At 38.5% G+C, this 62822-nt stretch overlaps 1 protein-coding gene across 3 annotated transcripts; it reads right to left on the bottom strand.

Annotated features, from left to right (window-relative positions):
• Window positions 1-3793: 3793 nt before the first annotated feature.
• MARCHF6 (membrane associated ring-CH-type finger 6) lies at window positions 3794-56660 on the bottom strand. 3 transcript variants are annotated; one of them, XM_075417086.1, is made up of 26 exons: window positions 56561-56659; window positions 51700-51796; window positions 50753-50826; window positions 44309-44452; window positions 39980-40052; window positions 37802-37970; window positions 36559-36751; window positions 36193-36254; window positions 34168-34200; window positions 32485-32536; window positions 29007-29065; window positions 28335-28415; window positions 27047-27115; window positions 26857-26931; window positions 25911-26045; window positions 25292-25411; window positions 23016-23116; window positions 22101-22238; window positions 20074-20275; window positions 16090-16159; window positions 14718-14899; window positions 13248-13382; window positions 11062-11151; window positions 9477-9609; window positions 8357-8492; window positions 3794-6098 (listed from the first exon to the last, which is right to left on the bottom strand). In XM_075417086.1, the coding sequence occupies exons 1-26, from the start codon at window positions 56577-56579 to the stop codon at window positions 6008-6010; spliced, it is 2733 nt and encodes a 910-aa protein (XP_075273201.1). In that variant the 5' UTR covers window positions 56580-56659; the 3' UTR covers window positions 3794-6007. The 3 variants fall into 3 exon arrangements, with proteins under 3 accessions (XP_075273201.1, XP_075273202.1, XP_075273203.1); XM_075417087.1 differs by lacking the exon at window positions 44309-44452; XM_075417088.1 differs by lacking the exons at window positions 3794-6098; window positions 8357-8492; window positions 9477-9609; window positions 11062-11151; window positions 13248-13382 and adding an exon at window positions 11341-13247 and having other exon boundaries at window positions 56561-56660.
• Between the last annotated feature and the right edge of the window lie 6162 nt (window positions 56661-62822).

Here is a 62822-nt window from a genome sequence, read left to right as displayed (position 1 = left end):
GGATCCCAGCTGCTTGGCTTCCTTGCCCTCTAATTCCAAGCTGCTGGCCCCATTATCCCAGCACCGCAGCAGCCAGGTGACAAATGTGCTCGCCTGGGTGGTGGCTGAAATCTTTCCGCATGTCTCGCAGCTCGCCCAGGGACAGGGACCGGGTGATGATCTCTGTCTCTGTCTCCCGTGATGACCCTGGCTCATCGTCATCCCTCCCAGAGCGATCTGCTCTCTTTGCGTCTTTCTTTAGTTTTACAGGGGCAACTGCTACTGGCACAGGTTGGTCATTGGGCTCAGTCACTGTGCCTGTGGCTGGAACTGGAGCAGCTGCTGTGCCTACTGGGGAAGTCGGGACCACGCCAGTGGCTGCAGCAGCCGTGGTGCCAGTCAGGGGGGCTGTGACTGCCTGGTGGGCTGGAGGGGCTGCAGGGCCGGCTGGGGGGGCAGCACCAGTCGCAGTGCCTGCTGCTTCGTTTCCCCCCCTTTCCCCTTTAGGGCACTGAATCAGCTTGAACAGGGCTCGGTAGGCGTGGGCCAGACCCCAGCACATTGTGGTGATTTGTGTCTCTCTCGAGTTCCCAGGGTGGCAGCACACTTTTTTCAGATATTTTACCAGATTGTCCGGATTCTGTATTTGTTCAGGGGTGAGTTTAAAACACATCGCAGGTGCCCACTGCTCTACACACCTGCCCATGCTGTCCCACACACCCAGCCACTCACAGCTATCCGGCCCCGGGGCAGGTCTCTGCATGATGTTCTTAACGACTTGTTTAACCCTAAACAAAACCCAAAACCCATTCAGGAGGCAGAACAAAAGGAGAGTGGTGGCCTGAGCATCCCACAGGTACTCGAAATTCTCAAAAGCCTTAGGACCAGCCTGAAGGAGAGGGAGGGGGCGAAAGAGTGGGGGAAGGTATCCCCTCCGTTTTTCCCCACAGGCTGGGTTTGATTATTCACAAATTCTAAGACATAGGATCCAAGGTACGGAAATGACCGCAGTGCCGCATGCAAATACAAGCCTAATTTCATGCACAGTGATGTTATGTCATAAGTCGATATCGTACAGTAGAGGAAAATCATCATCCTGATCTTTTTCCCAGCCATGATGAACAGCATGGCAATGAACACATAGTGCAAGTACGGATTTACATAGCAGAGCCACTTGATCAAAGTCAGAAACATTTTTTTCTTTTTACCGGCGACTACTTAACACAGAAAAATGCATATAACAAAATTTAAGCAAATCTAAGAAAGCAGTTTTAACACCCGCTGCTCAGCCCTGCCGTTATCCCCGCCCCACGCTTGGGCGCCAATTTAAATGTTTTGGTTTCGGCTGCCGCCAGCAACAAAAGCGCCACGCGGCCACCCCACCCCCCGCCGGCGTGCGGAGGAGAATGGAAAGAAAGAGGCAGAAACTGGTGGGTCGGGATAAGGGCAGTTTAACAGAACAGCAAACAGAGGGAACAGCAACAACAACGATACAGATAAGGAGAAAACACGACAAAAACCGACCCGCTCTCTCGGAGCGCACCGGCGCCGCGCGCTCCCGAGCCGCGAGAGAGTTCCCGCCGCGCCGTGCCCCCCCCCCTCCCCGGAACCCAGCGTGACGTCACATGGTATGGAATACCCGGCTCTGTTTGGCCAGGTGGGGTCAGCCCCCACCCACCGGCTGTGCCCCTTCCTGGAGTCTGGTGAAAACTAACCCTGTCCTGGCCAAACCCAGGACAAGCACATTCCTTGGTAAACTCAACCAGGCCATTTACGCAACTTGCACCTGCAGAGCACGGCACACGAATGCAGATCCTCACTATTTAGCTTCTAATACATAAATTCTATCCAATATATATAAATAATGAGCTTTGCAGTGTTCTCCATTTTTATAAGCAACAAAGAAGTCTGTTCTCTCTAGGTAAAACCACTGTCATTTTCCAGGCACAGAAATACTCCTTCAAAGCCAAGTGATTTAACATAGCTCAGACAAGTAACCTTAAGTGCCCCCCCCCCCCCCCCCCCCCGGCCCACCACCTGATGCCAGACAACTCCAGATATGTTTGATTTCTCCTTATGCAGGAGAAAAAAAGCACACCTGTGCACGTTTGGCATTGGCCACTACTCCAGCAAGTAAGAGGTAACGGCAAGTAAGCATATAAGCAGCAAAACTGGCATGCAGAGTTTTGAAACAATCTTGTCATTGCTTCATTCCTCAATATTACATGGAATTCAAAGCATCCAGTTTATTTTGGAATGCTATTTAAGCTTTGGAAACACCCTCTTCAAGAATACCCATTATTCAGTAACTTTGATTTCGGCATATGGTTTCTCAATTTATGGTGACTTCTAAACGAAGAAATTAAACCAGCAGCATGGCTTTTCTGGAATAATCATAGTTTTAATAAAATTGCTTGTAACTATGCAGTTCTTTAGTTCCAGTTAATCTAATTAAGAACAGAAAGAGAGCTCTAATTTACCATTATGCTTTGTAAAGTTGTTTATCTGTTTCAGAAGACAGCTTCCTTTTTACGTGTCCTGATCTTCATTATACTACCAAGATTCAGTTCCCTGTTTAATGTTTTTATCATCTGTGTCATCATTTCTGCTAAGAACCCTCCTCACTGCTCAGGCTGTACCGTGCCCATTCACCAGGCAAGCAGCAGTAGAACACCGACCCTGCCACGAAGGATTTCCAATCTAAACGAACGGACAGACAGTGGAGTACGAGGAAACAAACCAACGCTGATCAGCACGTCAGGCAGTGGAATCAACAAACCACTGTAATTCGTGCCTTGCAAGGTAAAGGACTTTGTATTACAGAGTTCTCTGAAGAACAGGGGGGCTGCTGTGCAGGTTTCTGTGAAGACGTTTGCTCAAGCTGTGGGGAAAGCAAGGAAAGAATTAACGTACTCAGCTGAAAAGCGATGTGAACTCTGTAATTGGTGTTGGCGCTGGCATCTTGCTGAGGAGGTTACTGACAGAAAAGTTACAGATTCCAGAAGGCCTTCAAAATGAAAACAACTTAGGTTCTACTCAGTGGAGAAGGGGGAGTCAGAGGAAGGCTGCAGTTCAACTATTTTTAATCAATTTAAAATAATCTGTGTAAAAACAGTCAAAGCCATGCTGCAGTTAACTTCCTTCCATATGCAAAAGACAGCGACAGAGCCATCTGACAGTTCCTGGATGAAGGCCTGCAGAGCTACTACCAGCGCTAGGTACTTGACACCACAAAGGGGATACGATTCATCCAGTATGCACCTTCAGCCCCTCCATTCAAGACCCAAGGTCAACACAACCTGTGGTGCAAGCACACACGCACAGAATTTTTCCCACTTGCAGAGTAATACAAGGCCACTGCACACTGTATTACTCTAGCACAGATGGAGGCCACTGGTACAGAGCTCGTCAGCTGGTTAGCTTACAAGCCTTACTATCACGTTTCCATGCCAGAGGAGTACACCCAGCACAATACGGCGAACTATTAAAACAATAAAAAAGTAGTGCTATTTAATTCTTGTTCTATACAACCTCCGTCTTGTTTGCCCCTCAAAAACATGTAAAAATATGGAAAAGGAGATGAGATTTTTTGAAAGGTCACCATGGACAGTTTCAGGAACAAACTTCACCTGGAATCTGTAAAGCACGCAGAAGCAAGCACAACAATTTGTTATGGAGAACTGGTTTCAAACCAAAGAGCGAATACAGATAACATGAAATGCAAAATATTGCAGTTCACATTATATGACTGGCCTGATTCCTTTTTTTCCTGTCGTGACTTGTAAAATAGCAGTAATAAGAAACAGCAAAAAGGCTTTTTCTTAACAAATTTTAATGTTAAGACCAGTTTGTCTGGATAAAAACACAAAGTTACAAGAACCACACTACTGCAGCTTCTGCATGATGCACAGTAGTGCTTGCAATATTTGAGTGGCAAGACCATTTTGGAACGGCTTAAAAAAAAAAGATATGTTAACAACAGAATCCTGGCATAAGTAAGAATGTTTGTTACCAGTGAATTTAATCTTGTGAAAATATATCTGTCCCACAATGTACACCACCGTAAACAGTCAAATGCAGTATTTATGCACATCAAAAATATATGGGGTGAATACTCCATTTAGCATTTAGCCAGCAACAGTGAACGAGAGAGAAATATTTTGGTTATGTTTCTATGATTTCACTTCACTGGAAATTCCTAATAAATCACTCCAAAGCGTAGTATTTGTGGTTCAAAACCATCAGAACAACAGTAATTCTGTAAAATAGTAGTTTCTGACCTTCTGATAATGATAGCCCAATCCTCCTGCCTCTAGGTTCAGATGCATTTGGCTTGTGCTCGCTGACTTAGAACATGAGTCCGGTCACCAAAAAGTGCACGACCACCACCATCACAGCCTGGACCACATTAGCTCAAAACATGTCAGATCAGAGATGTAACATCAATAAAAGGAGATGACTCTCAAAGCACCTGCCAGACTCTCAAGTATTAACTATATACACATATGGCCAAGTACAGAATACTGAAGAACAGTGTACCGAGTAGCAAGTTAAATGTTCCATCGATTTCCTGATTACTGCGATGAATACTCACATTTCCCCCATTTAATCTAGGAAAGATACTGCAATCTAAGCATGTGATTTCATGCTACTTAAAGCTTTGTCATACTGTTACGTATTTTCTTTAAAATATCTACATAAAAAAACCCCCAAACATTACTGCAAAAGAACTCTATCTACATATAGAAATAACACAGACTTGATTTGGTGGCTCTTGCTTGACTGTGTCCTTGCAAAGAAACCTGCTAACTTTTCCTTGCCTGTTTAATAGTGTATGTATTTCCCTCCCCCACAGGCAATAAATGGTTGGTATGGGATGAATCACTTCCTCAATATTATTCCCATAAAAATTGACAGTGGCCAATTCTGAAAGAGATTCTTTGTGTTGTTGTTGTGGATCTTTTTTTTAAGTAATTGTGCAATATAAAATTCGTAGTACAATTTGCAACTTTGGTAACTTACAGAGAAAAAAAGATTTCAAGCTCTTTAATTAAGGACCAGGTCAGAACGTTGCTTACACTATGCTCTTTGTTTCTGTGCAGACACATCAGCTAAGATTCATCCCTGCTTTTGAGGTCCTGAAAAATTCTATTATTGATAAGAAACTGGCTACAATTTAAGTTGTGAACCTGTATAATTTTCCTTGGTACCTTTAAATCCTTTCATCACCTAGCCTTATAGATGTTTTACTTATTGTTTCAATTCAGGAGATCCTAATTCCCAAAGCCAACCCCCCTCCCCTCAACCAAACAGAAAAACCCAACTGAGCTTCAACAAGTACATCTGAATTCTCAGAAGAGGAAATATTTTCTTGATTTAACAGCAACTGTACAATATTACAAACTCAGACACATGAAAAACAATCAGGCAATAGAAAATGTACAACAGCTTTGGTGTTATACAAAATAATAAAAAAAAGACTTGACAGCAAGATACATAGTTCATTATGTTCTCACCACAGCCACTTCATTGCTGACTGTAAGACAGTTATTTACTTTTCATATCCTCTGTGTGGCCTTTACACTCATGAAAAATCATACTATATTACTACAATAAGAACTTTTATGAACACCATAAAGTAAGCTCCAAATTTTATAAAAACATCCTGCCTCTTCGCACTATTGCTTTGTGGCACATTGTCAACGGAACAGCAGTCCAAAATAAAGTGACAACTAGATTTAATAAATTAATATACTTTTTAAAGATGTACAATGCACATTCTTTTTAATCCAAGGTTTTAGGGTGTCAGGATACTTCTATTTACACATATACAGACCTCAGACAGCATTGATAACATCAGAAAATGCAGATAAGGAATGGAGCCCTAACTGCTATCTGGATGCTACTAACAGAAGCCAAAACACTGCTGAGAGTATTATTAGGAGACATATCCAAAGACTGAAGAAGAGTCTATGAAAAAAAGGACACGTAAAGGCAAAGGGAAGGTCAAGATGTTTAATATGACCATCTATTCTTGTGAAGACGGAGGTGGAGCTGTTGATGTGCCTTGTTTTCCAGACTTTCGTTCGTAATTCACAAGTCGTTGCCCAACAAGGTACCTGGGATTATAATAAAAACATTGAGAAATTAAAAAAAGTTAATACATTTCTGCAACACAAATTCACTCCTTTACTACAGGAGTAGCTTTCTCATTTCAGTAAAAGTTATTCTACAAGTGATTCCTCCCCCTTAATGGTCTTCAACCATCCCCACCCTTTTTCTCAGCATTCAGGCATTTCATAATGGAATACAGGCATTACAGGTTTGTGTTTACAGCCTTAACTTCGGTAGTCATACAGTTCAGACCTATGTAAGCTGAATTAAAATGTGAAGTATAAAGAGCGTTTGCATTATTTATATACTCAGCCCCTTTGCTGGATGATACTTTTAAGAGCATCTTCGCAGTGTCTGTTTAAGCCACTGCCACCTGAACATCTGGAACAACTCACACAGAACCTCATTAGCACTCTCATTTGGTTTCATAAGGTCAAAAAAGAACCTGCCACAATGCAGAACAAGCATTGGGTAACAGAAGCTCAGCTCATACATGCAATGAAAAACACCTCGGTTGAAAAAAGTAAATATTGTAAAGGAAGAAATTCTACTGCACCTCAGTCTTTCTTAAAGGGAGAGAAAATACGCTAATGCTGCTCATATAAAGCCTAACAGCTGCAAGATTCCTTTATTTAAATTCCGTTTCACCATCTCATCAGCTTTCCTACCTTCCACATTATTCCTTACTTCCTCTATATCATTGTTTCACACTCCTACTTTTTGCCATCTAAATTCATTTCTGTGCTTTCTATTTATGTGCTGGGTCCACATGTAGAAGAGCCATATACACCTATGAATTCCTCTCCCCTGCAAACTGCCATTTCCTTTAGAAACTTTTTCACCACCGCTCCTTTTCTCACTATACCACAACCAAGCAACCACCACCTATTTATTGTACGTTTTAGAATGTCATAAAAAATTGTATATAATTTTGAAATTTGTTACATGAAAGATTTAATTAAGCCTATTTCTAAACTATAAAATCCCAACTGTTTGCTTACTTCCTGAAATGAGATCATTAAGTTGTATAAACTTCTTGTCTAGAAGGATGGTTATAACATTTAATAAGTTCCTTTAATAACAAAGCAATTTTCACTTATATATATTTTCACAGCTTTGTATTCAGTTTACATGCCTGATTTACACAAAAAAGCAACTTGTAACATTAATGCAAGTTGCAATTCAATACACATTCTGCCTGAAAGGTATTAACATTTACCTCAAAACCAATTTCTAAATATAAATAGCAGCTATAGATACTAGAGTAGGGCCAAATACTATAGAACATATTACGAAGGCAGGTGGCGAACGGGATTTAACTCAGCTGGTCAAATAAAATGTGCTAAAATATAAATTGATCTGCTGAGAGTTTAATTTTAGTTATATCTCTCAATTATTTCTAGATACTATTACTTTCACATTTACACAAACACTTAATGTATCAGTCACTTCCCAATATTTAAGATTCAAAGAAGTTTATTTTAGATTTGACTCCTTCTGTAGTCAGTGGAAAGTAAAACTGTTCTAGGGTAACTCAGGACATAAACACAACAAACTCATTCCTTTTCAATACAAAAGCAGCCTAGGAAGACTAGTTGCTTGGGTCCAAAACTTATTTTCCAAAATTACCAACACAAAAAGTAATTAGCGTAACACAAAAAATAAGGTAATAAGGATAACACACACACAAAAAGCTTAGAAACTAAGTAGGATAACCAGAAAAAACACTGGGAAAATTAATATTTTGTCAGATACCTGAGTAATGCACAGTAAGAATTACTGAAAACACCAAAAAACAGTACAAAATTTGGTGAGGACAGACTATCAAATCAACTGAATGTTCTTTATTAGGTTAATTGGACTAACGAGTAGAAAGAATAAGCAAAAGTTATGCAGAAAAGGTTGGAGAAATAGTTTTATAAGCAGCAGTTTGAGACATGATTTTACTTCCAGATACATCACAATTATTACATTCACTTATCCTGCAACACTACAGAGGGGGAAGACAAAAAAGCAATTGGCTTCATTTGTGCTAAAACACATTCAAGTTAGACAAAGGGGAGTTTATTCCTGAGTTTATCTGCCTGAACCACAGATAAAACGTTTGCCAAGAACAGTTTAGGTCTGCCTCAGAGGGTCATTTGTCTACAAAGCTTCTTAAAATCCCTTTTAGCCCTAAGTGTCTACAACATCTGAATTCAATGTGAAGTTGTCATCACAATTTAAAGTGGAAAAATTCAAAAAACCCACGCTATATACTCACTTGTCATTTTTAATATGTTCATAAAGGCGCTTGAACTGGCGGACTTGGAAGGAGAGAATTCCCATCAAAACCACCACCATAAGCAGAAAAGGATAAATCCGTCGCTGAACTAGGTTTTGCATTTCAGCGGTAACTCCTACAAAGCAAGACACAACCCTCACATAGTCTAACATTGCTAACGTAACTCACACATTCCTGCTTCTGTACCGGCTTCTACGCTTTTTGTTATACTGCAACTTCAGTAGAAGGGCTATGAAATAAATAATACACCCATTTATCTCAGAGATCCAACATGACATGATGGCTGCTGTTCTTTTTCACCTGAAGCATTAAAGCTGAAAGTTTTCTATTGACATCATGCCAATCCGCAGTAATAAAACTGGGCTTACCAGCTCTTCTTGCTTACTGACCTCTGTATACCTTGTATCAGAAAAAAGTTGACACTATAAGAGTCTTCATTCACGAGGTTGAAGAATAAGATAGGACTTCTTGAACATGTTAACATCAAAGCTGACTAGCAACAGAGACAACCTGATGAAAACGCACATCTGCCCTGCTTCTAATAAAATTATTTCTCTCAGGTATGAGATGGGAAAGTGAAAAAATAAACTATATTTACAATTCACATTTTGGTAGCGAGTGAAAACCTTAAAACAAACCCAGTATTTTCACCTGTTCTAAGCTTCCTTAGAATCTGACAAGTCAGAAAACATGTCCTCAGCTCAGTATAGCTCTTAGAGAGACTGAAATTAGAGGTTGATTGTCCAAAGAAGAAACAAATAAATCATCCCTTTCCCAGACTAGCTAGATACCTACATTTCTGCTGTTGGATAATATGCAGTCCCATATTCTTGAATGTATTCTGCACTTACTTTATTAAAAAGCCGGTCAGAATAATGTATTGCATTTCTCAACACCACCACCTCCACCGCCGCCCCCCCCCCCCCCCCGACTTTTAAGATGACACAGCAATCCTTCAGCATTTGCTGGCAAAACAGTGGGGGGTGGGGTTTTCTTATATTTTTTTAATATAACCTAGAGCTTGAAGTTTTATTTCCAGATACATTTACATTGCTCTAAACCACCAGATGATAAACAGGTATTCTGAACGTATACATACCTAATAAAGGTACAACACCAGAAGCTACAATGTATGGTACACACAGGGAGAGTAAGAGAACGGAGATTACAGGTGCTGCCAGTTTACGGATTATGAAGTGTAAATCAATGTTACGAATCCCATTCGCATATACCTAAGAAGAACAAGTTTGAAAGCAGAATGGATCAATCAAGAAAGCCGTGCTTTGCACTTAGAGTAATAATGACAAGGTTTTACACAGTTCTCCTTGTGAGAGGAAACAGGTGTTCCCCAACTCGAAGCAAACCATGATGGCCACAGTCGAAGATGGAAAAACTCTGTGCCAGACTACATCCTGAGGGTTCCAGGAAATAATTTAAATAGTGCCCAGGAGAGCAACTTAATCTGGAACAGTGTTGTAATTTCATTGAAGGAGCGCAAGAGACCAGCTGAAAGATCATTAAATAGAGCTGTGGATTTTTGTGGGTGACCTGGGATTGCTTTGCGCTGTTAACTTGCTGAAAGAGGATCCTGTGTATGTTAATAGAGCAAATCTATTAAATACGGTAACACAGGCAGAAAATAGGATCTTATTTTGTACTTGGTTGGGCAGACCAGAGCCTCTCCATGTGGAGTCTGTGCCTGAAGACAGGGCCTCCACAATTCTTGAGTTTCTGCAGCTACTGCCAGGAGCTAAGGTCTCAACAAGACTAATCATGGGAAAAGACCAGTTTCAAATGACTGCTGCATACAGCTAGACGATGGCCTCTGTCCCACAGCCTGGATGTGACCATTCCTAAGCATGGCTCAGGAGTGTGTGTATCACAAACAGGCCAGGGAGAGCATTCAAAATGGAAGTAAGAGCCGTGATACGCATCAAAAGGTACTCACAGAACTGAGACTACATTTCTCCAGTGTGACACCTAAAATGATCAGTAACTGGTTTAGTTAACTCGGACTACATGCTAGACTTGAGGGGCACCTTTTGTACAGAGGTCAGGACATGCACCTTAGCCATTACATATAGGGCAAGGCTGAGAAGTTACTTTCTGGCAAACAACTGAGATACTTCACTGAGATGACAAGCGTAGAACTTCACGGTTATAATCAAGAAAAAAATACTTCTGCCAAAGAAAGCAACAGGCTATGTGACTCAGAACTGCTCAGAGAAACTGATCTGTTTTGCTTCATAATCAAAGGGGAATGGAAAGGCTGTCTTTCATATGCACTCATCTACGAGTGAGGGAATCTTCACACTCTGGAGAAGGCAGAAATTCTCTGTTCTTGAATGGTGAACATAAATAATGTCCAGTATTTGGACACATATGAACTCATCTGAAGAAATAATGATGTTTCTCACTTTAATACAAACCTGATAAAAATCGCATATACATATATGCAGCATTTTCTTGATTTCAGATTTTTGAGGTTTATTTTTTCTTTTATTAAGTGTACCTTATTGGATTAGGTTATATGATTTAAAAGGATTCTACAAGACTAGCTGAGTTTTACTTGATTACTCAAATTACTCCATTACTACAACAGTAACTCCGTCTTCTGACTCACACATTCAAAAAACGTTCAAAATATATTATGCAGATAACTCACATGGACAATTTTTTCCTACCTGTTCAATAACAGTTTTCAACCACCACTGGGGACCCATCAGTGTTATGGCAGCAATTATTTTGGCATGCAGAACTCCAAGAGCCCAGTCCTAATTTTGTAAAAATTGACTGTTAGCATGAGCACATTTTTAAATAGTTTGACAACCAAAAGCTTTTACAGCAACTTGTTAATATTACTTATAAGTGAAAAGATAATTACTTTTCTATTTACACAGGACACCATTTACAAGAGGTGACACATTCTGCAGATTCCTAAGAAAAAGAGGATGCTCTCAAGCTTAATTGATATTTGTAAAATACTCAGCTTCCTGGAACGAGGAAAAGCAGCTACTACTATTAAACCAAAGGCAAATACAAAATAAAAATATTGCACTTACTTAAAGCAACAGACTAACATTCCGGTACAAACTAACAATGGTAAAATTTACCTAGAAATAAATTATTTTGATTCCTTTAAAAAGAAGGGAAACAAGATACAAAGATGCTCACACAAGTGAGGAAACAAGGTTTTGGTTTTTTCTTCTTTTAAATTTTAATTGTTCACAAAACCCTACCCAATGTGACAAAAGCTATACAAAGCAAGGAAATGCTCCTCAGAAAAAAAGGTCATACTATTCAGAGGAAAATTTGTGCTTTAACATATACCACGATTATTACAGCATGAAATTAGAAGAACACAATGTAACTACAGGATTCTAAGTAAACAGTGCACATCATGGGTCAGTCCTTTCCGGATCACAAATACTTGTAAGAGATTCTTCAATAAAGAACACCAAAAATACAATGCTAAGTATAGGTTGACAAGGCAGAATAAAACAGCTATAGAACTGGTAAGACTTAAGACATCATAGGTTAATTGACTTTCTTAAACTGCTGGGGAAATGTATTTTCTTTAACCAATTATTTTAAAAGACTATTGTCTATTACCCCAGATATGTTCAAAAATTTAAAAACTTATTACAGAAAAGTCAGTGTAAAAGTTACTTCATGTTTGCTTAAGCATGTAACCTTTGTGTAACTCTGTTCTCTTTTGTGAAAAATGGAAATGATTCTCAATTTCAATAGCTCCTTGTTAATTTACAATAAGTCTCAAATCACTCTAATTTGACATTTTGAGGGACCTCTGCCACAGGAAAATAAAATCTTTTAGTATATTTAATTCCAAATTTTTCAAGAACTAACATGCAAAAATTAAGAATTTGAGAATCTCTAACATTACAAAATCTTTCCAAAACTGTCTGGAAACCATGATCATCTACCACTGCAATCATATGATGTCCAGACATGTTAGTCATTTACTTAAACAGACAATTCCAAAGTAAACTTGTATTATAAAATAATGGAATATTTAAATCAGCAGTCAAATTCTTCTTGGTACCATGGCTTTCAAACATTTGGATACTGAAAGTAAATGAAAGTTTGTTTGTGGGCAACTTAGAAAATCACCATCCCTGAACACTTTCTTGTTACTTAGTAATATACATTCTAGATCTTTTGAGTTCTGGTTCCCTCAGTCAGGGCTTCTTTGAGTTACAAGTTCTTTCATAATTCAGCCTAGGTGATGCAAACATTTGTCACCCAATCCACTGTACCTTCATTTCTTCCACCAACTTGCAGGAAAAAAGTTGGTGCTCCCTTAAACTGTGAGACTTGACTGAAGAAAAACAAAACACTACTACTGCAAAATCTTGTATTAATGATGTGACATCTCCAGCTAAAACCAGAATGATCCTAAAGCATATCAAAATTCCATTCACAGTGTGTATCATCACTGAATTTTGAAAACCTTGGATGAAGAAAAGATCAGCTGAACATCTTGCTGCATAACTAGGCAGAAAGCTTTCCAGAAAGGTCAGACAAAATACGTACATACGGCTATACTAACTTCTGCACATAACTTTACAATTATGCTACTGAAAAAAAAGTGTCTATCTGATCACTGAAATGTGAAGATCCTCTGATGTCACCCCACAAAGTTCAGCTTTTCATACTTAAAATTCCTAAGCATATCCTTTTGCTTCAAATAATCCTCCACGCAGACTGGCTGGCTGCTCTCCACAACATAGAAACATACTTACGGGAGATGCTCTGAAGCACCGAACTGACACGAAACAAGAACTCCCGTACTCCTTACTCCTAAGTAAAGAAATGTATCAACAGCAGAAGAAGAATGGGAGCAACTGACCTGCCAAGGGTAGAAGAGAGGTGTTTGATCCAAAGGAACTCTCAAAGGTGCAACAATGACCAGTTCAAACAGAAGACCAAGCAAAAGTGGAACCACACCAGCTAGCAGTATAGCCACTATTAATGTCTTCATTATCTAAAAAAACCCAAAATATCCCATTAACACATTTATCAGAGGATTCTTTATGTTTAAACTTCAAAAGGTAACTTACACTACATAAACAGATAAAGCTGGAGAACAAAAACTACACAGACATTTAATTCATACATATACATCCCTAGAAATTATTTTTATTACATACATAGTTTTGCAATGCAAGTTTTCAAGATTGGGTCCTATTCCACGCCCCCTTCAGAATGAGGCATGACTGTGCCTACTGGTGTCCATACAGTTTTAAACCATAAAATCACCTTTGACTGTTACCTGTAGGGTATACTATCCAATGGCACTTCATTACATTGAGTATGATTTTTCTCTGGTGAAAACCAAACCTCAAAAATTCACTCATTATGGAATATTTCTGACTTAAAAATGAAAGTCTCAATTAGAACACCATGCTTGAATCTTTCTTTACTCTAGAATTCTCTTACTTTACATGCATCATCCAAAAATCAGATACAAAACTATTCTGACTTAATTAACATGATCAGGAGAAGGGACAAAGGAGACAAAGAACATCACATTTTAGCTCTGAATTTTCTTAAACAAGCTAAAGATTTCCTAAATGAAAATGATGGACATTTGGGAAACATGGTAACACCTGAAACACACACTTACACTGCTCTTTTAACAGTCCCATAAGCACACAAGCATGTCCATCATAAGATATATCATTTATGCTATGAATGGCAAGAAATCTACTATAGAAACCCTCAAAACCAAAACCAAGATAAAAAAGGTGCAACATAAATTTGTTGCCATGGTAATCATCTGAACTCCTGGTAATAAAAAAGGATATTTTATTTAAAAATATTAATTTGAAAAACACAGATCTGACATATCATAAAGATCTTCTGAAAATACGCATAAAGCTACTTTGTGGAGACACATTCATCATCATCTACCAGCTTTATCAAATTCAAAAAAAAAAACCAGTAAAGTCAAGTTGCTAATTGAGTAATAGCTAAGCTTCCACGTGTATGTGAAAACATAAATGTATTTGAGGATACATCACATATGGAATAATGTAATGCAACATACTCACTTTTAAAGGAAAACAGAAAACCATGCATGTATAGATAAACACATATACACAAACTTATTTACATTGATTGCTTAATATTGCACTAAATTGCTTCCAAAAAATAGTTACCCTACGCAATATGAATGTAAGCTGCAAAAGCTTCAAAATGGTCTGAAAATGAAAATGTAGTACACATCACAGAGTACAACCTGCAAGCGAAAATTAAACAACAGGTTTTGTTACCCATTTTTTCCAATAATTCACTAAAAATTTTTCTCAAGACTCACCATGAGAGACCATTCTTTGACCTTCTGAAAAATCACTCTCCGACCCTGTGGCATCCAGGCGACCAGCACTGTCACTGCTCGGATCGTTAGCCAACAGACATAAAGACCACAAGCAGCAGTGTACAGTTCATGGATTTTGGCAGTCCCCGTCCAAAACGACATCAACCATCGGCCAGCAAATACTGAAAACACAAACACTGTTAAATAGAGTAATGCTTTCTGATGTATTAAGGAAGGATGCTTATTTAAAAAAATACTTAGCAAATTTATTGTTAAGTATCAATGCACAAACAGTATTTGGGTATTCAGCATAAAACATAATTTTGCTCCTATAACCCATAAAGCACAAATGTGTGAAGTACTACGTAAAAAGTTACACAGATGATGCCAAATACACACGTAGAGGGTTTTTTCCCCCTAAAATTTCATTACACCAGCAATGCGATCTGAACTACAGCAAAACAAAGCACTGAACATTGCACTGTTCAGAGGCTAAACACTAATCTTCAGAATTGCAAAGGCAATAACGGATTAGTGAGTAAGCTTGAACGTAAATCTTATGAGCTACGTTTGGGTTATTTCACCGCCTCATATAATTTTTTAAGATTTACTCATCCAGCTTCTCAAGCTCTCTGACAAAAATGCGAGACTCATTTGCTACATTTCATTTTTTAATAGTGTTTCTGGCATTATAGTGGAATTATTTTATGTACTACTATTAAAAGCATCACAAAATTCATAATGATGATCTCAACACACTACTTACTTTAGGATCATTAATACAAGGAGGTAAAACCGACATGGTACTATGGTAGTCAGGTAATAAAATTCAAATGAGTTTATATGTCTTAATTTATTCCAAATTATTTTAAAAAAACCTACAAAGTGCTTTTGGTTTGGTTAAAGTACTTATTCATACATATTTGGGAAGTGGCATATATATCACTTCTGAGTCTCCTAGTGACCCGTCATGATGACATCTTCAGAATATTTAATTAAAGAAGATACTATGGAAGACCTGGTAACAACCTATATATTTTCCTCCTCTAAACAGTAAAGCAGGTGCAAGAGTTTCAGTTCTTTTTTACTCTCAATACTACTACAGAGATTGTCTCAGCACTTAGAGCTCTGCCCTTAAAAGAAAATTATTCTACAACACAACAAAAGAAATGCAATCTGTCATTTAAATACATTATATTTATCATTTAGATTTTAGATTATTACAATTTGATGATGTACCATCAAAAATAAGATGCAGTTTTCCATGTTTTCTCCTTTTAACTTTAAAAAAGGGTTTCAAAACATCTGACATTGTTGAGCATGGCAACATGCTGAGTTGTTTTTAATCACAGTTTTACAGTAATAGACTTACCTGGTAAGGTAAGGCAGATAAGACTAGCGATCAATAATGTTATGCACATGAAAACAATCAAAAGAAATATCTGAAAGAGAAAAAAGAGAAACAGTTTATACGAAAGTTACATAACCAAAGTCAAAAAACCATATAAAATGATGTATTCTAGAAAGACAGCTAAACTAGAATCTTCATACACCAATGAATGTTTCATTGTATAAAAAAATCAGCCATAAGAAACCTTATCCACAGTACATGCAACACACCTACAATGTTGTGTATCTTTTAAGAGTTCGCATCAGTTGTCACAACAGTAAAAATAAACATTTTAATCCAGAATGACTGAAGTTCTTTGTTACATTAATTAAAAAATAATATCTTTATTTCTACACTGACCAGCACAACAACTCTCTAATTAATCCTGAAAGGTTTCCAGCTCTGTATGTCAGGTAAGCAAGACAGTGGTTTTACAAGGGAAACCTTGCTGAGAAAGTTCTTCCAGATGCCCTCAGGTTTGTGTGACCAGCAACTGACAGCAAAGCTGGTGGCTCCTTGGTCAGGCTTACATCTTCTCAGAGAATTCTCATGTACTTGACTTTTTTAAATATTTGAATGTCTCAAGCACCATGTGCTACAAAGTTCTGCTTCGCTGCTCAAAGCCACAAAAGCAGCAAGCTTCCAGAACAGGCTGCCCAGGGAGGTTGTGGAGTCTCCTTCTCTGGAGATATTCAAGACCCGCCTGGACGAGGTCCTGTGCAGCCTGCTGTAGGTGACCCTGCTTTGGCAGGGGGGTTGGACTGGATGACCCACAGAGGTCCCTTCCAACCCCTATTATTCTGTGATTCTGTGAACACCTTATTGTAACAGACAGAGGAAGTTAAATCTGTAACACACGTTTTCCTTGATGAGACTTCTGGGGACAATGTAGATCAGTCTCATCTCTAGGTTAGGATCTTCAGCACTGCTTGAAGGAAGGAAAATTGTGTGATTCTGTGGACACTAGCCTGCACAAAGAGGGATGATTCCACAATACTCAGTTACTTGCCAGGTGACAGCCACCTACCCTTTTCCACACAGAATATTCTCTTTAGGGTTAGGGATCCCAAATGACAGAGAGAAACCAGAGTAGCTGATAACTGGACTGCAGCCAAAAAAACTTCTCAACAGTGAGGAACACATAGTGTGACTTGGTTGGGACCAATACTGTCTAAATAGTTACTTAGGGAATGCTGCGGAAAAGGCAGTCCATGTGGGAATAAACACATGAAGGACTAAAGCTGATCTGAAGCTTTTAAGTGCCATACATGGCTGCTTCTTGGATTGGTGAGCAAGAGAACAAGCGACTCTTGACTTGGACCCGAACAGCACACAGGCAGCTAGCCACTCGTACCACAGAAGCAGCACTAACAGCGACCGCAATATATTCAGACTCAAAGATCTTGTAAGGACAGCCTCCTGTCTCCAAAATCCACCCCAACAATATAAATTAAAATAAGAGAACTAGCTAAAATGAGGACATTTATTAAAAGAATACTGAAAATAGTAGTTAAATAGAAAAATGCTCAGAGTAGATGCATTTAAATATACTGAAGTGAAGGTCTGGCACAAACTCACACTACTAATCAGAAGACTTAAGAAAAAGTCTCCCCAAAGGTGTCACAGTAAACAGTAAAATAACAATGGCTTCCAGATGAAGATATTTCCAGAATTTGGAAATAAATGCACAGGGGGAAAAACAACCAAAAAACAACACAAACAGAAAATGGATGTATGTGAAATTCAAAATTACAGTAAGACAAGCCAAAAGAGATTTTAGAAATAACATACCAAGTCTATGAAAAGTAATGATAAATTTATTTTTATAGATTTTTTTTTAAAGAATCAACAATAAAGTAATAAAATCTAAAAATCCGCAAAAGAAAATTTGCCAGAGAGTTTGCACGCTCTGCTGATGACTATGGATTGTGAAAGGAATGCTAAAGGAAGACAAGGCAGTAGCAGGCAAATTCAACAAATTCTACACATCAGCATTTGTTCTGTAGAGGCTTTGGGAGGTCCGCACAAGAGAACATTTGTTTGAAAAAGGAGTGAGTTGGAAGAATTCTCTAGATTGCCTGATCAAACTGATGATAGGCTTTTATGCAGAATAATTTAAAAAATCAGATCTTTTTATTTTGAGATTAACAGTATGTAGTTAATTAAATTTAAAAAAAATAACCAAAACCAAAGTTTTACATGCTTATTTGTAACTGAAAAAACATGAAGGATCAGTTCGTATTGCTTGCTCAATCCATATGGACACGATGAGTGAGTTCTAGTGGAAAACATTCACACATAATAAAAAATGAATATAAACCACCTTCTTCTAGGTTCTTAAAACTTGGTTAAAATAAAAAAAAAATAATGAAAGCATAGAAAAGATCAGATGCTTACACTACTATTTTTCTTCTCAAATGCTTAAAATCCCAACTGGGAAAGTAATTAAAATACGGTATCTTTCTATAGCAGATGTCTGTGCAGGAGACATTTTTCATAAGATGAACTTATCCAAGTAGAACCAAGGCAAATATATTAAAAAATCACTGAAGCACCTACAGTGATCTTGAAAGGTTCATTATTTAAATATTTCAAACAAAGTGGAACCAGGGACACAGAATCCTGTCAGTGAGCTACCATGTGTTTGAGATTGTGCAAGTGCTTGTCATACGTCTTGATGATAACAATGGAAAGAAATTCAGTTAAATCTGATTTTCGTTTTATTTCTACATTGTGTAGAAGTGTCCCAAGAACAAGTTAAAATGTCTAGATGAAGGTAAGTAGACCAGCAAAAACAGTCTTTGACAGCTGAATATGAAACTGCTTAGTTATTACCCCAGTTCAAGGTCAGCACCCCAAATTACTGAAAGCTATGTAATGGTTTGAGGGAAGGAGATGATTTCAGTACTTGTCCTTATCTAGAGGCATCCACAAAAATAAAATAACCCATGCAAGGGTAGTTCTAGAAAGGATTTAATGAGTCCTAGGTTAACACACCCCTTCCTTGAAAGCAGCATGTCCACATTACAGTTGTAACATATTGCCAGGCCACAGTAAGTGAGAATCCACTTTAATTATCTCTTTAGCAGCCAGTCAGGGAACCAATGTCAATTAACCTGCCTGTCATCTCAGCAACTTCATAAGAACTTGACTCAGTCCAAGTGAAAATGTCACAAGTATCATATTTTCTTTAAAAACAACACCATAAACTTTCAAATGTGTCTAACTAATGCCTTCTTTGTATTACCTCAGTTTTCAGCTGAACCAGTTTCCTGTTCCAGCTCATCGTGTGTATGTTCTAGCACAGGCATTCATGCGAAGCAGGGAAGAAAGAAGCAATTGCCATGGAAAGAAGACTGGCACCAATCCTTTCAGCAGTAAATGCATATTTGTGCTAGATTAAATTGTTCTCAGTCAGAGCATGCTTTGACTTCCTGCTATAACCCAACTGAGGTAACAGCAGCTGCTATGAGAGGGGTAAATTCATTCTGCTTCCCTAGCCTTTTCATACCCGTGCTACTTCCTCCCAGCGTTTCCTCTACAGCAGTGTTGTTGCTCATGCATCCCTGTGAAGAGCCCTTTTAGAGGGTAAAAACAGCAGTGGAGGGAAAAGCCATGACTTGTTAGAGACACTCCTGAACTACCTGTTTGCTGCGGGTTACTATATTTCTCCCCACTACTAACTGTCAGGAACATAAGACGTAAACTAATAGATAATACACAGCATGTATGGGATCTATAAGTAAAATAGTAATTGAAGGCCTTCAGTTAGAGGCTGAAAAAAGCTGTATGTGAGAATAACTGTAAGTCTATGTTTTGGAAAGATGCAAAGTGCAAAACACAAAACAACAAGACCCACCACTTGACTTCTGATAACATGGGGGCCAAATCTTTCTTACAAAAAACAAATCATACCCATTTTTCAAATGCCCTTCCGTTTTCTCTTAATGCGTTAGATATACGTACCCTGAGTGGGAATTTTAAAGGCCTACGATAAGGCTGGAAACCCACAGGTCCTCCTTGTTGCAGTATGGCTTGATGGGCTGCGTGAAGACCTTCTCCCACAACTGGAATGGCATTATTATTGCGAGCATGCTGGTTGTTAGGCTGCTGGTTTGCATTGTTTTCATTCTCTTCCTGGTCACCAAGTAGGTAAGAATGGAGATCCCTGTAACAAGAAAAATTTCAGTTTTGTTCTGTTTGATATGAATGAGAATCTTACAGAAAGATAGGCGTACTCAGAGTAAGCACAAGTTGTACAAAACTTAAACAGGAGTACTTGCAGAATCCTGACAAAGTAAAATAAACCATTTTCTGATAAGGTACTCAATGTCATCCTAAACACAGAATTTAGAAGAAAAATGGTAGCGTGGATGCAGATTAGAACAGTGGGAATACAGCCACAAATAGAGGTCACTTATCTGTTTGACTGCTTTAAAAACAACATCTGGTATTAAAACTTACTGTGCATATAAAAGGAAAATTGCATCGATAGTTCACGTAAGCAGGCAGCTCAACTGACAGCTTTTACTTTACTGGTACTAAGCTCTATTGGAAGCAATTGCCCTCAAACCTAAACTGTACAAGGACAGTACTGTATTGCTATAGACATGTTTTCAAAAGTACAGTCAGAGTCTTTCAAGAAGATTCTAAATTATTCAAAACCTGCTCACAACTTTCTAAGAACATCAATCCTAGAAAGAGTCAATCTACTTTAAAGAGTCAATCTACTTTAAAAAGTATTCCATGTCTTGCATACACCATTAGCAAACAGATATTTGACTCTGATTAAAAAACCCCCAAACCCAATATGAACATCTGGAAGTTAATTTTCCTCAGCTTTAGCAGAATTTTTACCAGCAGTAAGACGCATGCAGATATTCTACTGGCAGACAATGAAAACATATTCACGGCAGTTTGCTTTCTAAAAAAAGCAGAGGAAAATATTTTCATCTTTGCTCAACTAAAATTGCTGAAGAGGTATTTCAGAATTGTCCAGAACAGTGGAGAAAGCAAAGCCATTTTGATCATCATCTCTGAAATTCTATTCTTGTGTCATACTTAAACACTATCAAAACATGGACAAATTAATTTAAAAAAATCACTTTACATAATGCAAACTAAGAGAACAGGGGTGGGGAGAGTTTCCTTATGAGAAGCTAAAATATTTTTGATTGCAGTGGAAGGAAAAAAAAAATAAATTTCTTCTTCATTTTGCCAGAGTCTCAGACATAACTTAGGATGATTTATTCTTTGCTAACAGTGCTGCATTGGCATGACCCACAATGAGCAAGACATGGTGGGAGAATGCCAATATACTTTGAGGTTAAATTTAAAACTTTCTAACAAAATCAACCTGAATTTTGTCTTGACTAATTTGGCAAACAATGTATGACCTAAAAAATAACTTCAAGTGCTAGAACTCTGCCTGGCAGTCTAAATTAAAGAACCTCACTTTGTGTAATTATTTACTTTAGCTGACAAAGATACAGTTTCATCCTTCTTCAGAGACTGAACTTTTAACTTTAAAATCACCAACTAAAGGTATTCACTTCTTCAGCTTGATGTTCTAAATATTCTTTTCCTTTTTTTTTTCCTCCTTATAGTAAGGAATGCAAGAAGTGCACGTGAATTCTACTTAAATGACTCATGGAAATGCTCTGCTGACAATTATCTCTAATTTTTCCATATAATAGGAAGTTAACAAGCTGTTAGTCATACTTTTATGTTTTTTTTTTTTACTAAACAAATGCTCTAATCATGTATCAAAAGAATTACTTGTCAATGACTAGTCCAGAAGTAGGTACAACTACTGCTTAGAAGAAGGTACTTCCATAGGAGATCGCTACAGAAATTTTTCATCACGTATTTATCTGTAAAATAGCTACAAAAAGCTATTTGTTGGGATAACCCTCTTCAAAGCATGCTGCTTTCATGCTGAAAGGCTAAGCTGGACACAATGCCTGTAGTCAATTTTGGCTTTCTGTACTTACAGCAAGTATCCAGCAGTAACAGTCCATGCTCGTACAAGACCTTTCAACCACTGTCTTGTATGTCCTTGTTCTAGCAAAGCTGGAAGCACCACCTGAAGCAAAAGGAGCTCTAGGGAAAGTTCACTTACTGGAGCATCACTAGAAACAATGGTAAGAGCAGGAAGTCAAATATAAGGAACACTGTGATTATATGATTCAGTGTAAAAGATTATTAATACCACCACAACAAAAAATACATTGGACACCAACAGGAACAATTCTTAGGTTTTCGCAGACACTTCCCCTTACATACTACTCTGAGCACAGGTTGACGGTTGGACTTTATGATCTCAGAGGTCTTTTCCAACTTTAATAATGCTATGACTCTATCGTAAGTGTTCATGAGTGTTTAGGCACTTAGGTGCACAAGAAATTTACGAAAAAATGTTGAGAAAGATTATGTCAAAGAATATGATTTGCTTTTCTATTTGCTTTGATCATTGCTGTTTCAAATATTATTTAGAAACAGAAAGATACTGCTGTCATTAAAAATAAATGCAGTTACAGATACTCTTTTATTCTTGAAGCAATAATAATCAGGAATGAATGTGAAAAACAAACACGGCAGCAACTTCACTATCAAAAAGTTGAAGGGGAAAGTGTTTTGAGGGTATATAAAAGTCAAATAGTTATCATTACGGAAGTAATACAAGATGCCTTTTATTTTCTTAGTAGCTTTTTATTTGACAAATTGTATGATGTATCCATGTCCTTTATCTTTTTACTTTTCTGGAACAATGAAGTTTAGATACATCGAAGACAAACAAAATAACATACCAAACAATGTCACATTAATGCTCAAAGAGTGCAAATAAACTTTTGTGTAGTTACAGAGAGACTGAAAAAACCCGTATTTTTTAAAAATTAAATGCTTACCTGTAGAGCATAACATTATATGGAAGAAAGTGAGGCAGGAGATACTTAATAATGCGTATAGGAAGCCAGAGCATGAGCAGTACAATTGATCCAAAGACAATCTGCAACAAGGAAGTTAAACAAGTTAGCCCGAACAGCAGAAACAACCGACCCTGGTTTCCCACCCCCCTCTCTCATGTTTCCCATGCATGGTGGATTAGCCCTGGCTAAGGGCCAAACATCTACCCAGCTGCTCACTCACTCCCCTCTCTGGCTGAGTGGGGAGAAAATAGAAGGAAGGCAAGAAGACTTGTGGATTGAGATAATGGCAGGTTAATAGAGAAAGCAAAAGCTGTGCATGCAAGCAAAACAAGAGGGGAATTACGTCACTGCTTCCCACCAGCAGACAGACGATTAGCAACTCCCTGGAAAGCAGGGCCTCAGTGCATGTTAACAGTTGCTCAGGAAGACAAACACCATACCCTTGAGCGTCCCCCCCTTCCTCCTCCCTTCCCACAGCTCTTACTGCTTAGCGTGATGTCATATGGTATGGAACACCCTTTTAGTCAGTTTGGGCCAGGTGTCCCAGGTACACCCCCTCCCAGCCCCCAGTGCACTCGCTGGAGCGGTGAGGGAGCAGGGCAGAGCAGGAAAGAGGAGAAGCCTTGATGCTGTGCAAGCACTGTCCAGCCACAGCCAAGACACCTCCAGCAACGCTGTTACAGTGACCACTCCGAAGCGCCGAAGGGCACGGGCCGCTATGAAGCGACTGCACTCCATCCCAGGCTGGCCGGCACGCTGCGATGCCCTCGCCAAACAGGACTGCGGCTGAATAAGCACTGACTGGCCAGCTGACAGTCAGAATCATGGCAGACAGTTCCACTGTCTTCCCCCTCCCCTGGCACTGGGATCACTATTTTGGATTCCTCTCTTTTCTCAGCAGCTGAGTTTTCAAGCAACTTGGGGAAGCCTCAAAAGATCTTTCCGTTTTTATTCCCTCGCAATTTAAATTGTCTGAAAGATCAAAATTTAGTAGGGGAGATCAGTTGCATGAAGATCATGCCATTTTATAAATCCTGTTCCTGAAGGAACCAGATGAAAAATCAAGTACTTTTTAAACACATTCTTACACTTCATATAAATGCACCAATAGAGACTAAATATGCAAAAAAAAAAAAAAGGTGTTTACGTAAAAAAGAAAAATCAAATCTCATTCTTCCTGAAACTTAATATATGTTCTGCACAAGAAACTTCTTAAAAATATTGAGAAAGAAACACAATTTGAAAAGTGACTTCTTTTTTGAAATGGTAAGCTGTAAATGATTGCCATTCTAGGTCCCACATTCTAGCACAAGGCTGGTAAAAGTTCTGAATTAATTAGCTAAGCAAATCAAAAAGGTGAAGTTCCAAGTAACCACCGGTTCCAACAGAGCCTGAGAATGTATCTCTAATACCTTTAGTAACAAGCACGTCTTTGCTTCTATTTGGGCCACTTGCTGTGACAAAGTTTCAGGCAGCTAAAGCATTACCATCAACTAAGGAGAAAATATTCTGAAAGGTGGACAGGTCAGCTGCTCTCATGTACTGAAGGGCACTCTAACAGAACCAAGATCTCTCTATGAGCTTTCACTGCTCAACGCACTTCAGCTGTATTAATACAGTATGTCAAATAATAATGTTTCTGGTATATCAGTTTTCACAGTTGATGTGACATTTATGTCAAAGACAGCCCAAGGCCCTTCCCTTACTGCATGCTAGGCAAACTTCTGACAAACAAGCAAAAAACTTTCACTGTTTTCAATATCTCACAATGATAATCTGGAAACAGACACCACTGGCTAGGTAAACACAATCCAATCCAAAACGTAACTAGAAAGTTACTCTACCTCTGCTGCACTACTTTAGGTGAACTGGACACAAAACTTGTAACTAAGACCATCGTGAAAGAGATGAATTTACAATATTCACAATAATAAACACCTGTTGTCCGAATACACCAACATTTCCTGTGATTTTGCATAAGAAGGTATCACAGAAAAAACTGTTTTGGAAGGGACCTCCAGAAGTGAACCATCCCAACCCCCTGCTGAGCAGATCCAGTTACATCAGGTTGCTCAGAACCTTACCCAGTTGAGATCTGAATATCTCCAAAGACGTAGATTCTGTTGGCAACTTGTTCCAGTGTCTAATCACCTTCATGCTGAAAATGTTTTTCCTTAAATACACCACAGCATGTATGGGAACTAAGGTATGAAATTTTCTTTCCAGATAAAGAAATTTGTGAGGGAAGTACTTACCACTGATAAGATAAACCTCCTGAGATGTCTGTAAATGGGCAAGTGAATCATTTCCTGCACAGGATTAAAGTCTGGATCGTTCAAATTCCTGAGAAACCATAAGACACCAGGTCTCAATACCTGAAGCAGGAAACAGAAAACAATATATGAAGAGAAAATTATCTTTGTATTCTTTATTTTTCATTTTGCGTAACACTGCTGTAGCAAGTAAATTTTGAACATAACAGGGATATTTGTTGAACAAGGGCCAACAAAATGGTACAGAAACAGAACAAAGGAACATTATCATAGAGAAGTAGAGAAGCAATAACCAACTATAAGCTTAATTTTGAAGTATTAATCAATCAAACAACTGAAATATATATAGATTCACTTGAAGACAAGACCCATGTTTAAGGACTCTCTGTAAAATAAAAATCTCTAAGTAAAATATACTCTAAATCACCATTTTCCACTGCAGTAAGTACTAGTGTGGCCACTTTTACATAAGGCTGAATTCAAATATACACACAGAAAACACAGTAGCAGCAATACCCACACATGAAAGATTTTAACTAACAGTTCATCACACAAGCTTCTCTAACTATGTTACATACCAGTTGTGTTCTTATAGACTTACCTCTCTCAGTAAAAGAATGAAGGATGCAAAATAAAAGACGTAAACCATTCCAACTAACCAGTGCAGAAACATTGTGGTACCTGGGGCAGACTGAAAGCTCAATTCTCTGTCTTTCAAAGTGGCATCAAACATCTCCTAGAAGGTAAATAGTAAACAAATACAAATAAAGTTTGGCAAACCTCCACAAGTGACTCATTTTGTTTACCCTAGTTCACATATACTACTAGGCATTTAATTCAAATGTCTGCCTCCCGCTAACATATAAATAATTATAGCATTTAATTAGGAAAAAAAAGGGAATTTACAATAAGAACAGCAAAAAAAGATCAATTTCTTTCTTCTGACAGAAGGAAGAAAGAAGTCAACTCAAACACTAACATGGCCTACATAAGTTACAAATCAGTTCAAACAAAGTGACGCCGTGATGGAAGCAAATACTTTTTCCATTAAAGAAAATTCTATTTCTACCAAGGCTAGAAGAAATTAATTTTCTCCACTTGAAATTAATCACTTAGACAGTTTTTCTGTCCTGAAAAACAATTTTCTCATTTCCAAGCAAACACAGCATGTATCTTGTTCAAACAGAAAGAGATTGTACAACTATTAAAATATGAAGGCATTACCATTTCACATAAGATGGCTATATAAAGAAGTTTATTCAGCACACAAGTTTGCCTACAAGTAAGTTCATTACCACAGTGGTCTTGTAAATGCAGCAAAAAGGATTAGGATCTTATTATTTTAACAACAGCATGTTAATTTAGTAACATAAAGGAAAACAAAATTAGCATTAAGCAGTACTTAAAAACATTTCCCTCTGGAGACACTATGTTTAGAAAAACAGAAGAGTGCTGTCAAACCCGTATCAACAATTCTTCTCACCAGAACTTTTTTCCCCTTAACTATAAATATCATTAAAAAAGATTCCATTTATTTCCATTTTTACCAAAGAGCATATATCCAGCCACCAGCCACAGATGAGAGGAAACACACCAATTTCAACGACCACTAATAAGGAAACCTTTAGGAAAAAAGAGAAACCAACAAATCACTAGATTAACAAAAATTGCTAAGAAAATTATGATGTAAGCTTAAATTGAGAGGGTTTTTCGACACACACAAAAAAATAGTATTACCTTGACAACAATATAGCAAACTCCTAATAAACGACGTGATCGCTGGAATTTAACAAGTGCTGCCAAACCCTGAATAGTTTTGTCAAGAAAATAATACTGAAAAATACTTTATAACATAGTTTCATTCATATGAAACACTATATTATGGGGCTTTTAGCAACAGGAAACTTTATCAAAGACAGAAGTGAAATAGGAAGTATGTGTTTTATCAGGGTTCTATTTCCAAAATTGGCTGTGACTCTGGAAGTCACAATCTGATGTGCTGGATAACCCCTCCAAACATGCGTCTAAAATAAATTAATAGATAAATAATAATACTATCATCCTTCTTAAATTAAGCATCCAAAAATTTTCTCAAGAAACAAAGAATTGCCTTTGAAAAAGTCTGCCATGAGTAAGCAAGTTTCAAAATTAAAGGCCTCCCTTAAATGGCAGCTTTCCTTTTCATGTAGTCTGAAACAAATTCTCACCTTTTACAAGAAAATCTGGATGCATATTACAGTTTCAGGGTTTTGTTTTGTCTTCTTTTAGGAGGCAAAATAGAGACATGCTGATCAACTGTTTTACCACATTTCCACTGCACATTGGTATAGTGTGGTCTAAAGTTGATGTCGGCTTTGTGTACCCTTGAACACAAAACTGCTAACAAATGTTTATTCTTTCAAACTGAACTTGGTGTAGTCCCTTTAAAAACATACAGCTAAAATGCAGACTACTCGTGACCAAATCCTTCTAGCTTTCAGGACCCTGCTGTTACTTAAACTTTCTTAGTAATAATGAAGGTTATCACCTGAAAGAAATCCTTGCTGCAAGTTGTCAGTAGTTCAGAGACATAAAAGAGAAACTGAAACAATCCGCACTCTAAAGATCTGGCAGGATCAAAAAAATGTGAATAAATTTACCATCGTACCCTACATATTTTCATAATCCCATTTCTCTTTCTGCTGCAACTAAGTACCCCACAGCAATAGCTTAAGGACAGTGAGGAAAAGACAATGGTTGTACACTGATCTTCTCAGACAGACCTTCGGAATTTAGTTGGAGGCCTTCAAGCAAGCATAAAGCCTATGACTGTGTTGTTCAACATGTGCAAGTCTTCTGAAGAATGCAGTCACACTGAAAACTTTTAAATGTCCAAGAACAGAAGAGACTTTTTCTACTGATTTCACCAGAAGAGCAAAATGATAAATTAATTGCATCTGCATCATGTCTGTGCCTCCTCAAAATATAGCTGGAAAAATGATTTACATGTAAAATCTGAACGAGGTAACTACTGACAAAAGGATACATGACAAACAATGAGAGTCACTGCTAGCAGAACATATCCGACTATAGTTGTAATCAGGCCTTCAAAGTGAGATGCTTGAACCTGGAGTGGAAACAAAGGGAAAATTTATCAGCCTCTTAAAAGATTACATCTCCCTTTTATGTAATTAAGACGAATTCTGAATCTCAGCTCTTCGAGAAGAATAACAAGTTTCTTTAGTTTTTACATGCTTTAATCATCTGCTACTTTTTTGGTATCTCCATCAAGAGCAGAAAATGTTTACATTTACTGGAAAAGTCTAACAACTGTGTTCTTCAAACATGATATTCCTATATAGAGGAAACAAAAAGTGTCACCTCACACTACCTCCTGGCTTTCACTACCTATCATCATCAACTAGGAAAATTACTCAGTACGCAAACTAAAAACGTACACGAGGAACAAGAGACTTAAAAAGTATGCATTTTTTTTGTAAAAGGAGGAAACCTCACTTAAAACATAAATACCAGAGTAAGTGGGAAAGAATGGGAAAACATTTTTAATCACACATTAAAAAGGTTTAGGAAAAAAAATAAGACATGGTCCAGGTTACTTTTGCAATCACAAATAAAAGTGGAAGGATGCTACAAAAATACTGTGTTTCAATATATAGCATCATTTTTTTAAATTTTGAAATTATAAAACAGTACTTACATATTCTTCAAAGCCCAGGCCAACAATGGAGAAGTGACCAATGTGGTACGGACAAAATGCTGCATAACATAAGTAGAAAGAAGGGGAAAAAAAGGCCATGAAAACTGCTAAATAAAGCAGGACGTGTGTTTTAACACGGTAATTATTCTACTTATCAATTTTGTGAAAACAACAAAAAAAAGTTACTTTCTGGGCAAATATTTGCAAGTGTTGTACTTCTGTAATTTTACAAACATTGAAAATCAGATCAGAATTCACACTGAAAGACTACAAACAATATAAAACTACACAGAATCAGAGGACAGTCTTTTCCTTCTTAGTTCATCTTTCTGTGTGTAAATTAATTCACTTTTTCAGTCTTGGATACTAGGGTGGTATTGGTCTCAGACTGCTGTAAGAATCTGTTCTGTATATTCATTCTTTCCTACACACTAAAAGACTTCAGCTGCCATTTTACATCTTGGTCAGATGAGACTTACTTTAGCAAGGTTTCGGGTTTAGGCCTTTAATTCTTAAGAATACTGTGAAAAATGCAAGCCCTGAAGAAATTTGCAAAGGGAAGAGAAGATGAGGGGGAGAAAGACGATGTTCCAGAGAAGGAATGAGGAGCAACTGAGAAGTGTTTTACTTTAAATTAATGTATTAAGAATTGTCCTAATCCCTGAGAACTCACTCTTGCCAATTCTGAGGTCTCAGTAGGAATTTTAATTAAAAAACACAGCACCTTCCCCATTTTTGGACACCTGTGTATTTGCAACAGGAGGAAGTAGTTGCTTTAGCTCACTCCCTGGTCTTCTAAGCAAGCTAGGACAAACTACAGAATTCAACATCACTTTCCTACGGGCAGAGGGAGTCAACAGGAAGTAAAAGGGCTGCAGTAACTGCAAGCTTTTATTTTCACCTATGTTGCCTTCACTGTATCATGATAATCCAACTCTGGGGACCATTGTAGACTAAGCATCCCCTCAAATAAAAAGCCTAATGATTTTATCTCTCCTCCTCATTTCCGTTATGACCAACATGTAAAAAAAAAAAAAAGGGAAAAGATTTAGCAGGACTTGTATTACCCTAATCAATGATCAGAAAGTTTTCATTTATGTCCCTTTCAAAGAAAGCATCAGTCACGGGCAATAGAAAAAAGTGTAAAAGATAAAGGGATAACTTGAGCTCTTCCTGGCCAGTAAGAGCAAGATAAAGAAAAGTGAGATTAAAAAAAAAAAAAAAAAAAAATCACATTCACAACTACTACAGACATCAGACTCATGACTTCAACATCATATCTTTTTGACAGTGTTTTATGAGATTATAGTGTACAGTTTATCATGTTTTTCAAATAACTTCACTTAAAAGAGAATTTCTAATAAATCCCTTTTAATAAAAAACATGAAGGAGTACAAACTCTTCTGTGAGTACTAAAATGAGCTATAGAAAATATGAATTAACTTGAAGTTAATTAACTTGTCTAAAAGAACACCATAGGAGAATTTCTGGACCAGTAATTAAGGTTCCAAATGCTTTCCTTCTGGCTTATCTTCTAGGAATTACCTCCTGTGACATCTGAACTCACCAGGACTGTAATTACAAATAACTAGAGATTAGGCAGCTGTAAATTAGGCAGTATTACCTAGTGGGAAAGATAGTGAAAATAGGCCTGAAAGGCACAAATTAAGTTCCTGCTCGCTTGCTTGGGAGAGTCATTTCCCTTCTCTTCTCTACTTGTTCGTTTCCCACTTCTAAAGAACACCTAGAAAACACATCTCTCTGACAACGTTATTAATTATTCTTTTCTTACTTATTATTGAATTTAAATAAAGAATTTAGAAACTTCATTGTTCTTCTCTACTAATTAAAAAAGCCTAAATTTTATAGCTGCTAAAAACCTAATTGACTTCTGATAACTACAGATTAAAAGAGATTAATTATCAATAAGAAATAATTCAAGTATTTTCCAACTCTTATTAGAACAGTTACAGGTTTTGTGAATTAAATATACATGATAATTCTTTTTATTTTCTTTTGAACTGCTGATTAATTTCAGTCACTAAACTCTCAACTCACTGGTTCTGTATTGTGTGCTTCACTTTGCCAGCAAAAATTTCTTATTTACAGTACAACTTCAGTTTTTAAAACTCCAGCTCTTTGGCCAAGAAAGACCACTCAAAAAATGAAAGCAACATAACCAATCCCTTTCTAAACTAGTAATTCAGAGCAAGTGAAACTTTGTGTCCAGTATCTCTTCAAGTGTATAAAAGGCTCTATCTTGTCACTAAAATACTGCTGCTTCTGCACACACTTCTGTCAAATTAACAACACTAATGAGCTTGAGCACCATAATGCAAAAGAAGAAACAGGCAGAGAAATTGCAGAGATTTGCAGAGAAACAGGCAAAATTGAGGCATAGGGAAGAGCTGCTATTCTCCTGTCATTCAACAGGTGTAAGGTACAAACAAACAAAAAGAATCTGAATAACAGTCTAAGGCCTCTCAGGAGGGCCTTAAAAAAAAAAAAAAATCTAAATTTGTTACCTCCCTTTCTGCAGTAAAACCAGCGTGGAAATGCAAATTTACCCTACATATTAAAAGGAGTAAATATGAAATAGGCATTCCAGAAACTCTCAAGGGGAAGCTTACTGCTATTTACACTAAGGTAGGCATTTTACCCTTTTCTTTCAGGGTTCAAATGATCAAGAAGCACACACATACAATTTGGGGGGTTTTTTAATTTTTTTTTTAAGCTGTGACAAGTTTATGTCCAAGAAATTTTCCTAGCACTATCTATACATGGAATCAGAACACAGAAGTATTTCTGTCTTGCACTAGAAACAGAAAGAGTTTTTAAAACATTTAAAATTGCAGTTCAGCTTCAGCATCTACAGGAAGCAGAAAGGAAAATAAAGTAAAACACACCACTGATTAGAATTTACTATCTTCTAAAATTTAAGTCGAAATTGCATGAACTAAGGAAAGTTGTTCCATAGTACTTCTGGACACACAAAATGAAAGTATATTGGACAGCTCTACAGAGTCAGCTACATTCTTGCATGCCCTCTTCCCTCCCAAACTTGAGCTCCAAAAGTGAATTCCTGATGAAAAAATTGATTGAAGTGTATCTAGCAAAAACTGTAAGGTGAAAAAAAAAATCCTAGACATTCCTAGAAGTACTGCATTTGCTCATAAATTAAATTCCAGGGGGTTCCTTCTTTAACTTAACAGTATTCCAAACAAATATTATTTTCTGTGCTTTGGCTGACATCATTAAGCTTTTGGTAGATTTCCTATTTAAAACCTATTCGCATAAAGGAATTAAAATGACAAAACTGGAAGCAATAAAGATTTATTATCCATATTCCCAGTTTGTTTGTGGTTCCATTTTATAGATGTCAAATTCATGTATTCTGAGAGAACAGCCTTAAAATTAACCTGCATTATCACTTCAGAAAGAAGAATCTCTTAAAAACCTAAGGGCAAATGATACTTACCAAACACAAGTATGAACAACGTGTTTAAAGATACCACCCAAAAGACATGTTCCTATAAGGATTATAGGGGAAGGAGGGAGGAAGACAAGGAAAAAGTACATAAATATCAGTTATTTAAATAAATGACCTTACTTTTGTATCTAAACTTTTTATTTAAACAGCCTATTATTACCAGAACTTGCACATCTTATGTTAGAGCCAAGAAATTTGCTCTAATACCAAGATCAAAATATGCAGGACAGATTATGAAAGCATCTGTTTAAATTCATGGACATTTATCTAGATAAGAGCACTTACATTTGCATTAACACTCTCACTTTGTAAAAATAAGCTTTTATTTTAAAATCAGTATAAATAGTTCCACCCTTAAAAACAATTACATGAAATGTATGCGGATGTTTGTTTTATAAACGAGAAAATGTTCATCTGAACTTTTAACAAGTAAACTTTGTCACAAGAAACCCGTTAACAAAACTGACAGTTCTCATTCTAGAAATGACAGCACGTCTCTATTTTTTTAATACTGCTTTTAGCTAAGATGTGAACTCAGCCATAAGTAAACTTGAATTTTAATTCTTTTAATATTAATATTTAAGGTCAATCACTAATAACATAATAAGCTACAGTATTTTAAACGTGAGATGTTACATTAAAATGAGATTTTATTTCAGATATGGGACATTTACCCACTACAGAATCTAACAAACACATTCACATTTAAGAATTATTTTACACATTAAATAAAGTAAAATTTATACTGCTGGAAGAAAGCATGGAGCTTTTTTCCCCTCCCTTTAAAATATAAACTACTTTTCTTAAGTGATCTGGCAGATGATACCCAATGAACATAGGTGTGATGGGCTAGAGTTTTGCTGCCACCGACTCTTTGCACTCTCCCTTCCCCGTCCCTGAAGTCAGAGCTAGACATCTCCAGCAATCAGGTAGGATGGGCAGCAGAGAGAGGCCCTCAAACAAGCTATGAAAAAGCCCACTAGAAGATATACATTATATATGTAAGAGTCTGTCAGGGAGATCTCAACGCTGGTTCACCCACAGACAAGTGTTAAAAGCCAATAGCCTTTTTAGGAGTGCTTTGCTAAATTATTGTAATCATACAGATTTTTGGAAACAATTTAAAAAGATATGTGCTCCACAAGATAGACTGACTATCGTGGAGATTTTAAAGAAAGATTTGATACTCATATCAGTTAAAATAATATTCAAGAGGGGAAAAATTCTACGGAGGAACAAAAAAACCCAAACTCAAATAAAGTCAACTAACGTAACTGAAGATCTTAAATTTCAAATCTGGTGGCATTAGGGCAAATCAGAGAAGTCTGAATGAGGACACTCTTTTAATCATAAAGATCAAAACTTAAGGCTAGAATGGATAGGTATTTTCAGTGTATGTTTTTTAAAAGGGTCTAGTTTTTATTTACAGTGGAGTATGCGATCCTATGTCTTTTAAGAAATTCCACTTTCATGCCACACACACAACTCTATTCTGTGAAACTCCTGAAAAAGACAGTTTGCTTGAGCATGACATCATACAAAAGTCTTTTCAAAGAATATATATCATATGAAAATAGGGACTATTTTATTAATAGAATGATGTAATCTTAAAAAAATTTACTTTAAAAAAGGCCTTCTATAGAAATTCTTGAAATACACGATTTTACTTACTAAAAAAACCAGAGATCCATCAAGTCCAAGCATCTGTGAAGATAAGAAAGTTAATTTTATTTACTCATCAGAAAAACTAAGCAATATGCATCCAAAATAAGCTTCACAGAAGCCTCTTTCACATCAACTTTTAATGTCCAATACGGTCAAATGCTTTTTTATTGCTCAACCAACAGAATCTGGACATAAATTCTTAAAGATACAGACAGAAATTAAGTGCTTGTTCAACACAGTAAACTCAGCTGATCAACGGCAGTGATATATATATGGAGTATCTTAATATGCATGTATTTATATATGGCAAACCAAATATATAATCAATTTACAGACTATTTCTCTCCAAGACTTTGAAGACTGACAAAGATTTATTTACAAAAGATTTTAGTAACTGAACTGTTATTTAAAACCATGTTTAAACCACTCAATATTAAAATGAAAGAGCAATTTTTTTTTTTTGCTGCCTGACTGCAAAGTATCAGTTTATGTTGCACTGAGAAAAGTCAAAGGTTAATATTTTACCTTCAATGTATAAAAGCAATTAGAAACAGGATAATGTTGCTACACTGTACATTATTAAGTTTAGAACAAAACTGATTTACAGCTAGGGAAGACAGGAAACAAATCTTCCATCATGCTGCATAGCTGTTACAGGAAACCTCCAGAGGACAGCCAAAAATAGAGCATCTATTAAAAAAAAATAAATCTCTCCTTTCCCCCCACTTCAAGGATTTCTTCCTATTTCAATCCAGACACTCCTACTCCACAATTACCGCTGTAAAGTACCAAGTTCAAGGCCATTTTGTAGCAGGATTTTGCACCAAATTCCGAGATAAAATTGCACATATTTCACAAAGTAAACCAAGATGCAAATATTTTTGAAAATTCAGAAAGCTTGCCTGTTATTTTCACAAAATAAATAGCAGAAAAGCCTACCCCACTTTTGATACTGAATGTCAGCTAGATGTCTATTGCCTATGCCAGCACATGGGATTGGAAACGGTCGTAAGAGTTTGCTGAAACTGATTTCTATATTCATGGAGAGGCATCAAAATATTCTCAATCAGGAGTATGTCAACTTTTCCCAGCACATAAACTAGGTTCAGAAATACAACAACACTCATCTTGAGATACATACTAGAATGATTCAGAAACCTGAATTTATGTATGCCCTCTTTCACTAATAATCTTTCAAAACAAACTAAGAATTTTTCACTAGATACAAAAATCAAGACCTGTCCTTCATGATGAAAACTGTATTTCTACTACACTGCAATCAAGGCAACAACCGTACCACAGCTGAGGAATACAGTGACTAGCTTTACAACTGTCTGCCATGGGCACCAGTGACACTGGTAAATCACATGAAGATGCTGTACCTACCTTCAGGCAGATTTTGCTGCATGTGGTGAGCTTTGAACTCAGATGTTGGCTACTTCTAAAACATCTACAATAAACTAGTTCTTGAGTCTCTACACCACTCTGAATACAGCGTACATGCATCTCATGCTCTAATTACGGAATTTGTGATCCATAAACAAAACAGAAGCAATGTTACATTAAATGCTCCATCATTTTTTAAGAAACACATTTGTCTTTTGCAAATGCGTAAATTAAAAAAAAGTTCTGGTTCTCTCTTTTCTTCAATGCTTCCATGAATACAAAAATTAAGCATTAAACTATATATAGTGCAACACCTACATGTCCCTGATCTGTCCTAGCATCCTTAATGCAAGCTGCAATTCATTTTGCAACCCGGCCAAGTGTAAGACTTCAGAAGAGTCTGTGCTACAACATGTTTTAAGCTGCTACCATATTTCAAATCAAAGAAATACATTTTTGATAGTTAACAAGTAGCACCACACCACTTTCGTTTTAATGCAATGACATTTTTAGGTCACTAAAGCCTCTTAGTGATAGCTTTCACACTAGACAACAGTATCCAAATCTATCCCAAATGGATTTTAACACAGCAATACTACAAACCATTTTGAGTCTGAATTATTCAAGAAAATGATTCTTACTCACTCGCTCCCAAGTAAGCTCTTCTGCTGCTCGATCCCACTCCAAGGCATTCCAGTTCATGTCATCTGAGGAGACAATGTCCATTTTTACAGCTGTTAGACTCACCCAAAACATGATGTAAGCACTCCACGCTATGTTTTAAATGAACAAAAAGACTTTAGTGCATAACATTCAACTCATAACCGCTGACAGCTTTCCAGAAAGCAAATGCTTCAGCACTCAAAAGAAACGTATGAAATGTGCAAAAGCAAGATAAATAAGCTGAAGTGGGAATTCATGCAGCTGGCTTGAATTATGACAGTTCTATTTTCAATGGTTTAATTTATATTTAAATGAACTAGAACATTACTGTTTTGAGTCACCTGTTACCTTGTGCTCCATTGTTTGCATCTGCTGCATCTTCTACTACAGCATCTTCTTCATCTTCGTTATCTTCCTCCTCTTCATCTACTTGTTCTTCTTGAATTTCAGGGTTCTCACCTACAACTACATTCTCAGCAGCTGCGTTAGCAGGTTGATCAAGCACAGCATTTTCAACACCTCCATTTACAACAGCCTGAGCCTGTAGAAACAGAATTTAGTGTTCAGTTAAATTCATCAACCTCTCCATACTTTTATCCTGCATATAGGAAGAACGAATAGCATTAAAAAAAATGTTAATAATGTATTTTTGTTAGATAAGCATCAAATTTGGGACCACTAAGCCTTTTTAAAAGAGGAAGAGAAACATTCAGACTTCTTCACACAGCAGCTGAGGTTGGAAAGGGCCTCTAGAGATCATCTAGTCAACCCACCTACTCAAAGCAGGGTCAGCTACAGCAGGTTGCTCAGCGCTGTTTCCAGTTGGTTTCTGAGTAACTCCAGAGACGGAGACTTCACAACCTCTAAGCAACCTATTCTAGTAGTTGATCACACTTACAGTAAAAAAAAACAAACCAAAACAAAACAAAATAAAAAAATCAAACCAAAAAACAAACACCACCCAGATCTGGTGTTTAAAGACTATCTCTGTCTTTAAAAAATTGACATTTATTACAAAATAATACCAAATTTTAATTATTTCCCCCCTCTGCACATATTGCTTATGTCATCCCTTCTCCTGACCAGGAGGCTCCTGTAAGCACTAAAGCATGCAGGTGTGTGTGTTAGGACGTGGGGGGAGTGCAGAGAAGCTCCAACTTCAGAAGTTTCAACAAAGCCTCCAACTGCTTTGCGAACAGTGAATTGTTAGCTCATGAACGACACAAATGCTTATGACAAAGACAAAACAAAATCAAGCTGCATCTTCATTGACTGCGGCTAACAATTCAGCTTTATATGCACAAAATTAACTTAAAGTGTAAAGATACAGATATAAGAAGCTAAACAACGTTAAAGTTACCTTACAAAAATTATACTATAACAAATCCATTAATATTCCATATTACAGAGCTTCAAAAATGTAACACTGTGTCACTGAGTTTATACAGGAACACATGTTCAACTTCTGCTAATGTACAAACAGAAGATACCCTGCAGTAAAATTACATTACTGTTGGGTTCTAATAATGTATTTATTCACAAAAACCTATTTTCTAAATTTATCATGAACTACTGAGCAGTTAAACTTTACCTCATTTTGTTGACCAACACCATTGAGTGGCTGTTGCTGATTTTGTTCCAACCACTGTGGTGCTCCTCCATGGACAATCTGTTCACGTAACCAAACAAGGCTGATAAATGCACACAGGGTGCATGTTACTACAAAACAGCCCTGCAAACAGTCAGCCAGTAAGTTCTCCCTGTTAAAGAAAGAAAAAAAACCCACATTAACAACAAATTAATTTTGCTAATAAGACTAAACTTACTTGTTCTTAACCACCACAAACAGATCCTCCTAGTCCAAATCAACAAATATACTGAATTTATTAGTGTATCTATGTGAAGAAAGTATCTAGACATAATTTTTAATTAATTTTTAAAAATCTGTTCAAAGCAGGCTTCTTGTAGGAAGGCTGTATGTACCTGTGTATAAATGGTTTTATGTGCCAAGATAAACACCAATTTGGAAAAGGTTTATTTCCCTCTGGTTTGGTTTGTGAAATTACTACTGTTTAAACATAAATATTCCTGCAAAACAGGATCTGACTCAATATGAAGAAAAGCCTCAAGAGCAGTTCAGGAAAAGCAATCTTCAAGAATAGCAATGGAAACACCATAGTTGCTAAGTAAATGATCTGCTACAGTGAAAGGTCTCTTTAAATGGCTGGATGCATAATATCCAGTCCACTGAAAACATTCTATCTGCTGAGCTACCCTAACCAAAAGTATGAAACTGCAGGGTTTGCCTTTAACTGCTCTATGTTTCAGGCAGTCTTCTGCCCAGATAATATCTCTATACTTTAAAAATCCTGATCTATCAAGTCATACATAACTGTAAAGCAGCAGCAAAACAAAGTTCAGTTAGCCAGCTGAAATTAGGGTTTCATGCAATGCAAGCAGTACTTAAATCTGCTAAAGCAACCCTCATCCCTATTTCCAGGCATCCCCTCCCACTTGTTTCCAGCCTTGAGCTACTCCTTGACTACAGCAAATTTGCTCAGGAAACTAACCAATTACAATACATTCTTTAAAAGAAGTCAGAAATATGCTGCCATAGGACTCTGCCATCCCCAAAGAAGTATGAGTCTTGCTCTCCATGCAACTGCACAAACACTTCTGCCTGGACAGCACTGTGAATACCATGGGGACAAGAAATCCAAAATGAAAAGATGACACAAGATGCTATTGAAATTGACTCCATCAAAGAAATACATGTCAAAGCACAGCTTCACGTGCCATTAAAAGCTGACACATACTTGAGTCCTTCATTTTCTCCCTAGACTGTAAAAGACAAGAGAAGCAGTGCTCTCAATTCAGTTGTTTCAGATTCTTCTCAGAAAAATAAAAATAAAATCTACACTATTGGGAGATAACAGGAAAAATACTGTTATTAATCTCAAGCAAGCCTCTCTCTCCATTTATAAAAATTAATTAAATGTAACTTGACCTGATGTCTCAAATCAAATAACCCAACTAAGATGACTTAGCTGAACCGCACAGGACATTCATTAAAAATTTACTTGATGTGCAACTGATTCTACTCAAACTGAGTTTCAGTTCCTCAGGTTCAAGATAACGAAAAAAGTAAGAAACAGCCTGAAACTCTGTTGTCTTGGTATTTATTGATTCTCTAAGTAAAACTGATTTAAAAGAAAGATAGACAATACTCAATAGCATATGGGGATTGTAGCAGGAAAATCTAATTGTCAGCTAGAAGGCAATCCGATGAAAAGAAATAAATTTCTATCACATAAAAGACTCAGTATGGATAAAATTAAATTCAAAATACAAAAATGTAACAGAGCAAACAGAATGTGACATTAACATTACCAGCAATATATATTAATATTCTACTATCTGGCATCTGATTTAAACTGTAGGAAATCAGTTTTTTAAATTACTAAGTGTAATCACACAGCGTAAGTTTTCTTGACATCAAAACCAAATCTTCATTAACCAGGGCCCATTTTCTAAAGTCAGTTTTCCATCTCCAAAGATCCTGAATAACAGAACTTCAAAGTGAAGTGATTTCTACTGTAATACTGTTGGCTATAGATCTTGTTATGCAAAGGGTAAGAGCAGCTGCTTGTGTAAGATGATGGAAGGTAACCTGCATAACTGGAAGAAAGGGACACTAAGTTCCAAAGCAACCATTTTAACAGTAATCTGACTAGAAAAGTTATTTGTATCAAACTGTTTAAGTACTTACGTTGACAGAATATCTAATGGCAGTGTCAGTAGTGAGCTCACAGAGCCAGTAAACAAGCACTTGTAGATACGACCTGCATGAAGAAACAGAAGGGTGATATAAATTTGATTTTCGTTATAGTCTCACTTGGAAAGGACCATAAGTACCCTCTTTTCACCTGGTGTCCTAACTAAATTTATGACAAGGAAAAACATCTCAACCTTCAGTAAACTAACAGAACTCAAGACCATATACAACTATGTGGAACAAAGCTATGTTTATTTTAGGTGAACATTATTGATAAAAGTATACATTCAAAGCGTAAGAATTGCCATACTAGGTTAGACCCAAGATTCACCTAGACCTGTCTCCAGCACTGGTCATACCAACAGATGCCTAAGGAAGAATATGGAAACCAGTTAAATATACTTGCAGCAATACTTTCTCAGTACCTTCTCATATGCTTCATGCAAAGCAGCTCAGTTCCTGTTCTATAATATCTCAGTGCTAATTAATCCTTGATGGATTTTTTCCCCTATTAATTTGTTCAATCATACTTTGAACCTGTATAAACTTTTGGTATTATGGTATCTTGTAGCAAGGAGTGTCATAATTTCATTATCCATTTTTAATAACTGTTTTACAGATTAATACTTGATGCTAGTTAATGTTGGCTTTTTGCCACAACTCCTCAGTCACATAATCTTAGAAGTAGGTTATCAGGGCATATAGTCTACTTCAGAAAATTCGGTTCAGATCCACAGCAGGATGACACAGACACTCAGAACTGGATGAGGGATGAATCAAGGCGCCCATACGCAGAAATGCAATTCTTAAGATTCTCAGTCCACTCTCTAAGCAGGCATAGGTAGGCGAGTATATACTGACACACTGTGGTTTCTGTGACCTAGAATAAATAGCTCAGTTATTACCTCTTGGTTAAGCCTGTGTGGAACTTATAGAAAGTTTATGTTTCTACATCGCTCATGAATCAATCCACCAGAAGTGCCCAAAAGGTCTACTGTTTATGCTTGTCTTTTATATAAGAGATAATACAGCACTTGGAAGAAGCTAACACTCACATCCCCAGTGCAATCCACCCCTCTGGCTGAAGTCTGGACATTGGATAGAAAATAATACAAAATAATACTATGAAATTCAAAGGTCTAGAGTAAGTTAGAACACAAAAGAAACAATGGCTGTAGCTGATCTAATGAAAACATTCAGTCTCAATGTAGTCAGTACTGTTTACACATTTTATACTGAACAGGCATTGAATCAAATTTAGCCAGATGATACTGATCCTCTGCTGCCAGTGGGTTTCGACAGTTTGCCTCATCTACCATCTAGCTACACGGTGGGGGAACTTCAAAGGGGCGAGATACCACTGTGAACTCTGCCAGGCTGAAAAGGTCAAAGAACACAAGCCTTCTAACTTCTGATTACACCACACTGGTAGGAAACCAGTGTAACAAAACTCACTGTGAGATTTTGTGGAACAGGAAGGGGATTTTATTACACAAAATCTCTAAGCAAACATCTCTAAGCAAGCTATTTTTCCTCACAGATTTCACTTGCTCAGTCTCATACAAGCATTATGAAACATATGTCAAAGTGGTCTGGACAGGATCTCTTGTGGACAACACTAAAGAAAATAAACACCAGCTAGTAAATCCTCATCATATTTCTTGGATTCTTCTAGACTAGCATTTCTGAAGCGATTTTAAACTTGCCTTTCATACTCTTCATGAGTGGATGCCATTTGGGATCTTTGCCTCATTATTTTGTTTCATCCCTCTTGAGTCTGAGGCAATATTCACCTGTTCTCCCATTTTCTTTATCTGTGTATCTTACAACTCCAGTCTTGTTCTTCATCTCCCTGACACCTTATCTTTAGCCTGTTTGTTTTCCCTCTTGATTTGAATGAAATCACATATACAGTGCTCTTTGGCAAATAAGAAAGACTCCTTTTAGCCCTTCTTCTGCTTGTCCTTCTGGTGCTCGCATACGCAATTCCATTCATGTTTTACTCATGCCAATTGAAGTAGTTCTATTACACATCTCTACAGTTTCAACCACTACACAATTACATGAAACATGTATACAGCCATTCTCTTCAGCTTTTTTTTTTCTTTTTAAAAAAATGACAACTAAATCACTCCAGAAAAACACATTCATGTGCCATAATGGTGTGTGAACACTGATTTCTAGGATCTGAGATAAAGGAGGCACTCCAGACAATCCAACTCCCACTCTAGCATTTCCTACTGCCTTAGTGTACACAGTCACCTTACCCAATGTGTACACCTCCTTCTTACCCCACGTACTGTATAGGTACCTTGGGTATTTCACTCTAGGAACCATGCAGCTAAATACCATTATCACAAAGAATAAAACCACTTCGGACTAAATTGGTCCAATTAATCCTAATTCTCTGAACAGATCACAGCAAACTCTGTAACTGGCTTTTTTAATAATCCACTAATGTAAATATGCTTTGCACTAACAGAATACTAACAGCATACCAGAGCCTCCTAGAATTAGACTGAGGGTATACACAGAGAGATAAATTCCTTTTACTCAACCATGTAAGATGGGTATGCAATAAAGAAGTGAAATTACCACAAAAGAATGTAGAATTTAACCCACAAGGGGATAACTGCAGGACTGGCACATTATTCTGGAAGACAGATTTGTTCAACCATATATCTCCTTTGGTGCGTTTGACAAGTTTTTTATGCTGCACCTTTTTCTTCCAGATACAAATAATGAGAAGAACACTTCTTTGTGAAGCCAGCCACACACAATTATGTGAGCCATATGACAGAAACAGGGAAGGCAAGAGAATACATTAAAAAGTATTTAAATATTACAGAAAATCAAAGACTACATTAAAGGCATTTACACTAAGAAGACAAGACCTACATGAAATCACATCCACGACACAGATCCTGACAAATTTCAAAAGTAAATGGATTTTTCAAGGTTTGTTAGACCGAATGGCTCTACCATGCTGGATATCTGCCTGTGCAAGTATGTTGCCCTTCACAGCACATTGATTCCTAAAGGAATCCATACACACGTGTACATGTGCAATGTTAGAGACAGAAATTAAGGTAAAGTAATAGGAAAGGTCACTAGTAAATCAAAATTGTAAGTCAATTATATTGGCTTAGTAAATGAGTATTAAAAACTAAACATGACATTTGTAAATAAAAAAAAAAAAGTCTTACATAACTAAGTTGTAGGTGGCAACTTCTGGTAACATTTCCGTAGTACTGAAAATCCATCATTATGTTTCCAGACAGTTATGAAAGACAACTACCTTAATTAATCTACTGAATATGATTTTGCTGTCCTTCAGAAGTTTTAGAAAGAAAAATGCACAGTATTTGCATTTTGAAAGACAACAGCAGAAAACCAAAATTCGTCTAAAAAAACAAGGAAGAAATTTGAAATAATTTTTAGTTTTAATGCAGAGCAGTTTGCAAATCTTGTTTATTCCATGCCCAGAAAAACTCTTTTTCTTGCGCAGGAAGGACAGGCTGCAGAAACAGGATCACTCTTTTACAGCTGATGCCAGTATTGTGCTATTGTCAAACTAAGCCAGTGCCAGCTACAAATAAAAGCACAGAACATATTGAGAAACTCTCCAGGGAGGTACGTTTACTGGCTCCCTGTTCTTTTGTTCAAGGGGTATATTACTGTTTGTAAAGATGCACTTCTAATCATTTCCTTGACTGAACACTATGTCTCTTTTGCCTTTTTCCATCTTCTCTACATTTTTAGCTTATTGAAACATCAATAGTTCTCTTTCCATTTGTATTTGAAAAGTGAATTCCAAACTGCATACTACAGTAATTTAAATGTGTGCTCTCTGTTAAATTCCTTTACTACTTACAGGCCTTTGTTTAAGACTTTTAAGAGGAGTTTTACTAATCAATTTATATATGACTGTAAAGGAATTTCACTTTTCATACTAAAAAATATTGCACTTTCATTTGTAGATGGTTAGAAAAAACAGGGCCATTCTTCTACCCTAACATAAATCAATGCTATCAAATAAAAACTTCCATGTAGATTTAAGATAATTGAAAGGAGGCTTTTTATTGGAATAAGAAGTTTAACCCTTTTATGCATTTTCTCCTATCTCTTAACACCTTCCTGAATTGCACTACTGCCATAAGAGTCAAATAGCTATAATTCTGAGTGAAAATAAGTGAAATAATGTCTCTGGATTTATGATTATTTTTTTAAATAAAACAACAATGGTCTCACGAAACTTTGCTGCACAAAGTGGCATATTTTCCTGCGTTTAAGAGTATTACAGTACAAAAAATTAATACTTACATGCAGTAAGAGGTACTACTCCCAACCATGCAAAGGCCACAAGTGTATAATGAAACCAGTATCGTATTGCTGTGCCAATACTTGTAACCAGTCCAGCAAAGATGTCTTGGATTGGAAGCCGTGAAGGCATATCTGGGGAATAAACTGTGTAGAAAAGGCACTTATGAAACAGTTCTTTCTTTAAGGAAGCATTTACGTAAAAGTCCTGCCAACTACAAAATGTTTGTATTTGGCAAAAGCTTACTAGAAGAATAAGCATATTTTTTAGATTCCCAAGAGATGACCCCAAACAAATAACAAAAAAAACTTCACATGACGTTATTTGTTACATTGTGTACTGAGTGGAATGGGAAAATTAATCAACTCCATGCCAGTTTTAGACTTTGAGAAGTTCTTAATAGCTTTATGAACTGTAAACTTTGATTATCTCAAAACAAGCCCAAGCCTGCATGAAAAAGCAGATTCTATATTCAGTCTCCCACTCAGCACTACCTCAGATGTCCCTGTCTGTTATTTATAAACCTAGTTCAAGGAAAGAGCACAAGGAACAAGAGCAATTAGCAATTTTGCATGCCGTCAGTTTTTTTGTGCTAGGTAGTTTAGATTCCACTTGCTAGCCAACAACACAAAAAAAAATCAGCAATATGAAAGCACCGCATAGACAGGAAAACTGAAGTAAACTGATTAAGTATCAACAGACATTGAAATTAACACAGAATGATTTTACTTTCAACAGGTATCTATTTCATACCATGCAACACTTCTTAGCTCACTCCTATTACAGAACATAATGCAAATCTCTCAGTCTGTACAGACATTTTCGTAATAGTAAATTTTCTTGACTTTTAAAATTAAGCACCTATACATTACATAAACCCATCCCTACTCAGAAGCCAAGAAAAAACAGTGACAGGGCTGCTTCTTCTGCAAACAATTAGAAAATATCTATCTCTAACAATTTCATTATAATTAGTTAACTTCTACACAATTATACGGATGCCAAGAAGTGGTAATGCACAGTATTAATAACACATTTGAATAAAGAAAATAAACTACATTTAGGAGTTGCACAAAGACATTGCTGCCTGGATGTTTAACAGTTATGTTGGAAACAGCTGAGCTTGAAGACTTTAACACATTCAACTAATAGACTATTTCTTAAAACCTCATACACTGTTAACTACATAAGGAAACTCAATTTTTATAAGAACTACTACAGAAAAGTTTTACTTCCCTCTCATGGATAATCCTTTTGACTGAGAAATACTGCTTCATGCAATCTACCTGCATCCCTCCTTGTCTCTAATGAACCTTCTTGCTACCTTTACCTACACTCCTAATCATACTTTTATTAATCTCAGAGGAAGCCTCTACAGGAAAAAAAAAAAAAAAATCCTCCTCTTTTATCCCCAGGGATATTGCCCTAAGTTTCTGTGTTGTAAAGAGAACTCAAGAACACAGAAAAGCAGGGGACCCTGCAGAAGTAGCCAAAGAATGTGGAGAGTTCTGTGTATTTCAACAACACATGATTTATATTTGACACAAAGTAACAACAAAACAGTAACCACAGGACAAGGAGCAACTGGTTTTAAATTTCAAAGGTTCTTAGTTGGCAGGTATCTGGGAAGGAACAGGAATTTGTACAAAAAAAAAGGACTAAAAAACAACAGTAGGGAAGCGCAGTTGTGAGAACATACAGCAGTAAATAGAATGCAGGACACAAACATATTCTGACTCTGTTTACCAGTTTACAATTTTCTTATTACAGAAACAAGTTTAGTACACAATTTGACAGTACCATAGAAAATGCCAACTGAAGACTTCCTAATGATCTCTCAGCTCATGCTGAACAAACATTCTGGAAAATTATCAGAGGACACAAGCAGACCTTTGTTAAAGGTGCTAAAAGAATACCTATCTGGAGTCTGTATTTGTTACACATTTATGGTATCACTCAGACAAAATTGAACTCAGCAGATACTCTGATGCTTATTTTTTTCATTTCCAAAAAATATATTTTGATCAACACTTTGGAACCACAACAGAGGCTACAAGAAAAACATTACCTTAATGATTTATTTCTTAGGGGGAAGTTAGGAGGGTTTAAAGTTTTTCAGAAAATGCATCTTTCAGCAATTACTGAACACTCACACAGAGGATTGCAAAAAAGGATGCCCATCCTAACTCAGCAAAGCTGAAGTGCTTATAAATGTTAGCACCTCTACATACTCATTTTCCTAAAGCCTTTAGGATCACAGCTGAGCATTCGCATAAATGCGGAATGCAGCTACTACTCAGAGAAGTCAATCTACATCCCTCAAATATTAACAGTTTGGTGATTTTTGATGATTTCAGGAGCTGGTGGTCGGAGGGAAGACTGATGTTTTGCCCCTGCTTTGCCACACCTCAAAACATATAAAACTTCTAGTGGTAGAAGCTTTACACTGTGATGATAAGATAAAGCCCTTCTACGTCCTACAACATTCAGGCGGGTGAAATACAAAAATTCCTAGCACGACAGGAACCCCTGGTGTTGCAAGCAGACCGCAGCACTGAAGCTTGCTGCCGGTGATTTCCATAGCTAATCCCCCAACTCATGTCCGTCATCTACTGCCATTTTCTCTCCACATACCACTGTGAGGCCTGAGACTTTGACCCCTGCCACCATGGTGTACATCCTCCTCATTCCCTTTCGCACATTTGTCCTCCTTGTCCCTCCTCCATCCCTTAAATTCCCATCCCAGTAATCCTTCGTAAATCAGTCTGAGTAACCAATTCCCTGCATTATTTACCACAGTTCCTCCAAATAAAAATCTCTCTACTAGTGGCGAATTGAAGCAATAGATTTTTTTTCTGTCACAGCATGAAATTCAAACAGGTTTTGGCTGAGCATAAGTGAGCTTTCATAGCTTCAGTTCAACGTCTTTGAGCTGTCCAGGCCACAGGAAAACTACTAGAAAGCTTTTTGGATACTCAGGTCACAACCGTGCAGTGTAGCTGCTATTTCATTTGTGAATACTAGATTTGGATGGGTTTTTTTGTTTGGCTGGTTGTTTTCCAGAGGCAGGTTTTTATTCCAGCCTTCCCTCATGCCCCCTGTAAGCCTAATGTTTTGAGGAACACAAATATTAAATTTTGCTTCTCCAAAGCAGACAGATCAGGGCAAAAACGTGCTACTACACCAACTCAAATAAGGTAAGAAAAACATACGGCTGTGTTTAGAAATTTTCCTTCTCCTAGAAAAAAATAAGGAAGAAAGCAGACAATAATGATCAGCAGTTTTCATGGAAACTGTCAATAGATTTTAGCTGACAAAAAGAATCCAGAACAGGAAAATGGAAAAAAAGTTCCAAATGCTCTAGCTTACCAAAGTGATACCTTTAAGTTTATTACAGGAAGCTTTCTCATCATTCCCATTTCCTCAGAGACTATTTAGTACAAACATCAGACAACTGTACTTTGACACACACAATAGGGACAATCTGCTGAACCTGAATGCTGCAATTCCGACCAAAGTTGTGAAGAGATAAAACAAACTAACACTTTTAATTTAACCTCTCCTTCCCAATCTTTTCAAAGTATGAAAACTTAATTCAAATGAAAACTATACTGCCCACAGAGTCTCCCTTGCAAGAGGATATAAGAGATATTTAGTCATGACATGGGCAGTACAGAAAGGAGCTCTTGTGAGGGCAGTATCTGAGCAATAACAGGGGCTTTTCAAATACCTGTACGTTGTTACGATAATGTAACGTGTAATGATAATTACAAACATTAGCAAACCTGGATAGTTTCAGACTTCACTTTTGTTGCTTGTCTCAAAGAAAAAAGAAAAAAAGAAGTAGCAACATCAGGAGCACTGGCACTCTCTGTGCCAACCGCACAACAGAAAAAATGACCAATACAGAGAAAACACCAGGCTCTTCCTAATCCCAAAATTCTTTTGCTCCTCTCTCCTCTCCCACACCGGCAGTACAACCCCTGTACAAACTCACCTCCTCAACAAACCATCAGCAATGTGTAACTGGTCCCAAAGCAATGATCCAAGACTTTCCCTGTCTCCTAAGGGCTTCCTCCCAATGAATGAGAATAGGCTGTGCAGGTTTACATAAGTTTATCTCCCCTGTTCAAAGCTAGTTCCAGCACAGGGTAAAAAAGTGGACACTTTCTGAAGCATGCAAACATTTGCAGAGAAGTCAGGTACAAGATCATTATGAATTAGTATAAAATACAATGGAAAGTTATCCGTAGTTTTCCTGTTACTGGCCAGTAGCACTTTGAAAATGTAAATCTTCCTTCTAGAACGAAATAAAGATCCTAAATGTATTTTCCCAGTTTGTTACACCTACAGATTTCATGCGTCCCATGAGCCCCTTCCTACAGTGCGTCATATTGCTTTTCACTGAGGGAAGCAGAGCTGCAGAAAGAGACTTAGAAAAGCCTTCTGACATATTCTGTATCAAAAAAACCCTAATACTATTTATTATGAAGGCTCAAATTTTTTTAATAGTCTTGTTTTTCTCCACAGTTGTCACAATGCAACCGTATTCTATTACATTTCTCACTCTTTCCCCACCCAAGTCAGCCTATTTATTTGCCCATAACCTGAACAGGTGCATGCCTAGTGTGGAAGAAAGCTAAACATCTTTGATTAAGTAAAACTGTCATTTAGTCTACTTCACAGAATCTCTACACTTACAGTCCTCTTACCCACAGATTTTTCCATTTACTATTACACTTGCAAGCCATTTATATGCTACCTCAATCATCCTTGTGCACTGATCATGAAATAAGACTACATAATTTGTAAGTAAAAATCATGTGATTTCTAGCTCACGGATTAAAGCACTGGTTTGGTAAAACAAGGGTTGCAAGTTATTCTTTAGGTTGGACTAGATGATCTTCAAAAGACCCTTCCAACCCAAACCATTCTACGTTTCTATGTTTTACACTTGAGACATACGCAGAGTTCACTCCAGACTGCGAAGGTAAAAGGAGAAAAACGCCACACCTGCTCATGCAAGCCACGGGTCTGACGAAACACAGGAAGCGACACTCGTATGTATCTCAACTGCATGTTTACTCCGCACCCTGGAGCTGGCAGCAGACGCGTTGAATTCTGCGCCATCATGTAGTATTCTGTTTGAGAAGTTTCTGTTTTTCCAAACTAATCTTTCTAGAAACATTGAAGCTATGGATTACCCTGTCAAAGTTCATCAAAATGAACAGGTAAAAAAATTAGCCTATTATATCCTTTAATAAAATCTTACTTACTTTGGATGATGAGCCCACCAAAATGGGTCACTGATTTCAGTATAATTGCATAGATTCTTACAGATCATTTTGTATAAAATTAAAGATCCAAAAGTTTGGAACTTAATAAATTAAGTGCTACCTCAAACAACATGCAATTACTAAGTGACTGTTTTTGCACAAGTCACTTCAAAATATGAATATATAATTTAGTATTTTACAATTATGTCAGAGCAATTATCATTTTTCTTTGCCTTAAAAATCTGTGAACCATGAACTCTCACATTAAGCTAGGTATGCTAGTCATATCCAGAAGGTTATAAGATGATCAAAAAAGTATCAAGGCTTATGGATTAACTAACAAAAACCCCAACCTTAATTATCTAATGCAGAGAAACTCAGTGAGCTATAGGATATCTTAGGAGCTTGACCCATCCAAACGATTCACAGGAACAAATAGTTCCTGATCCAACAAACTTTCATATTAAGTTACACATGAACAAAGGTGGCAAACAAGAAGAAAGAGGAAGAACAGTAACAGACCAGGATTACAGCAATACAAACAGCGAGGTCCAAGTGCATGCAAGCCTGGAATTAGTAACTCTGCATGCACAAATCAAAAGCTTATTTCAGATTACAATAATTTACAAACTGAAGAACATCCTACCCATGTGGCTTCCTTCCATTTTATGATCTTTGTATTAACTAAGCTGGTGACATCATTACATAACTATCATTTGCATTATCTGTCAAGATCATTCGAATTGAAACTGAAGGCAGGTGGATAGTTCAAAGGTAAATGAAAACTGGTTTTCAAATTTCAATTTTGCTGTGGTTTCACCTTAACATTCAGACTTCCAAACACTCAAATTTATCAATAAAGCTGGAGACATGCCATACGCTGTAGTGTTGGCAACAAAAGAATGGGACTGAGGCAGCGAGAAAAGGTACAGAATAATACGTCTTTTACAGCTCACGTAAGATTATGAAAGAACCAGATTATCCATGATTTAAACAATACACACAGTTTGCAATAATACACACAAGAACTGCCATTCAAACAGGAATACAGAAGTTAAAACACAAGTACAGATCCATCTTGCTGAATGAAAAAGTAATCACTTCACACATACTAAGAGAAAAAAAGAAAATAAAATTCTGGAAAAAATAGAAGCAGTAAAACACACTTACTTGGTGTGAAAGCAAATCTGTGCTTGCATAATTCACAGTATTCTTTTCTGCTGTGTTTAAGCCACTGAACTAAGCTGCAATAAAAAGTGATCATATTAATACACGTTATTACATCTCTGACTTACCATTCCATTAAGGAAAACACAACAATCCTCTGTTTTTAAACACAAATCAGGACACTGGTACTATCAAGCAGGACTTAAATTAGCATGTTTATTAAGTCCATTTACACCACCAAATAAGTTTCAAGAAGTAAAAAAAGTAAGCTGGCTATGAGTAACAGCAACTCGTCAATTACACCACTTACATTACTTGTAAAGTACACTCTTTGAGTACATTATTGAAAAGGCTAATAACTCCAAGCATGTATCCTGACACAGACACACACTAATGACACCGATCCTTACAAATATTTCAAGATATGACACACATATGCACACAGCTAAGATTTACAACTGTTGTATTTGTGAAAGAATGTCTATTAAAATACCATCAAAAGGAATGTGCCCTATAGACCAGAAAGAGAGTTTTTACTTTTTCCCTGATCAAACATACACCTCAAAATGATCAAAAAGTACTAGGGTATTTTTATTTCTTGCTATGAGGTTAGCTGTTCTTTTTATTCACAAGCATAAGTGGGCAGAAAACGCCCCAACATACTGATTTTCCTGCTTAGTTTTCATAAAGCTGACATACGTGAAGAACCGTAGTCCTAAACACAAACAATTACCAGTACTTTATTTTCATATATAATTACTGAATTCTTTGTGAACTGTAATGAACTATCGTGTGGAAAATAAAAAAAATCAAAACCTCACATACATTTCCACTGAAAATTAGACTTTTTTACTAGTTAACTTGAATACTTAGGAAGTATTGTTCTTAGAAACATGTTAATGTGTTTCATTAACAATATATATATTAAAAACCCCACAAACAGAACTCACCATTCCTGATGAATAAATTTAATACTGCCAGTACACACACATGGATGATAGAGGGGTTTCTCAGGAGTTCCTTCAGACCGACAGACTCTGCATATATCTGTTGACAAGGACATGAAGCTTATTACACTACTGCTTAACGAACTCAAATTTACAAGACAAATTATACTATTAAATTACAGAAATTGTCATGTAGCAAAATGAAGCCAGAATAAACTGAAAGAGAATGAAATACAGATCTCATCTAACGCAAGATATGAACACTGAGAGACCACCAGAAAAAGCAAGAAGAATGTTATCTGTCTGATCATGTTATAAGAAACTCCAAACACATCTTATTTTTAAGGTTTCTAGAAAACAGACACAGTAAAACTACATGCAGAGGTGCTCTTTGCCTAAAAAGTTATCACTAAAACAACATACAGATTTTTAAGGATAATATTCCTCAGATTGGGGACTTTGAAATGGAAAAATTCCATCTGAGTTTTGAAAAGTTAAACAGAGGCTTAGCAGAAGAGATTTACTAATGTCTAACAGTGACTTCAACACACTGTTTGCTACTCTTGAACCTAACATGGATGTTCCTTGGTGCTCTTGATGAAAGGTAAGAAAACCCCATCATCATAAACAGAAATAGGTATTTCGTGAGTTTGCTACCTGATTTGAGTAAGGCTATCCATTTAGCAGTCTACAGTCCAGTCACAAGAGGAAAGACATTTTCTATCTCTTATTTCATAATTTCAGTAATATTTCAATAGGTCCTGCATCTTTTTTATTCTCCATTTTTGACATTTTTTTTACAGTTAAAGATTGCAAGATGTTTTTGTGCACAAAGAACTGGGTGTAAACCTCTCCCTCTATAGAACAGACATCTATTTTAATACCATTTGGTTATCCAGAGCATTTAAACACTCAACTAAATACAAATAAAAATCAGGTACTTTATTGGCTTATTGAGAGATGTGTGGTATCTTCCCTTTATTCCTCCTTTTACTTCTGCTAAGGAAATGAACACAAAATGTCCATTTTTATAGAAGATTTACGTTTAGCATTTTCTCTTTTGCTAATTACTTCTCTAGCAACCTCCAGTCAGCAAACCTGCAAGAGTAACAGATGCACATCAGAGGTCTCTGTTAGAAAACTACCAACTTAAAGTACTGATGTAAGAATACTGAAAATAGTCAATTTCAAGTCTGAATCACCTATCTTCGTTCTTGGTCAAAATCTCTAAAGTTAATGCTTTTCTACAAAAGTTCCAAAAGGTACTAAATGATAGAATATGAGTGCTTTTCGATAAAAAAGTCACAAGATGACCATGTCCATATTTTGCAAAGCACTGGAACAGTTTCTACAAATAAAGCATAACAATTCAAGTGATTCCAAAGAAAAAAAAAAATTCCTATTTATAAAGGAGAGGTTTGAATTAATTCATGCAGGCCAAAACCCTAGAATTAACAGAAACTTGTATTCAGTACCACATCAGTGACACTACACAGAGACGTAAAGAGTATTTCCATCTCAGCCATATCGAGCAACGACGGACTCACTGCAAACATCAAGAGCCCCTGGTTTCTCTGCTGAGAAGAGCAACCAGAACTGCTGCTTCACCTAGCAAATGACTCTTTTTACCACAGAGGGTGTTTCCAGATGGCTGCACAGGACAGATCCAACTGACAAGCAACACCTATCCACTAGCTGTGGTGCGCTCACCCTCCTCCAGCGTTCCTTCGAACTGAGCTATTTCACTACAGTAAGTTGACATCGGTGTACACTGGATCAGCCTCACAAAGGCTCAGACAAGCACCAGAGCCAGCACAAGAGACAGGATGCGGACCCACTGCTTTAAGAATACTCTCTGGCACTAAAGACAGCAAGTTAAAAGCACACTGTTCTCTGAGAGACCTCTGAGACCTCTCAACCCACTCATTAATGGCCCATTGGCTTTCACAGCAGACTGTTCACTTCTCAAGACTGTTGGGAAAAAAATGTAATTTGCTTTACTGAAAGCAAATTAATTCTTTATTTGGAAAAGGATTTCCTCTATCAGCTTTCTAAAATCAGTTAAACCTAAATTTTATTTTTTCAAAGGCTATGAGAATTTCTAGGTATTCCCACTTGTTCTATAAATCCAAACAAACATGGGTGTAAATCTGGACTGTTGAGCACTCAATAGCTTCAAATCAGTAAACCCCACTGACAGTCAATGGGTAAAGCTATGCATCCTATGACCTACTGTCACGTTCAGAGGGAATTCTGCTGTGTAATAGATGCTATTTTCCCACTTGCACACACACTCTGCATCCCATTCTTCACACACGTGTTGCGGAAAGAATGACCTTGGGTAATGCAATTCTTTCTTGTTCCCTCAGAGAATGATTCTCTGCCTATCACCTCTCTAACCGAACATGCATCATTAACATCCAAAACTGAAGATTATGTTATTTACCAACAAACTGATTTAACTAGAAACAGAAGTACCTCTCATCAGCAAAAGCTGGTATCTGGTGCTTTCAGGCGCTACCGAGAAGCAACACTCACATTCATTCCCAGGCCAAGCAGCTGCCACTTCGGTCTGACCGTTCTTACCCTGAACTGCCTCTCTTATCAGAGCTCTCACCACCCAGTTAAGTTTTCTGGCTCCAAAATACAATTCAGTCAAGCGCGAAACCCATCAGAAACACAATGGCCGTAATATTGTTAATGGGCTATCAACAGTTAGGAAGGTCCATGTGAGGCTCTGTAGCAGAAGTTCAGGCACACAGCAATACCAGAGCGCAGATTACCTCTTCCTTAAGGCTCTAACACAGTCTTTGCTGCTGCTCGTCTTTAAAGCTTTCTAACCTTGGGAAGTCTCTTCAGCGTTCTGGCAAGCGCAGTGAAATTCTAACAGTGGGAATTGAAGTTTGTAACTGTAGAAGAAGTTGTAACATTCTAGTGGTATTTATGGAAAGTGAGTATATAGACTAGTTACTTTCATCGTACGACTCAGAGCTTTTGAGGGTAACTTTGATAAGACTACAATACAATAACTAAGGCTACATGTGTATATGTTTGTGGTTTTTTTAACACATATATAAAAACCCCAGAAAAGTCCAAAATCCAAGTCCAGAGTTTAACACGAAGGTTTAGTTAAAGGAGACAATGCCTTAAGATGTAACAAACAGCCCCCTCTTCTTTCTTTCCCTAGTCTCTCTGTTCACCTACTTAAGCCCTGTAAAAGCAGGTACGATCAAAGACTACCACTGCTAACAGCCTGTAACAAATTATCAACTACACTGTTCGAATTAAATCCACTGAGATGGATTTACCAACTACTGGAGCGGTGGGAACTCAGATGGTCGTTTCTGAGTATCCACTCCACAGTCCGCAATAATCCAGGTTTTCTGGGCAACGAGCGGCCAAGCAGTCAACGTCTCACTTTGTTAATTTAAACGGTATATGTAACTGGTTGGTCTACAGAGGCATGACAGAGTTGCAGCCAGCAGTTTTAACAGTTGTTAGATCTTAAAAACACTAATATTTTGACAAACCATCTGTTTTCACAAGTACTAAAGATGTCTACAGCACAACCCAAGGGACATTTCTACAAAGGTGCTGTGTTATTTCACCTGGTGCTTCACGTTCTTCCAGCTTTTTTTCGTTTTAATCCTCTCAAGCTGGAAAATCAAGTGTCAGTAGATAAGAAGCTACACTGAAAATGCTGCCAAAGTAACAAAAGCCAAGACACAAAACACTTCCCTTGGAACTGTCTTGCTGCTGAAATATATATTCGTAGTTAGTGCTTAAGATGACAAACAAAGCTCATATACTGCAAGAAACATAGCACAACACACATCCTTTATTTAATTTGGTTTATGCTACAATATGAAGCCCTGGTTTAGGAAAGATCTGCATTATCAGCTTGAACTACGTAGTTCCTCAATGTTATCCGAGCAGAGCAAAAGTGCTGACGAAACATACCCGCGTTTGACCTCAAGTAAAGCAACACCCTTCAACATGGAAGCTACACGTTCAAAGAACACGGCTACGATCTTCCTGGCAACTTCTTTTTTAAAATGAGGTAAGTTACTACTTATTAGTCTCTTGTAGACGAGGCAGAGAACCACGTCAGCTCCTCACTTTTTCAATTTTTCAGATAGATTTTCCAGCATACATAACAAAGTTAACCTCGCGAAAGCAGCAGCAGCAGCTAAGGCTGCGCTCAGCTGAAAGCGGAAATTTAAAACTCGCTAAGTTACAGAACCGGGTCTGACAGCGCCTGCCGGCCAAGAGAGCACCGGGCCCGGCAGGGACATGGCAGGGCCCCCTCCGGGCAGCCCCCTCCGGGCAGCCCCCTCCTCACGGCCCCCCCCAGCGCCCGGCACCCCGGCTCCCGCTCTCCGCGCCGCGGCTTCCTCTCGCAAAACCCCGAGCCCGCCCCCGGCCGGAAGAGACCGCGGCCGGTGGCAGGCTCCGGCGGGGCGGACGGGGCCGGGGCCGGGGCCGGGGCCGGGGCCGGGGGCGGCCCCGCGCCGGGCTGTTACCACAGCACCGCCCGCCCCTCCCCCCCGCAGCGCCCGGCTCCCAGCGGCCGCGGTTACGTAAGGGGCGCCCGCACGCGCACCCGCAGGCCGGCGGGCCCGGCAGAGGAGGGGAACGGGGGGGTGTGGGGGGGGCCTGGCACCTGCGGCCCCGGTGCGCGAAGCCCCTCCGGGCGTCAACAGCCCCCGCCCCGCCCCGCGGCTACCGGGCCCAGCGACGCGCCCCCCTCCCTCCCTTCCTCCCTCCGGCCCCTCCACCCCCTCAGGGCAGCACGGGCAGAGCCGCGACCCGGCCCGGCCCGAGGGAGCGGGGTTTCGCGGCGGCCGCGGAGCTAGCGCGGTACCTTCCTCGGCGGTCTCCATCTTGGCTGGCTGACGCAGCGCCGGGCGAGCGAGTGGTGTGACCGCGGGGGGCGGGGCCGCCGGGCAAGCGGTGCGGGCGCCCTAGAGACCGCACCACCGAGCCGGCGCGGCTAGAGCGACGCTCTCCCCGCGGGCGCCCCCTGGCGGGGCCGGGAGGGCCGGGGTGGGGCGGGGCCGTGCCGGGCCGACCCGTGTTCGGTCGCTGCTCCGTGAGTGTCGCTTCCGGCAGCGCCCGGCCCAACGGCAGCAGGGAGCGAGCGTTCATGCTTGGAGCCGGCCGAGCTTTTGGGAGGGTCGGGAGTGCGTAGGCCGCGGCCTTTCTGGTGGCCCTGGAAACAGGACTCCTTCTCCTCTTCCTCCTCCTCCTCCTCCTCCTCCTCCTCCTTCTCCTACTCCTTCTCCTCCTCCGGGGAAGTTCTTGCCTTTCCTCGTTCTCAAGTCCCATCTCTTCCTTCCTGAGCCTGAAATTTCCAACAGAACGAACAAACTCTTCGGCAAAACACAAAAGTCTTGCTTAGTGGTTTGCGTGTTCATGCCCTAATGGCTCAGCCGAGGCAGCAAACCTGAGAACCTCGTGCGCTGCTGGGGGCACAGAAGCTCACCCGGTGCTCGCTGGCGAGCTGGCGAGAGTCTCACCGAGGAAGAAAACATAAGCTCCTTGTGTTAAGGGTAAACAGGAATTCTGTATTGATGGAACGCGTGTGTGGATGACGTTAGTTTTTCATTCCTGCATCGCTCTCAACCCCTCCAGTTGACCAACGAGTCGTAGCCAGTCATTAAACCCTTTGCATTAAGCCTCCGGCCATCCTGTCACCAGTGGAGCAGATGGTAGTTCCAGCCTGGACTTGAAGTGCAGAAGTGGCACATGCCCAAATTACAATTTTGTAACTCGTTTTCCTCAGTTTTAACCCCATTAGTACCTTTTTCAAGCTAGTGGGATATGTGATACTGGCCTGTGTAAGCAAAATAAATCAGGAAAATGTGAAGGCTTAGTGTGGCTCTCCAGCAGCTGTATATTTACAGTAAAGCGCTTCAATAAAACACGTGGGCTGTGCTATCATATTCAGCTCTTCTGTGTCCTCCCTCTCAGAAAGGTAAGGTGAAAAAACTCCCACTTATAACTGAAAAAAAAACCCAACTTTATTTTAAAAGTAAGCTCATTCTCATCTTGATGAATTATCCTGGCATATTAAAAAAGTGCCAGCGTAGTACTGAGGGTATGAGAAATGCCAGTGTAGTCAATTCATCTGAACAAGGAAAAATCAACGAAAAAAAAAAAACAGATGAAAAAACCCCAAGAAATGGGGCACTTAAATTTCCAGGTACATTTGTAATTCCCACTCTAAATTTCCCAAACACGTAATGACTGTTGTTACTCTGCTGTGACAAATATAAATTAAATGTCATATAAAAGTCTTTATCATTCGCATACAAAAGGCCGTGGCAGGATTAATGTACATAATTCTCCAATTTCAGTCTTTTTAAATTAGCTGAAAGCTTTTGAAATGAGTCGTTACATGTTGGCTGTGAATAATTTCATTCCTGTCTGTATCCATCTATTCAGCCATTTAAATAACCTAACAAACATTACATGTATACCATCTTCTCAGCATTTAGAGAGAATTAATCCCAAAATTTTGTTCTCATTCAGTGTTTCAGTATGGCCTACACAACAGCTTACCGGTAAATATGAGTTGAGGGCAGGCCACTATAATTTAAACAGAAAAGAAAAATTTTAATATTTTATTGTAAGTTAAATTAAATTAAATCTCTCTCAGCCTTCTTGGTGGTTTTGGTGAACATATTATTAATCCTTGTCTATTTGGTAATATGTTGGGTGTTTTTCACCTTGAGAAATACCCATGGCTGAAATAGTTTTTAATTTTTGGTGCAGAGGAGAAAAGAGATTGTTATTAGCTTCTGACTGTCATCAAGGCCAAGAATTAGTGCCAACACGCACTGAACAAGCATACTGGAAAAAAAATCTGCTCCAGATAAGTTATTATCCGAATAACAGAATAAATACAGAAATTTTACAGGTGGAAACTGAAGACAGTAATAGATGTAACCCCAAATCACAGAAGATTATGGCAAAAGGAAGGGCATATTTAGAGTGGGTGTGAGGAGCGTAAAAAAGACAAAATTCTTTTGAACATTGTTTTGTTTTGGTAAAATGTTTTGGTTTTGTAACATTTAAATGCTTAGAAAATATGTTATCTTTTTTTTCAAAAGTTCCCTTAAGAGAATACAAAATAAATACTGCAAAATTGAAACTAGCCAGCATTTGTACTATGACATTTCCATCTTTTCTCCCATTTTAAAATGATTTTATAAATATGATTCCGCTACATTTTTAGAGTTATTTTGAAACTTCGGAGAGTTGAAAAAGCCAAACAGCAAAAGCTAATGCTTTTCAGTTTCTCTTTAGCTGAACATTTCAGAACAGCCCAGGCTGTTGGATGGGTGCTAGACACTGACTCTGAAGCCTCGGCTCCAACCGAGGTGTTTCCTTTCAGCTGGTGTTTGCTTCTTACCGAGCCTAGGCTGTGGTTAGCAGCTACCTGAGGAATCAAACTTCCTGAATGAAAATGTGACTTGTGATTGATGTTTTGCACACCTGCTGTATGCTACAAATGCATAGCAGTACTGCACCAAGCATACATTTAGGGATGGACATAATGGCTCAGCACCATCAGAAGCAGCCGTGATATAGGCTTCACATCTGCTTATTTTAGAAAATATTTCAGAGGAGGCGCTTGGCTATGCACCGGGCTTTGTTCTATGGATTATTAACGTTTCGACCAAGAAAGAAACTATGCCCGCTACCATTTTCAGTGAGAGGTGAGGTTTTGCTAAAGTGTAAAAAAACTAGTCTAAAATGATATTACTGAAGAAGTCACTGTTGAATAGGTTTGTCTGAGAAGAAAATCGAGGCTGTTTGTCTAGAGTTCAAGAAGCTAGATAATACTTGGATGATTGACACTTATCCATTTCCACACATTAAAGAAATACTTGCAGAACTTCACAGCTCTTCTCAATATCTCCGGAATGTGCCTCACCAAATTACATCGCTTAAACGCAGCAGGGATCTTTGCACGTGTATTAGTTACAGTGGATTTTCTGTTCAGAACACAGGTGCTGTCAACTTGGTTGGGATCCCGCTGTCACGCTGAGAGTGGAGCCGATGGCGGCCACTAACCTGCCTGGGATTCAGAGCTCTCTGGCTGCTGTTGCTTGGTGAAGGACTCCTGGGTTCAAAACAAACAAAAAAAAGGCTGTATTTGTCTTCTGGAATATCCCATTCCTAGTAAATGTACTGTCATTTGAGGCATACGGTTCTTTGCTTAAAACACTTCCATCAACTTCAAGTGAACCTTTTAGATAGTTAGATATTTGTGTCATTAGAACAGAATGATTTTTTTTTTTTTTGCTTACTTCCCCTTGTTCTCTTTGGTAATAGATGGTGTGGTGTGAAGCATGTTACCATTGTCAAGTGACTGCTTGTAACTCCTTCTGAGGACATGCTGGTTCTCATGTCATTAAAAATCGGTGAAAATATCCTTAAAGATGACAGCAGTTAGGGATTATCCTCAGTATTTAGCAAGAGCAATCTTGTTTTGCCATAAACTTTTTTCTTAACCTTCCAGATGTTATTGGAGGTTATGACTGCCAACCAAATTAAACTGAACTCCTTAGGGCAGGCTTCAGTTCTACTTCATTTAAAACTGTGAGCGTTGCCAAAAAGAGAACATGTCTCTTGTGGAGAATGATCCACATAGTCACTACAGATACTTTCTGTAATGACACCTTTGTGCCTGCCTCTGCTTCTCCTGCACTGACTCATTAGATTTCTGATGAACTGTCATTACTTTATCTCAAATATTTGCAGCAACAGGAAAAAGGATGAGAATTGTCTTGGCCAGAGATAAGTGAGCTGCAGTCTACAGGTCAGGGTTATTACAGGTTGATCAGAGTCAATGACCTCTGCTTTATGAAGTTGTCTGATTTCTGTAGTAACTTTCACTTCACTGTAGCTTGCACACCACAATTTGGGAATAAAACCCAGCTTTTGCTCGTTTCCCCATGAAATAATGCATTTGCTGTGTGTACTGCCTGTGCTGTAGGGTCAGGGCATACAGTGAAGAGACCACTTCATGCTTTTGACATCTAAAGAGGAAAGCAAAGCGCTTGGCTCAGTGAAGCAGATATTCAGTTGGGTGACTGACATGGAACATCAAACACGTTTAATGCTCAAACCCTATATTTTCTTGGGTCTTGTTTGCAGGTCGGTTAAACATTTTGTTTTACTCATTTTTTAACGCGGTGACGTCAGATGGGCCTCTGCCAGGGCCTCAGCCCGGTTAAAGGTGCTAAAGAAAGAGTCATCTCACAAGGGAGATGATACACACAGAAATGGCAGTGCATGGCATTTCTGTCTCCTGGCCTTGTCCTCAGAGGGTCTGAAGACTACCAGAGCAGCTCAGCTCCCCGTCCCCATTCAGCTCCTGAGAATGAGCCTGTTTGGAATCTGTCCTTTTCAAAGGAGAACATCTGGAATAGTCCCTGCTTCAGAAATAAGTGTCTAGCTTATCCCTACTTTAGAAGGAGGAGTGTTCTGAGAGCCTGTATTTTCTGATTCATTGTCAGCAAATTCCTGTGAACACAAATTGCTGTTAGGAACCTGCACCAAATTTTACGGTCAGGACTCTCATATTCAGGGTGGCAAATGGGGTTCTGCTGCTCTTTTGTTTCTCTCTGGATCCTCAAGGATTGTTCCTTTCCTCTCTTCTCTCAGTGCTCTACTAGGAAGGAAAGCAGGGGTCTTCAAATGGTTTACAGCCTCCTGAGGGGATGCACTCTCTCTACTTCTCTTACACATTCCTGGTCCCCCCGAGCCAGTTCCTGATCCCACTTGTATGGAAAGGCAGGGGAGAATCTAGACAGTAAAGGGCAGGGAGTTCTCCGTGAGGCCTGGACCTCAGAGTCGCTTCAAGGAAAGCGAAGGCTCATGGACAACTCCCTCCTCTCTCAACCTCACTCCCTGTGCGAGTAAGCTGAAGCTGGGCAAACAGTGTTTCTCCTTCTCTACGGGGTCCTGCCGAGCAGCCAGGAGCTGTACGGGTGCAAAGCACGGTGGAAAGGGTTATGGTGAAGAACATGACCAGGATGAGCGTGGTGAGTGGGGAGGGATGTGTTCATAGCAGCGGCTAGGAGGAGAGGGGCTAGGAGAGAGACTAAAAGAAGCCAAGAACTGGAAACGAGGGGAGGTCCTTGGAAACGGGAAAAAGGCAAGTGTCCCAGCCACCCTCAAGGCGAAGAAGGAGAATCCAGTCGGCCTAATCTCAGTCCATAGGAAGATTATGGGACGCGCGGTGACAGAGCCTCGGGGCAGCTATGACCTGGAAGGCAGGGGCAGAAGCGCGGGCAGATCCAGAGAGGTGACAGAGTGTGGCCAGCAGGACGAGGGAGGTTCTCCTTCCCCTCTACACTGCCCTGGTGAGGCCTCATCTGGAGTACTGTGTCCAGTTCTGGGCTCCCCAGTTCAAGAAAGATGAAGAGCTACTGGAGAGAGTCCAGCGGAGGGCTACAAGGATGGTGAGGGGACTGGAGCATCTCCCCTACGAGGAGAGGTTGAGGGAACTGGGCTTGTTCAGCCTGAAGAAGAGAAGGCTGCGAGGGGACCTTATAAATGCCTACAAATATTTGAAGGGTGGGTGTCAGGAAGATGGGGCCGAGCTCTTTTCAGTGGTGCCCAGTGACAGGACAAGGGGCAATGGGCACAAACTGAGGCACAGGAAGTTCCGTCTGAACATGAGGAAGAACTTCTTCCCTCTGAGGGTGACGGAGCACTGGAACAGGCTGCCCGGGGAGGTTGTGGAGTCTCCTTCTCTGGAGATATTCAAGACCTGCCTGGACAAGGTCCTGTGCAGCCTACTGTAGGTGACCCTGCTTCGGCAGGGGGGTTGTACTAGATGACCCACAGAGGTCCCTTCCAACCCCTACTATTCTGTGACTCTGTGATTCTGTGACAGAGCAGAACGGGTACCACAAGAGGGCATCTCTGCTCCAGCCCCGGGACGGGGTGTAGAGACACCACGGAGTAGGTGGCAGAGGAGCAGAGCCTCTCTGGGGCCCGCCATGAGCCAGAGGGACAGGGACGGCGGTGGCATGCGTCTGCCAATTTGATGGGCCATGGCATGGGCAGCTGCAGATGTTGGGAAACCTATTGCTTCAAACGCTGCC

This window comes from Opisthocomus hoazin, chromosome 3 (genome assembly GCF_030867145.1).
Source record: "Opisthocomus hoazin isolate bOpiHoa1 chromosome 3, bOpiHoa1.hap1, whole genome shotgun sequence".
Classification (NCBI taxonomy): Eukaryota; Metazoa; Chordata; class Aves; order Opisthocomiformes; family Opisthocomidae; genus Opisthocomus; species Opisthocomus hoazin.
Note: the sequence above shows the minus strand (reverse complement) of the source record. Positions and strands in the feature narration are given on the sequence as shown.

What these genes read in the sequence shown, in the direction of transcription:
- MARCHF6 (XM_075417086.1), bottom strand. An exon ending in GTGTTGGTCAACAAAATGAG is followed by an intron (nt 36,752 to 37,801) that starts GTAAAGTTTAAC and finishes CTGTTTCTACAG; the next exon opens with GCTCAGGCTGTTGTAAATGG. An exon ending in GTTGTTCATACTTGTGTTTG is followed by an intron (nt 29,066 to 32,484) that starts GTAAGTATCATT and finishes TATGTTATGCAG; the next exon opens with CATTTTGTCCGTACCACATT.